Source organism: Amblyraja radiata, chromosome 24 (assembly GCF_010909765.2).
Source record: "Amblyraja radiata isolate CabotCenter1 chromosome 24, sAmbRad1.1.pri, whole genome shotgun sequence".
Classification (NCBI taxonomy): Eukaryota; Metazoa; Chordata; class Chondrichthyes; order Rajiformes; family Rajidae; genus Amblyraja; species Amblyraja radiata.
In genome coordinates, this window is record NC_045979.1 from 30,123,377 (window position 1) to 30,184,324 (window position 60,948).

General features: G+C 46.9%; 1 protein-coding gene across 2 annotated transcripts; it reads left to right on the forward strand.

The window, feature by feature from the left end:
- Positions 1-15,880: 15,880 nt before the first annotated feature.
- On the forward strand, positions 15,881-59,692 carry elk4 (ETS transcription factor ELK4). 2 transcript variants are annotated; one of them, XM_033042809.1, is made up of 5 exons: positions 15,881-16,416; positions 46,120-46,344; positions 49,974-50,822; positions 54,885-55,001; positions 58,852-59,692. In XM_033042809.1, the coding sequence occupies exons 2-5, from the start codon at positions 46,138-46,140 to the stop codon at positions 58,948-58,950; spliced, it is 1,272 nt and encodes a 423-aa protein (XP_032898700.1). In that variant the 5' UTR covers positions 15,881-16,416; positions 46,120-46,137; the 3' UTR covers positions 58,951-59,692. The 2 variants fall into 2 exon arrangements, with proteins under 2 accessions (XP_032898700.1, XP_032898701.1); XM_033042810.1 differs by having other exon boundaries at positions 46,123-46,344.
- The last annotated feature ends 1,256 nt before the right edge of the window (positions 59,693-60,948 follow it).

The window sequence follows — 60,948 nt, forward strand, 5'->3', positions numbered from 1 at the left end:
GCCTGATAATGGCAACAAAACGTATACTCAGATTTTGGAAAAATGCATCCACCCCAACGCTTAAAATGTGGATCACAAGCATGTCTGAGACGCTACGTCTAGAAGATATGAGACTCGTCTTAACAGGAAAATCAGAGCAATTTTTAAAGATATGGTCTCCATTTATTGATCTATTACAAGTATAGTATGGTGCAACACAACTCTGGAAATAAACCGATTCACGAACTGGGGGGTGGGTGTGGTGAGATATGAAGCAGGTATATCCCTACACAAGGGTCACATTTTTTCTCTCTTAGAAACATAAAAAATAGGTGCAGGAGTAGGCCATTCGGCCCTTCGAGCCTGCACCGCCATTCAATATGATCATGGCTGATCATCCAACTCAGTATCCTGTACCTGCCTTCTCTCCATACCCCCTGATCCCTTTAGCCACAAGGGCCACATCTAACTCCCTCTTAAATATAGCCAATGAACTGGCCTCAACTACCTTCTGTGGCAGAGAATTCCACAGATTCAAGAGATTCCTCTTGTTTTCTTTTTCTTCTCTTTTTTTTCTTTTCTTTCTTTTTTTTGTACAGTTTTATGGGTTTTTGTCTTTATCTGGCCTGCCCATCTGGTACTCTAGGGGTTTACACATCATTGGCAGGCTTTATCTGGCCTGCCCATCTGGTACTCTAGGGGTTTACACATCATTGCTTCCTTCATCCTTTTCTTCTCTCACTCTCTCTTTCTTGATCTACCTTTTTCTTGTTAAACTTAAAATAGAAGTTGTACACAAAATGTTTGTCATATGCCGCGGTTTATACTACTGTGCACTGCTTCTAATAAAAACACAAATTAAAACAAATATACTATTGCTGTTGCAGCCTTGTAAGGTTGCAAAGAGCGGGGAGGCACGGTAGAGTTGCTGCCTTCCAGCGCCAGAGACCCAGGTTCGATCCTGACCATGGGAGCTATACAGAGTTCGTATGTTCTCCCTCGGACCACGTGGGTTTCCTCTGGGTGCTCCGGTTTATTCCCTTTCTCCAAAGACTTACGGGTTTGTTAATTAATTGGCTTCAGTAAAATTGTAAATTATCCATAGTGTGTAGGATAGTGCTAGTCCGCCGGGTGATCACTGGTGGGCTGAAGGCCTGATTCTGTGGTGTATCAGGCTGGAGAAGGGTCTCGACCTGAAACGTCACCTATTCCTTCGCCCCATAGATGCTGCCTCTCCCGCTGAGTTTCTCCAGCATTTTTGTCTACCTGTGGTGTATCTAAAGTGTTTTGTGTCAAAGTCTTTACACTGGGATTGTTAGAATGCAATATTCATGTGTAAATGCTGAGGCTTTTTTTCATCTCATCTGTCGTGTACTTAGTCATTCTGATTACTTCATACTGAGCTGTTTCCAAGTGTGTAACATATTCTGCCCTTCCCAGAGTAACCACTAGAGTGCGACCATTACTGAAAGCGTCTTAATATATTACAACTAGCAGACAGAAACTCATCCACTTCTCTTGATTTTTAGCCTGCAACCTACGTACTAAATATGTACAAACATATATAGACACAAAATGCTGGAGTAACTCAGCGGGACAGGCAGCATCTCTGGAGAGAAGGAATGTGTAACGTTTCGGGTCGAGACCCTTCTTCAGTCTGAGTTACTCCAGCATTTTGTGCCTATTTTCGATTTAAACCAGCATCTGCAATTCCTTCCAACACAAGTACACACATATGTTTATGGTGGCACAGTGGCGCAGCTTTGCTACCTTACAGCACCAGAGACCCGGGTACCATCCTGACCACCAGTGCTGTCTGTGTGGAGTCTGTACGTTGTACTACGCTGGTCCAGTTCTCCCTGTGACCAGCGATCACCCCGCACACTAGCTCTATCCTCCTACACACTAGGGACAATTTGCAATTTTCACCAAGCCAATTAACCTACAAACCTGTACGTCTTTGGAGTGTGGGAAGAAACCGGAGCATCCGGAGAAAACCCACGCAGGTCACAGGGAGAAACTGCAAACTCCGTACAGACAGCACCCCTGGTCAGGATGGAACCCGGGTCTCTGGCGCTGTAAGGCAGCAACTGTGCCACTGTGCCACCGTGACATCATTAGGTGGAGGAAATCTAAAACACCGGAGAGCCAGGCCGATTACAGCCCAATGCTGCCATCAGGACAACAGGTCAATGGCCAAGTTAAATACCCCATTTCTAACAACCCTGAACTTGAAGGTTAATAGGTGGAACAAGCAACATAGCGACTCTTGTGTACTGGCTCAATGTAATCTACTATCCTTACACAGGTGGACATTAGTATGGTTGTGCCAATGTGCAGTAAAACTTTTCCTGAATGATGGCGCAGCGGTAGAGTTGCTGCCTCACAGCGACAGAGACCCAGGTTCGATCCTGACTACTGGTGCTGTCTCTGGAGAGAAAGAATGGGTGACATTTCGGGTCGGGACCCTTCTTCAGGCTGAGGAGAAAGAGAAACGAGAGATATGGACAGTGATGTGGAGAGATATCGAACAAATGATTGAAAGAAATGCATTAAAGTAACGATGTTAAATGATGATCATCGTACCTTTTGACAAACAATGACCACCGTTACTTCTTTGCATATCTTTCATTCATGTGTTCTATATCTCTCTACATCACGGTGGCGCAGCGGTAGAATTACTGCCTGACAGCGCTAGCAGCGCCGGAGACCCGGGTTCGATCCCCACTACGGGTGGGTGCTGTCTGTACGGAGTTTGTACGTTCTCCCTGTGACCGCGTGGGTTTTTTTCTGAGATCTTCGGTTTCCTCCCACACTCCAAAGACGTACGGATTTGTAAGTTAATTGGCTTGGTGTATGTGTAGATTATCCCTAGTGTGCGTAGGATTGTGTTGGTGCGCGGAGAACGGTGCGGACTCGGCGGGCCGAAGGGCCTGTTTCTGCGCTGTATCTCCAAATAAAACTATTCTGTATCTCTGATTGTTTGGGAGGGGGGGGGGGGGGGGGGGGGGGGGGGATACTATTCTGTATCTGTCTATATCTCTCGTTTCCATCTCCCCTGACTCTCAGTCTGAAGAAGGGTAAGGGTCTCGACCAGAAACGTCATCCATTCATTCTCTCCAGAGATGCTGCCTGTCTCAGTTACTCCAGCATCTTCGGTTTAAACCAGTATCTACACTTCCTTCCTACACATTGGTCGGCAACACATACTGTGCAGCTCTGGGAAATCATCTGCGACTGATTATTATCCTTGCATCGCAGTAGGTAATTATTGTGCATTCACAGCACCCCTCATCATAGTTTAATGCTTCCAGCCATTACAGGCGAACTTGCCAAAACCATCTCTCGAATAAATATGTAACAGATTTTTTTAAACCCACACAGTGCAATTGGCCAGAACGCAAACTAGGAAGGAGAGTTGGGAGAGATCACAAGACCGTAATCAGGGCCCAGGTTGAGATGGTGGATGCAGAAGTACATGAATACTCCAGCACGGAATAAGGTCACAGAGTGCTGGAGTAACTCAGCGGGTCAGGCGGCATCACTGGAGAACATGGATAGTTTTAGTTTAGAGGTACAACGTGGGAAACAGGCCAATCGGCCCACCGAGTCCATGCCGACCAGCGGTCACCCGTACTCTAGTTCAATCCTACACAAACACTCTAGGGCCAGTTTGGAGAAAGCAATTAACCGGCAAATTTGCACTTTGTCAGGATGTGGGTGGAAACCGGAGCACCCGGAGAAAACCCACGCAGTTGCAGGGAGAACATACAAACTCCTTACTGACAGCACCCGTAGTCAGGATTGGACTGTTTCTCTGGTGCTGAAAGGCAACAACTCTACCGCTGCGCCACCGTGCCGCCTCTTTGTTCCAACCATCTTCCTATACCCTGCATCGACCTATTGCCTGCCTTGCTTTGTCCTGCCTCTCCTACCTTTCTTCTTCACCCCCCATTCCCCCCCCCCCCCCCCCACCCCCCATCAATCAGTTTGAAGAAGGGTCTCGACCCAAAACGTCACCTATCCATGTTCGCCAGAGATGCCATCTGACCTGTTGAGTTATTCCGCCACTTTGTGTCCTCGCTGTGTGGAAATATCTGTTGTCACCCAGAACGTTTTGCATGCTTTCCAAATGCATTTGCCTTGGAAGGCAGATGTGTTTTTGATAATCCCCTCATGGTATTTCAATGCAATAAACAAGCATCGGCTTCAGCTTGAAGTCTTCTGAAACGTTACCGGCGAGTATGAGCGTTAAACTAGTCTCCGACCTACGAGCAAGTAGGTCTTTTCCAGCCTTGAACTCATAAGCACTTTTTTCTTCCCGGGAAATTCTTGGGCGGCATGGTGGCGCAGCGGTAGAGTTGCTGCCTTACAGCTCCAGAGACCCGTGTTCAATCCTGACTACGGGTGCAGAATGTACGTGCTTTTTCTCCGGGACCTCCGGTTTCCTCCCATACTCCAAAGACATACAGGTTAGTAGGTTAATTGGCTTCTGTCAATTGTCCTTTGTGTGTACAAAGTAAGGGTGCAGGTGCAGCAGGCAGTGAAGAAAACGAATTGCATGTTGGCCTTCATAACAAGAGGAGTTGAGTATAGGAGCAAAGAGGTCCTTCTGCAGTTGTACAGGGCCCTAGTGAGACCACACCTGGAGTATTGTGTGCAGTTTTGGGCTCCAAATCTGGTGAAGGACATTCTTGCTATTGTGGGAGTGCAGCTTAGGTTCACCAGGTTAATTCCCGGGATGGCAGGACTGTCATATGCTGAGAGAATGGAGCGGCTGGGCTTCTATACTCTGAAATTTAGAAGGATGAGAGGGTATCTTATTGAAACATATAAGATTATTAAGGGATTGGACACGCTAGAGGCAGAAAACGTGTTCCTGATGTTGGGGGAGTCCAGAACCAGGAGCCACAGTTTAACAATAAGGTGTAGGCCATTTAGAACGGAGATGAGGAAAAACCTTTTCACACAGAGGGTTGTGAATCTGTGGAATTCCCTGCCTCGGATGGCAATGGAGGCCAATTCTCTGGATGCTTTCAAGAGAGAGTTGGATAGAGCTGTTAAAGATAGCGGAGTCAGGGGATATGGAGAGAAGGCAGGAACGGGGTACTGATTGTAGATGATCAGCCATGATGACAGTTAATGGCAGTGCTGGCTCGAAGGGCCAAATGGCCTACTCCTGCGCCTATTGTCTATTGTCTACACTGGAATTCGTTGCCACGGAAGGTTGTGGAGGCCATGTCAGAAGATATTTTTAAAGTGGAAATTGATAGATTCTTGATTTGTACGGGTGTCAGGGGTTACAGGGAGAAGGCAGGAGAATGGGGTTGAGAGGGAAAGATAGATCAGCCATCATTGAATGGCGGAGTAGATTTTCATGGGCCGAATGGCCTAATTCTGCTCTTACAACTTATGAACTTATGAACTAGTGCAGAATGATTGCTGGTCAGCATAGACTCGGTGGGCCAAAGGGCCTGTTTCAACACGGTATCTGTAAACAAAGCTAAATGAAACCAAATAAAACTGCGAGATGGCAAATCATGCCAGAAAAGACCTGATTCATCAACTTTGAAGACAAGCTAGGGAGGGAAACTGTCACGCTCTGCGATTGCTTTGAAGCAAAATTCCTTGGCTGTCTACATGTTTGTACTTGCAGTTCCACCACGGGCGGAGAGCAGAAAGAAAGGATGGCAGATGCTGGATAATCCACATGTGATCACACGATGCTGAATAACTCAGTAACTTGGGAAGGCACGGTGGCGCTGCGGGAGAGTCGCTGCCTTACAGCGCCAGAGACCCGGGTTCCACCCTGACCGCAGCAGCTCTCTGCACGGAGCCTGTACCTTCTCCCTGAAAAAAAACCCGTGTGGGTTTTCTCCAGGTGCTCTGGTTTCCTCCCACAATCCAAAGACCTACAGGTTTGCAGGTTAATTGGCTTCTGTAAAATTGTAAATTGTCCCTAGTCTGTGCAGGATAGTATTGGTGTGCGGGAAACGCAGGTCGATGCAGGCTTGGTGGGCCGAAAGGCCTGTTTCCTCGCTGGATTGCTCGGCTAAATGAATCCATGCAGCTGTGGCATCTAAAGAAATAACAACAGCACCAACAATGCTGAACTGGTCACAAACACCATCATTCCATCAGGATCATAGTCAATAGAACATAGTCAATAGACAATAGACAATAGACATTAGGCGCAGGAGTAGGCCATTCGGCCCTTCAAGCCAGCACCGCCATTCAATGTGATCATGGCTGATCACATAGTCACTCACGTTACCATCCTCACATAATCATTAATAATGATATCATCTTTAGCACCAGCATAACAATTCATTACACCATCACTTAATATGTGTACAAATACCTCCAGATTCATGGGCAGTTTCTTCCCAGCTGTTATCAGGCAACTGACCAGTCCTCTCATCAGCTAAAGTACGGCCCTGACCTCCCATCGACCACATTGGAGACCTTTGAATCTAGAGTTTAGTTTAGAGATACAGCGTGTAAACAGGCCCTCCAGCCCACCGAGTCCACACCGACTAGCGACCACCCGTACACTAGTTCTATCTCACACACTAGGAACAATTTACAGAAGCCAATTAACCTACAATCCTGCACATCTTTGGAATGTGGGAGGAAACTGGAGCACCCGGAGAAAACCCACGTGGTCACAGGGATAAACGTATAAACTCTGTACAGGCTGCATCCGTTGTCAGGATCGAACCTGGGTCTCTGGCGCTGGTGAGGCAGCAACTATAGTGCTGCACCGCTAGTGCCCCCTGTTATACGGACTTAATTGGACTTCAATAATATATCTCTGCAATAAATGTCGTACTCTTTATCCTTTATCCTTTATCCTTGCATTGTGTAACGGCACAATTGCATTCATGTACAGTCTTTTTCTTTAACTGGATTATTGTCAGTCACATAGCGTAGAAACAGGCCCTTCAGCCCTACCATTCCATGCCGATCAAGATGCCCATCTAAGCTGGTTCCATTTACCCATTTTTGATCCATATCTCTCTAAGCCTGGTATTTTAAATATTTATCTCTCCCGAGATGCATTCAAGAGGGAGCTAGATAGGGCTCTTAAAGATAGCGGAGTCAGGGGATATGGGGAGAAGGCAGGAACGGGGTACTGATTGGGGATGATCAGCCATGATTACATTGAATGGCGGTGCAGGCTCGAAGGGCCAAATGGCCTACTCCTGCACCTATTGTCTATTGTCTATTGACTTGACCTGAAGAATATTTCCATTTTATTTCTGTTTTAATTTCAGATTTCCAGTATATGCATTACTTTGCTCTCGGATATGTCGTTCATAAGTTCATAAGTGATAGGCGCAGAATTAGGCCATTTGGCCCATCAAGATCAGGTAGATGCACAGTCTCTTGCCCAGAATAGGCAAATCGAGGACCAGAGAACATAGGTTTAAGGTGAAGGGGGAAAGATTTAATAGGAATCTGAGGGGTAATTTTTTCACACACAGAGTGGTGGGTGCATGGAACAAGGTGCCAGAGGAGGGAGTTTGAGGCAAGGACCACCCCACCTTTTAAGAAGCAATTAGACAGGTACATGGATAGGACAGGTTTGAAGGGACAAATGCGGGCAGGTGGGACTAGTGTAGCTGGGACATGTTGGTCAGTGAGGGCAAGATGGGCTGAAGGGCCTGTTTCCACGCTGTATTACTCTATGACTCTAAGTCTACTCCGCCATTCAATCATGGCTTGAATGTACTTGAAGTTGAGTTGCCCAATACTTGTGTGGACAATTGAGTGAAGGTCAAGGCTTAAGAAGGGTCTCGACCCGAAACGTCACCATTTCCTTCTCTCCAGAGATGTTGCCTGTCCCGTTGAGTTACTCCAGCTTTGTGTGTCTAGCTTGTGTGCAAAGATTGTGTAAATGAAATTTGTAGTGGTTTAATTTTGAAACTGTTAAAGAGTTTGGTGGTGTGTTAATGGTCGAAAAGAACCACAATAAATAAAAATTAATGGCTTTCAAAAGAGAATTTTATTTCATATCCTTCAGAAACATTACCAACAGACGGCAGATAAATGGAGCCCAAGTCAGTGGATATTTTTAAGGCAGAGATAGCTAGATTCTTGATTAAGGGCCTGTCCCACTTTCACGACTTAATTCAAAACCTCTGCCGAGTTTAAAGGACCTAAAATATAAATCAAGATCATGGTAATCTACGAACTCCTACGACCTTCCACGACTATGTTCACAAACTCCTATGAGCTCCTACGAGTATGTCTACGAATTCCCACGACTATTTCGATGCCCTCCTTACGAGTAAAAAGTTCATCCTGACCAATATTTTACTCGTGGACATTTTTTATCGGGCTGGAAAATAATGTCCCGACTTACCTGATGCCACGAGTACCTACGGCTAGCATAACGATATATATCCACTACGATATATCTACGAACTCCTGTGACCTCCTACGGACTCGTTACGAACATTCTGCGAGTTTGAATCAAGGGGAAAACTCGGGTGAATTCGTGAATTATTGAATCCTTTATTTGTCATTCAGACCTTTCGGTCTGAACGAAATGCTGTTGCCTGCAGCCATACATGTAATAATAACAAAACACAATAAACACAAATTAACATCCACCACAGTGAGTTCACCAAACACCTCCTCACTGTGATGGAGGCAAAAGTCTTAGAGTTACTGTCTCTATTACCTCGTGAAAGTGGGACAGGCCCTTAGCACGGTGTGGGAGGTTATGGGGAGAAGGCAGGAGAATGGAGTTGAGATGGAGAGATAGAGAGTAAAATGTTTCGTGATTTATTACACCCAGGTTCCAATAGCCAGAGATAAAATATATTTTTTATATAATTCAGGCATTGGATAATATCATCATTGTGATTTCCAGTTTATATCCAATCTATAATCATGACTGCATTGGAACAGGTATCCATGTAAGGTAATTAATCCTTCCTCAAATGGCAAGCACTGTGATTATGTAGTAAAGAATAAAGATTAAAATACGTGGGTAAGGACAATTGCAGGTCCACCAACAATTTTCCGGCACCCTTGGTTACAGAACCATGCCATTTTATCCGTTTTGCCAGACCAACAGAGGTCGCGTAGGAGTCCGTGGATATATCGTAGCGGCTCGTTATGTCAACCGTAGGTACTCGGGGCTATTTTCTTACTCGTGGACATTTTTCATCATGCTGAAAAAAAGTCCCGACTTACCTGATGCCCCGAGTACCTACGGCTGGCATAACGAGCCACTACGATACATCCACAGACTACTACGACTCCTACGGACTCGTTATGAACATTCTGCGAGTTTGAAAACTCGGGAGAATTTGTGAATAACTCGGGAAAGTGGGACAGGCCTTTAAGGTAGCAACTCTGTCGCTGCGTCACCATGCCACTCCAGCATTGCTCAGACCTAACATGGACTTGGCCATCACAATAGCCTTCTATGTTGCAAGGAGGTATGATACTTGGGTAAATCAATCCTCTTCTGAAAATGGCAAGTGGTGCCACATAACCTGTTAACCTTGCAACTGATGCTGATAGAATCCTGTTATAATAAAGGCATAAGGGATAGGAGGCAAATCTAAATATATTGAGTACATCTGCATATCGGCGCGGGAGGCACGGAGGCTCATTGGTAGAGTCGCTGCCTTACAACGCCAGAGACCCGGGTCCAATCCTGACTATGGATGCTGCCTGTGTGGAGTTTGTACGTTCTCCCCGTGACCTGCGTGGGGTTTCTCTGGGTGCTCCAGTTTCCTCCCACGCTCCAAAAATGTACAGGTTTGTAGGCTATTTGGCTTGGCTTAATTGTCATTTGTCCCTAGTGTGTAGGATAGTATTAGTGTGCGGGGATCGCTGGTTGGCGCGGATTCGGTGGGCCTTTTCCTTACCACAAGAAATCCCCAGCAAGATGTATAGGTCTTAACTACTTTCTCCAATGGCCAAAATGCCAGATAATCAGTGCTGACTTTCCCTGCAATGTTCAAGTTCCATGAATGAATAACAAAATTAAATGTGACTTGACCCTCACAGTCTAATCAAATTTCCAACAGGGCAGCACGATGGCGCAGCGGTAGAGTTGCTGTCTCGCAGTGCCAGAGACCCAGGTTCGATCCCGGCTATGGGTCCTGTCTGTGCGGAGTTTGTACGTTCCCCTTGTGACCAGCGTGGGTTTTCTCCGGGATCTCTGGTTTCCTCCCACACTTCAAAGCCGTACAGGTTTATAGGTTAATTGGCTTGGTATAATTGTAAATTCTCCCAAGTGTGTGTGGGTTAGTGTTTGTGTGCGGGGAACAATGGTCAGCGCCGTCTCGGTGGGCCGAAGGGCCTGTTTCCGCGCTGTATCTCTAAACTAAACGTATTTATATAGCTCTTGTTTATTGATTGCAACACTGTTGCTGCTACGAATGTTACAACTCGCTGAGTGTATGGTTCCTTGGTTTGCCCTACTTCCCTTTCTAACTGTTCAAGAAGGAACTGCAGATGCTGGAAAATCGAAGGTACACAAAAAAGCTGGAGAAACTCAGCGAGTGCAGCAGCATCTATGGAGCAAAGGAAATGGGCAACGTTTCGAAACGGGTCTGAAGAAGGGTTTCGGCCCGAAACGTTGCCCATTTCCTTCGCTCCCTTTCTAACTAACAGGATGAGTGTAGATGGGACATGTTGGTCGGCGTGGGCAAGTGTGGGCTGGCTTAACCTTGCACTAAACCTTATTCCCTTATCATGTATCTATACACTGTAAATGCATTGATTGTAATCATGTATTGTCTTTCTGCTGACTGGTTAGCACGCAACAAAAGTTTTTCACTGTACCTCGGTACACGTGACAATAAACTAAACTAAACTAAAAGTTGGGCAATCGGGTTTGTTTCCACACCACTGTATAACCAGGATTGTCAAGGGTATAATACAAACTTTGCTTGAGTTAGGATCGGAGGTACATTATCAAACAGAAAATGAGAAGCTTTACTTCCACATAACCCTGTAAAAGTTGACCTTTCAGGGCAAAACTGGATCAATAAGAAATTGCTATGAAAATTCTTCCATTTTCCTGGCTTTGCTTTGAGTGCCAATAAACAGATACTGTAGGCAATGTACAGAGGATGACACAGTCTTTCATAGACTCATAGAGTGATACAGTGTGGAAACAGGCCCTTAGGCCCAACTTACTTATGCCAACCAACATGCCCCAGCTACACTAGTCCCACCTGCCTGCGTTTGGCCCATACCCCATCCAAACCTGTCCTATCCATGTACCTGTCTAAATGTTTCTTAAACATTGGGGTAGTCCCTGCCTTGACTACCTCCTCCGGCAGCTCGTTCCATACACCCACCACCCTTTGTGTGGAAAAGTTACCACTCATGTTCCTATTAAATCTTTCCCCCCTCACCTTACACCTGTGTTCTCTTGTGGTCTGTGAAAATATAAAGGTAATTTTAAGCTGACCTGTGGTATTAGAAACAGGTAAAATGGGATTCGATGCCAAACTAGCAAAACTGGATTAGTTAAAACCTGTGAGATTAGATCGGTTGCCAACTCACGTGGTAAAACTAGTAGGCAAATCTGTTCCCATCAATATCCTGCTAGTTCCTGCCAAATTCTTTTCAGTACACCTTTCTTTAGAGAAATAATGCAAACCAACTTTGAAATCAGATAGAGCATTGTTAATGCATTTAAAATATTCTGCCTAATACCACCCTCTGAACTTTATTTACGTAGATGTTAACCTTAAGTGACTGAGTGGTGAGTGCCTGTAGTGTGCTGCCAGGGGTGGTGGTGGAGGAAGACACGGAAATGACATTTAATTTAGTTTATGTGTAGGAAAGAAGTGCAGATGCTGGTTTAAATCGAAGGTAGACACAAAATGCTGGAGTAACTCAGTGGGACAGGCAGTGTCTCTGGAGAGAAGGAATGGGTGACGTTTCGGGTCGAGACCCTTCTTCAGTTTATGTTAGTTTTGTTTATTGTCACTGAGGTACAGTGAAAAACGTTGTCGTGTGCTAACCAGTCGGGGAAAGACACTACATAATCAAGCCGTCCACGGTGTGTAGATAGTCGTGGTTTTAAAGAGTGGAGCGATTGGAATAAACGATTGCAGATCCACAGAAATTTACCTGGCTCCTGTGCCATCTCAGTCCTTAAAAGACTTGTGGCTAAATGGCATAGTTGTACACCTAGAACTTATGAACTTATCAGAGATTGACAGTTTCTTGGATAGTAAGGGTGTTGAGGGGCGAAGGGGTTGAGAGGGAAAAGATAGATCAGCCATGATCGAATGGCAGAGCACACTCGATGGGCCAAACGGCCTAAATTTGCTCCTATATGAACTTAGGATACATTGCTACAGACAATGTTGGAGGTCAAGTCAATGGGCATTTTTAAAGTGGAGATTGATAGGTTCTTGATTAGCAAGGGCATCGGCGATTACGAGGAGAAGGCAGGAGAATGGGGTTAAGAGGGAGAAATGGATCAGCCACGATCGAATGGCGGAGCAGTCTCGATGGGCCAAATAGCCTAAATCTGCACCTACATCTTCTGGTCTAAGATGAACCAACTGCAATCCCCTACACATGATCCATAGCCCTCCATGCATTGTGCATGTGAATAAAAGAGCCAGCTTCTGTGCTGTCTGACTCTATACTGTTGAAGATGTGTCAGGCATGGACTATTCTTCTGTGATGAAACTTGGTGCTTTTCTAACTTTCCATCCATGGCACAACAAGTTGGTTTGATAATCTTAGACTTTGGAGATACAGCGTGCAAACAGGCCCTTCGGCCCATCAAGTCCGCACTGGCCAGCGATCACTCTCCTACATGCTAGGGACACTTTACGGCTTTTACCGGGGCCAATTAACCTACAAACCTGCACGTCTTTGGAGTGTGGGAGGAAACCAGAGCAGCCGGAGAAAACCCACGCAGGTCCTATGGGGAGAAAGTACAAACTCCGCACAGACAAGCATCTGTAATCAGGATCAAACCTGCGTCTCTGGTGCTATAAGGCAGCATCTCTACCTCTGTGCCATCATGCTGCCCTTTCTTCATGCGGGTTTACTTAGTATTACATTAAACTTATATAACAACAACTTAGCAATGTAAGTCCAAGCTGGGTTTAATGTTCCTCTTTCTCATCTAATCAGCACAATTTAATTAACCTGTCAAATATCCATTGTTACAATTCCGCGTAATCCTACAGCACTTCTGACATAGAGGTATTAAAATAACAAGGGCATCACAGAGATTTATAGAAATGTTTCACAATTCCTGTTCTTTACTTTTCACTCAAACTCCCGGCTATTTTAGGATTAACATCTCCAAGGAAAAATGAGATCCGAGGGAGGTATTTCAGAAGATTATTTTAAGCGCCAAGGCCTGAACATTATTGAGGCAAGGATGCTGCCTGGTTGACAAAAAAACCCCCCACGAAATGTTGGAATGAACCATCGTACATGTCCTTGATCATCGTCTGCTTTGATCCTTCTTCAGACTGAGAGCCAGGGGAGAGGGAGTCCAGAGATATAGAGGGCTAAGGTGTAAAAATGACAGATCAAAACGGATTTTTATAAGGATTATAAATTGTTGGCTGAGGGGAAGGACAGTAAAACTAGTCGGAGAACTATGTTGGAGGCGGGACGGAGAGAGAGGGAAAGCAAGGGTTACTTGAGGTTAAATGGATCAATACTCATACCACTGTGGTGTAAACTGCCCAAGCAAAATATAAAGGCAGACAAAAATGCTGGAGAAACTCAACGGGTGAGGCAGCATCTATGGAGCGAAGGAAATAGGTGATGTTTCGGGTTGAGACCCTTCTTCAGACTGATGTGGGGGTGGGGGGAGGGAAGAAGAAAGGAAGAGGCGGAGACAGTGGGAGAGCTGGGAAGGGGAGGGGAAAGAAGGAGAAAGCAAGGACTACCTGAAATTGGAGGTCAATGTTCAAGCCACTGGGGTGCAAACTACCCAAGCGGAATATGAGGTGCTGCTCCTCCAATTTTTGGTGGGCCTCACTCTGGCCATGGAGGAGGCCCAGGACAGAAAGGTCGGATTCGGAATGGGAGGGGGAGTTGAAGTGCTGAGCCACCGGGAGATCAGGTTGGTTATTGCGAACCGAGCGGGGGTGTTGGGCGAAGCGATCGCCAAGCCTGTGCTTGGTCTCACCGATGTAGAGCAGCTGACACCTAGAGCAGCGGATGCAATAGATGAGATTGGAGGAGGTGCAGGTGAACCTCTGCCTCATCTGGAAAGACTGCTTGGGTCCTTGGATGGAGTCAAGAGGGGAGGTAAAGCGACAAGTGTAGCATTTTCTGCAGTTGCAAGGGAAAGTGCCAGGAGAAGGGGTGGTTTGAGTGGGAAGGGACAAATTGACCAGGGAGTTACGGAGGGATGTCACCTTCCCCCCAGCTACCAATGAACCCATTCTACATTTCCTTGAACATTGTCTGCTTTGATCTGTCATTTTCACACCCTACCCTTCTATATCTATAGACTCCCTCTCCCCTGACTCTCAGTCTGAAGAAGGGTCTTGACCTGAAACGTCACCCATTCCTTCTCTACAGAGATGCTGCCTGTCCCGCTGAGTGACTCCGGCATTTTGTGTCTATATTCGGATTAACAGCAGGTCGCACGGTGGCGCAGCGGTAGAGTTGCTGCCTCGCAGAGACCCGGGTTCGACCCCGACTACGGGTGCTGTCTGTACGGAGTTTGTCCGTTCTCCTCGTGACCACGTGGGTTTCTTCCGAGATCTTTGGTTTCCTTCCACACTCCAAAGACGTACAGGGTTGTAGGTTAATTGGCTTGGTATAAATGTAAACCAATTGTCCCTAGTGTGTGTAGGGCGGTGTTAGTGTGCGGGGATCACTGATCGATGTGGATTCGATGGGCTGAAGGGCCTGTTTCTGTGCTGTATCCCTAAACTAAACTAAACTTATAGCCAGCACCGCCACTCAATATTATCATGTCTGATCATCCAAAATCAGTACCCCATTCCTGCTTTCTCCCCATATCCCTTGATTCTGTTAGCCCTAATAGCCATATCTAACTCTCTTTCATACAGCCAGTGAATTGGCCTCCACTGTCTTCTGTGGCAGAGAATTTCACAGGTTCACAACTCTCTGGGTGGAAACGTTTTTCCTCATCTCAGTCCTAAATGGCCGAACCCTTATTCTTAAACTATGACCCCTAGTTGTGGACTACCCGAACATCAGGAACATTATCCCTGTATCTAGCTTGTCAAATCCCTTAAGAATGTTAAAGAAGGAACTGCAGATGCTGGAAAATCGAAGGTACACAAAAATGCTGGAGAAACTCAGCGGGTGCAGCAGCATCTATGGAGCGAAGGAGATCTCCTTCGCTCCATAGATGCTGCTGCACCCGCTGAGTTTCTCCAGCATGTTTGTGTACCTTAAGAATGTTAAATGTTTCTATAAGATATCCTCTCATCCTTCTATAGGTGACGTTTCGGGTTGAGACCCTTCTTCTGCCTGTCCCGCTGAGTTACGCCAGCATTTTCGTGCTTTGCTTCGGTGTGAAACAGCATCTGCAGTTCCTTCCTGCACATTTTATTACTCCAGCAGTGTGCTTAATGCTCCAGAAACCAGCATCTGCAGCCTCTCGTGTACTCACTCTTGCATAATGTTCTTGTAACACGTTCAAATCTACCGACCGACAGCGGGGTCGCAAGCGACAGTGGTCTTAATAGTACCACTATAGCGCAGTGTAGTACAATAGCCGAGGTATCTGTTGGTTACGAATCTCCATCGTAACGCTACGAGTGAAACAGGGGGCGTGTTCAGGGCACCGCGGAATCCCGCAGTCGTCTGACAGCTCCTAAAAACCGCGGCGGGGGTCGATTAGTGGAGAGAAAGGGGCGGGGAAGAGAGGGGCGGGGAGAAACCTGGCAGAAAACAACTCAGCGGAGAGTTGTTGAGCGATGGAGAGATTGTGGAGACTCCGTGCCCCTCCTGTGTGGGCGAGGGATAGAGGGAGAGCGTGAAGCAAAACAAAAATAAAAAGGTGGGAGGAGAATCCTTAAAGTCCTGACTAGATTGTCGTAGTCAGGGAATAGGAGCGAGGAAGCCTCCAAGCCCTTCTCTCCCGCGCTGGTGAGAACCCCCGGAGACAGCGGGCGCCGTGAAATCTACGAGGGGAAATTAACGTGAAATTAACCTGCAGCTGGAGACGGCGAGAAACCGACCAGGCTGACATTGAGCGGTGGGAGCAGAGAGGGCGACCGGAGTCTCAAACACAGAGAGGAAATGCAACCTTTACCCACAATCGCTCCTTCTTCTTCCTCTCCACTCCCCCCACAGCCTCCTACAAAACGACCGCAGAGGCTTTTCTGTGGCCGCGAAATCTAATTCGAATTTGACTTAACTATTTTCAAAATAGCATGATCACCTCGGAACTGGCGATCGCAGAAATTGCAGGAACTCGCTGGAGTTGGGGTGAGTGTCTTGTGCCTTGTGTCCGTTTTTCGCTGTTGCAACTCGACGCCTTGCAACAATGTTTCCATCTACCGTTTGTTGCCGGCTCTTGTGACAAAAATGTATCTTTTTGTCGAAGAGCGGGGTGACAGTTGTATTAAAAATGTATCGAGCTGGCGAATGTAGCGAAATCGACCTCAGCTGTCGACTCCTTGTTTGTTTGTGGTGAAGCTGTCGGCTCCCTTGCTTGTGGTGAAGTGGTTAATTCGAGGCTTGGCAAATGACTGATTAAAGAGCATAAAATAAAGTGAGAGGGTGCGGGCGATTGTTTTTAAAAATAGGATGATACAATCATGTTTGAATAGGCGAGCTAGATTTATTAACTCGGACCCCTCACTCTGATATCTGGGCCTTCTGCAGGCCCGAATACAAATCTGCAGGTTTGTATTTCATCTTGTTGTCTCCTGGTTACTTCCCTCTCGTTATTAAAAAGGTGGATTTGTAGTTTCTCCCTGGGTTTTAGGATTACACATTGGCACTGGAGGTGTGGTGGATCTGATTTTAGGGTTGGCAACAGCTACTGGTAGTGAATGGGCGTGGTATGAGACAGGAGCTGGACTCTGGCAGCGAAGCTTGCACACACACACACGCGCGCAGCGAAAGACAGAGAGACAGGGAGACAGAGAGACAGAGAGACAGAGAGACAGAGAGAGAGACAGAGAGAGAGAGACAGAGAGAGAGACAGAGAGAGAGACAGAGAGACAGAGAGAGACAGAGAGAGAGACAGAGAGAGAGACAGAGAGAGAGACAGAGAGAGAGAGACAGAGAGAGAGAGACAGAGAGAGAGAGAGAGAGAGAGAGAGAGAGAGAGAGAGACAGAGAGAGAGAGACAGAGAGAGAGAGAGAGAGAGAGAGAGAGAGAGAGAGACAGACAGACAGACAGAGAGAGACATAGAGACAGAGAGAGACACACACACGCACAAACAGCTGGCTGTCTGCGAGTTTCTAAAATGGCTGTAAACACCACTGAGATTCAGATGCACCCGTGGTCATGCCAACGCGGGATATTTGGGCGTTGTGTGGGTCGTTTTAGGGAATGGGGGGGGAAAGGGAATAACATTTGAAACTCCCTTATGTCAAAGTTGGCCTGATTTTCGACCTGGTGCCTGTGACAATCGCCTCACCTGACACTCGGCGCCCAAGCGCTGGGGCTCGCAGCCGGTGCCAGGCATTGGCATGATGAAGTGGGTGGGAAAACGATGAAAAGTAATGGCAGAAATCAGCGCCAGCGAGGCTGGCAGCTCGATTATCTTACACACCCACACAAACATTATTTTTAACAGTACATATCACCACGTTTTTTTTTAATACAGTGAAGATAATAAAATGGGAGCTGGCGCTAATATAAAGTGAATGGGCGGGAAGTCAATAGGAACTGCAGACGTTGGTTTACACCGAAGATAGATAGACGCAATATGCTGGAGTTGTACAGCGGGCCAGGCAGCATCTCTGGAGAAAAGGAATAGGTCGAGACCCTTCTTCAGACTCCAGAAACGTCACCCATTTCTCTCCAGTTAATAGTTGCAGCCAAGTGTCCATATATTAAAGGCCGTGTCAGGTGTAATGTCGTAATACAACTGTAAGGTGTAAAAGGCCGTAATACAACTGTCACAGACGTTTGATGATCAGTTTCCCGCAGTTTAACGCGGTTGCTGCCATAAAATCGTACAACGTGGAAACAGGCCCTTCGGCACAACTTGTCCACACCGACCAACACGTCCCATGTGCACTAGTGCCACGTCCCAGCGTTTGGCCAGCATCCCTCTAAACCTGTCCTATCCATGATATTTTTTGAGTCTGAAGAAGGGTCTCGACCCGAAACGTCACCCATTCCACCTCTCCAGAGATGCTGCCTGTCCCGCTGAGTTACTCCATAATTTGGGTCTATCTTCGGTGTAAACCAGCATCCGCATCTGCAGGTATACAAAAATGCTGGAGAAACTCAGCGGGTGCAGCAGCATCTATGGAGCGAAGGAAATAGGCAACGTTTCGGGCCGAAACCCTTCTTCAGGCCCGAAACGTTGCCCATTTCCTTCGCTCCATAGATGCTGCTGTACCCGCTGAGTTCCTCCAGCATTTTTGTCTACCTTCGATTTTCCAGCATCTGCAGTTCCTTCTTAAACACATCCGCATATGCAGTTCCTCCCTACACTATCCATGTACCTGTCTAAATGTTTATTGCTATAGTCCGTGTCAATAGCTGTTCGCTGCCTTAAAATAATAGATAAAAATGAACAAAATAAAACATGGTTAAAGAATAGGCAGAAAGTTATCAATATTTATTGGCGAACAGTTGTTTCCGTTTCTGCGTGTGAAAGTGTGGAGCTAAATGTGTAACTCTAGTTAAAGGAAAGGGAAAGGGTTTGGCTGATGTTGATCATTCAGCCTTTGGTTCTCATAAGGTCACAAGTGATAGGAGCAGAAGTAGGCCATTCTGCCCATCAAGTCTACTCCGCAATCCAATCATGGCTGATCTATCTCTCCCTCCTAACCCCATTAGAAACATAGAAACATAGAAAATAGGTGCAGGAGGAGGCCATTCGACCCTTCGAGCCAGCACCGCCATTCATTGTGATCGCGGCTGATCGTCCCCTTTCAATAACCCGTGCCTGCCTTCTCCCCATATCCCTTGACCCAACTAGCCCCTAGAGCTCTATCAAACTCTCTCTTAAATCCATCCAGTGACTTGGCCTCCACTGCCCTCTGTGGCAGGGAATTCCATAAATTCACAACTCTCTGGGTGAAAAAGTTTTTTCTCACCTCAGTCTTAAATGACCTCACCTTTATTCTAAGACTGTGGCCCTTGGTTCTGGACTCACCCAACATTGGGAACATTTTTCCTGCATCTAGCTTGTCTAGTCCTTTTATAATTTTATATGTTTCTATAAGATTCCCCTCATCCTTCTAAACTCCAGTGAATACAAGCATAGTCTTTTCAATCTTTCCTCATATGACAGTCCCGCCATCCCAGGGATCAATCTCGTGAACCTACGCTGCACTGCCTCAATCACAAGGATGTCCTTCCTCAAATTAGGAGACCAAAACTGTACACAATACTCCAGATGTGGTCTCACCAGAGCCCTATAAAACAGCAGAAGAACCTCTTTACTCCTATACTGAAATTCTCCTGCCTTCTTCCCATAACTCCCGACACCCATACTAATCAAGAATCTATCTATCTCTGCCTTAAAAATACCCATGTGTGGCATAGAATTCCACAGATTCACCACCCTCTGACTAAAGAAATTCTTCCTCATCTCCTTCCTAAAGGAATGTCTTTTAATTCTGAGGCTTCGACCTCTAGTCCTAGACTCTCCCACTAGTGGAAGCATCCTCTCTGCATCCACTCTATTCAAGTCTTTCACTATTCGGTAAGTTTCAATGAGGTTCCCCCTCATCCTTCTAACCTCTAGCGAGAACAGGGCCAGTGCTGTCAAACGCTCTGCTTGGCTATTGAGTGAGATCATGATTGCTCTGTATCTTAGCGTGTTCGCTTCTATCTGGCCCTCTAAACATCAGAGTCATACAGCGTTGAAATAGGCCCTTTGGCCCAACTTGCCCACGCCGACCTGCGCGAGTCCCACCTGCCTGGGTTTGGCCCATATAGTCTCTAAACCTGTCTTATGCATGTATCTGTCCAAATGTCTCTCAAACGATGCACAAGTACCTTTGCTGATAATCTCAATTTGGAAGGATGAGGGGGTGGACTCTCAATGAAACTCACCAATCAGTGAAAGACCTAGATAGAGTAGAAGTAGAGAGGTATATTTCCATTAGTGGGAGAGTCTAGGACCGGCAGGCACAGTCTCAGAATAAAAGGACGTACCTTCAGATGGTGGTGAATCTGCTGAATACATGACCATAGAATGGCTGTAGAGGCCAAGTCATTTGATATTTTCGAAGATAGATAGTAGTTTCAAAGCACAGATAGATAGATTATTGACTAGTACGGGTGTCAGGGATTATGGGGAGAAGGCAGGAGAATGGGATAATGAGGGAAAGATAGACTCGATGGGCCTAATGGCCTAATTTGTTTCCTATAACTTATGAACCTAAGAAGCTAAGAGTTGCCTCTGTAGAGGCAACTGTGGAGGCCTCAATAGGCCTGACTATGGGTGGACATTGGGGATGGGACTGGACTTTGTGCCTTCCCCCATAATGGGAACCATTGTGGGGGGATGTTTTTATGTTAAAGCTATTTATTATTGTTATGTTTGTATTCTTTCTTATGTGCTGCATTGGCAAAAGGAATTTCACTACATCTAGGTGTATGTGACAATAAATCAACCTTTGAACCTTTGAAGAGATTGTGGTTCATTGCATTGTAAGAGAGATCAGCATTTTTCACTCCAGTGCGTGTGTGAGTCAAGGAATCCTTCGAGAAGGTGCCAAGGGGCAGATTCTAGAGTCACAGAGCACAGAAAGTGACCCTTTCTGCCAACCATCAAGCACCCATTTACAATGGTTCAATGGTTCCTTATTTGTTGCATGTACTGAGTGAGGTATAGTGAAATTCATGTTTGTATACAGTTCAGTACAAGTGTCACTATACATAAACATGTGGATACATCTTAGAAAAGCACCTCAGATACAGTGCTAGTGTACAGCGGTGGGTGGTACACTGAGACAGTATACAGAGTTGACAGTTTGGCACCAGATTCAACTCCCAGACATGTCGCGGGGTAACGCCTGTATGGTCGTGAGTAATCGACCAAAGAGTCGTACCTTTTTCTGGTCGCTGCTGGATTTTCAACATGTTGAAAATTTTCGGCGACCTGCTGTGACTAAGACGGGCGAAAAAAAATCGCGTAAGTGGGACAGGCCCTGAAAGCATCCACAATTATTATTATTTTTTCAATGTGCGCACACCTCTATTTGCCCAGTGGGGAGCTGCCAAGACCAAAGAGGGAACGGAGGGGGAGGGGAAGCGGGAACGGTGGGGGGTGCCAACGACCCTGAGAGACCCATTGGGAGGGGCGACAAAAACATAGAGCACGGCCAGGGAGGCCTGGTTTGCCGCTGCACAAGATAAGAACTAAGAACTTTGTCAAAACTTTGTCAGCTGTGTGATTTTACCGGATTGAATGCAATTATACAAAGAATTTCACTGGACCTCGGCATATGTGACAATAAAATGTCATTGGATTGAATCATTGAATTGAGTGGCCCTGTTGTGTAGCACATGAGAAGCCAACAGATTTACACTCACTAATACTGGGTCAGCAGTCATTGTACAACAAAGGCATCATTCTTTACACTCCTGCCACGACTTTGTGCAATTGATTGAATGGTACAGCTTTGAAACAGGCTCTTCGGCCCACCGAGTCCACGCCGACCATCGATCAGCCGCTCACACTGGTTCGATGTTATTCCACTTTCGCATCCACTCCCTGCGCATCAGGGGCAATTTTACAGAGGCCAATTTACCTACCCGTTTTTGGAATGCGGGAGGAAACCAGAGCAAACCCATGCAGTCGGAGGGAGAACGTGCAAACTCCACACAGACAGCATCCCTAGTCAGGATCGAACTCGGGTCTCTGGCGCTGTGAGGCAGCAACTCTACCGCTGTGCCACCGTGCCGGTACAGAGCTTGAGAGTCTGCAGGCCTGCCTGGACGTTTTCAGGCTGAGTACAGTTAGCAAAACAAAAGTTTAATTGGATGCAGAGCCGTATTCAAACAGTATGGAGTTTAGAATCCTGTCAGTGTTACATCAATTCTCCTCAATGGATGAAGCCATCTTGGGCAAACCACAACCGCACTGTAGATCCTGAGAGTTCAGTGATTTCCCAGCTGACTAGCTTGTGAGGCACTGAAAGGAAAGCCTTGGTGCACCATGCAATCTGCAAATGTAATTGCATCTGGCTTTCATTGCCTCGTGGTGTGCTTCTGAGCCAGCAAAGAAGTCACTCAAATCCAAACACCGTTTGTGTATGAATGATAGAGACAGAGCACTGGAGTAACTCAGCGGGTCAGGCAGCATCTCTGGAGAACACGGATGGGTGACGTTTCGGGTCAGGACCCTTCTTCAGAGCCTTTTCCCGACCAGAAATGTCACCTATCCAAGTTTAAGCTCAAGTGAGTTTATTGTCATGTGACCCTGATAGGACAATGAAATTCTTGCTTTGCTTCAGCACACAGAACATAGTAGGCATTTACTACAAAACAGATCAGTGTTTTCCTTCTACTCCAGAGATGCTGCCTGACCCGCTGAGATACTCCAGCATTTTGTGTCTGTCTTTGGTGTAATCCAGCATCTGCAGTTCTTTGTTTCTACATTTTTGTGTGTGTGTATGAATCGGTGTGTGCTTTTCCCAAGGTCATAACGTCATAAGTGATAGGAGTAGAATTAGGCCATTTGGCCCATCAAGTCTACCCCACCATTCAATCATCTCTCCCTCCTAACTTCCATTCTCCCCCCTTCTCCCCATAACCTCTGATACCTGTACTAATCAAGAACCTATCTATCTTTGCCTTAAAAATATCCACTGACCAAATGGCAAAGTATATATCTCAATAATTAGCTTGAATTTTGTTATTCCATATGATAATTCCAATGGTTTACTTGTCACTTTCACATTTTCTCACTCTGAATGTTGTTGGTTGTCCAAAACTCTCCTCTCGATGTCCCATAGCACATAGAACTAGGACAGGACATCAAGGCAGTGTGACATGCCCTTCAGTGTTAGTGCCATGTTGAACTGATCTCATCTGCCCTCTGTTCCTGCACTTCCCTCTTGAACGCCACTATTGTATCTGCCTTCACCACCGCCCCTGGCAAGAGTTCCAGGCATCCAGGTGTTTTTAAACAAAACACAAACAAAATGCCCATTTCAAGGCGGCACGGTGGCGCAGCGGTAGAGTTGCTGCCTCACAGCGCCAGAGACACGTTCACAAGTTATAGGAGGAGAGCTAGGCCATTCGGCCCATCGAGTCTACTCCGCCATTCATTCATGGCTGATCTCTGCCTCCTAATCCCAATTTCCTTCCTTCTCCCCGTGACCCTTGACACCCATTCCGATCAAATATCTGTCTATCTCTGCCTTAAAAATATCCTCTGACTTGGCCTCCACAGCCCTCTGTGGCAATGAGTTCCACAGATTAATTACCCTCTGACTAAAGACCAGAGTTCGATCCTGACCACGGGTGCTGTCTGTGCGGAGTTTGTCAGTTCTCCCTACAAACGCATGGATTTCCTCCGGGTGCTCCGATTTCCTTCTACATCCCAAAGGCGAACAGGTTCGTTCTCGGCACCACAGGAACGATTTGAAACCCGCAATGACACAACCTTAAAAAAGAACATAGTACTGGAGTAACTCAGCGGGTCAGGCAGCATTTCTGGAGAACGTGGATAGGTGACGCTTCTGGTCGTGACCCTTCTTCAGACTGGTTGTGGGGGGAGGGAGAAAGCTAGAGGAGGTGGGGAGGGATAAAGCAAGGTAGGGACTCTCCTGTTCCTTGTTCCTTGTTTCTACAAAGAGATAACTTTGTTTTCTTAGACTCTTGGACTCTGACCAGCGTCCAACTGGATTGTTGGATTACTTTAATGCGATGTTAATTGTTTAATGCCGGTATTAACTTATTACATCAGATTCTTCTCTCATTGAGCAAGACAGGATTTATATTGTACTGTTCCTGGATATTCCAAAGTGCGTTCTAGTCCATGAGATGCTTTTGAAGACGTTGCGTTGCAATAGGATTGTGGGTTTCATGTTAACGGTGTTTTTATTTAGTTTTAGTTTAGTTTAGAGATACAGCGCAGAAACAGGCCCTTCGGCCCACCGAGTCCGTGCTGACCAGCAATCCCCGCACATTCACAATATCCTACATGAGGGACAATTTCTACATTTACACCAAACCAATTATCCAACAAACCTGTATGTCTTTGGAGTGTGGGAGGAAACCGAGGATCTCGGAGAAAACCCACAAAAGTCAAGGGGAGAACGTACAAACTCCGTACAGACGGCACTCGTAGCCACGATCGAACCCGGGTCTCTGGCGCTGTAAAAGCTGTAAGGCGGCATCTCTACAGCAAACAACACGCAATGAAATTATTTTCTTACATATAGTCCAGTAAAGTGTTGTCATATCTAAGCACATCTCCAATTAGCAAAGTGTACAGAAATAGTTTAGTTTTGTTTATAGTTTTTCTTAGAATTACAGGCTCTTCTGCCCACCGAGTCCACGCCCGTTCCAGGCGAGCTCCAGGCTGCTCTGGGGCCTCCAGCCATTGCCTTCCTTGGTCATGATGTCCCTCTCCTCTCCCGTCCACCTTAGTGCCCCAGTTGTGCCTCCTGCAGCTAACCTTCAGCAAAGCAGCTAGACTGATGTTCGAGTGCTGCATGGCTGGATGTGGCCTGTTTTGGCTGCACAATTTTCCCCAATTTGATCTCCCCCTTTCCCTGGTCTGATAAACAGCCTTCGTCACCAAACGTTAATTCGGTTTCTTAGTTTACTTTAGAGATACAGCGCAGAAACAAGCTCTTCGGCCCACCGAGTACGTGCCGACCAGTGATCCCCGCACATTAACACTATCCTACACACACTAGGACAATTTAAACTTATCCCAAGCCTACAAACCTGTGGAATATGGGAGGAAACCGGAGTTCAGGGAAGGTAGTGCATCCGTGGATAACGGATAACATCCGTGGATAACAAGGGAAATCAGGGATAGTATCAAAGCGAAGGATGATGCGTACAAATTAGCCAGAAAAAGCAGCATACCGGAGGACTGGGAGAAATTCAGAGACCAGCAGAGGAGGACAAAGGGCTTAATTAGGAAAGGAAAAATAGATTATGAAAGAAAACTGGCAGGGAACATAAAAACTGACTGCAAAAGTTTTTATAGATATGTGAAAAGAAAGAGATTAGTTAAAACAAATGTAAGTCCCTTGCAGTCAGAAACAGGTGAGTTGATCATGGGGAACAAGGATATGGCGGACCAATTGAATAACTACTTTGGTTCCGTCTTCACTAAGGAAGACATAAATAATCTGCCGGAAATAGCAGGGGACCGCAGGTCAAATGAGTTGGAGGAATTGAGTGAAATCCAGGTTAGCCGGGAAGTGGTGTTGGGTAAATTGAATGGATTAAAGGCCGATAAATCCCCAGGGCCAGATAGGCTGCATCCCAGAGTACTTAAGGAAGTAGCTCCAGAAATAGTGGATGCATTAGTAATAATCTTTCAAAACTCTTTAGATTCTGGAGTAGTTCCTGAGGATTGGCGGGTAGCAAACGTAACCCCACTTTTTAAGAAGGGAGGGAGAGAGAAAACGGGGAATTACAGACCAGTTAGTCTAACATCGGTAGTGGGGAAACTGCTAGAGTCAGTTATTAAAGATGGGATAGCAGCACATTTGGAAAGTGGTGAAATCATTGGACAAAGACAGCATGGATTTACAAAAGGTAAATCATGTCTGACGAATCTTATAGAATTTTTCAAGGATGTAACTAGTAGCGTGGATAGGGGAGAACCAGTGGATGTGGTGTATCTGGACTTCCAGAAGGCTTTCGACAAGGTCCCACATAAGAGATTAGTATACAAACTTAAAGCACACGGCATTGGGGGTTCAGTATTGATGTGGATAGAGAACTGGCTGGCAAACAGGAAGCAAAGAGTAGGAGTAAACGGGTCCTTTTCACAATGGCAGGCAGTGACTAGTGGGGTACCGCAAGGCTCAGTGCTGGGACCCCAGCTATTTACAATATATATTAATGATCTGGATGAGGGAATTGAAGGCAATATCTCCAAGTTTGCGGATGACACTAAGCTGGGGGGCAGTGTTAGCTGTGAGGAGGATGCTAGGAGACTGCAAGGTGACTTGGATAGGCTGGGTGAGTGGGCAAATGTTTGGCAGATGCAGTATAATGTGGATAAATGTGAGGTTATCCATTTTGGTGGCAAAAACAGGAAAGCAGACTATTATCTAAATGGTGGCCGACTAGGAAAAGGGGAGATGCAGCGAGACCTGGGTGTCATGGTACACCAGTCATTGAAAGTGGGCATGCAGGTGCAGCAGGCAGTGAAGAAAGCGAATGGTATGTTAGCTTTCATAGCAAAAGGATTTGAGTATAGGAGCAGGGAGGTTCTACTGCAGTTGTACAGGGTCTTGGTGAGACCACACCTGGAGTATTGCGTACAGTTTTGGTCTCCAAATCTGAGGAAGGACATTATTGCCATAGAGGGAGTGCAGAGAAGGTTCACCAGACTGATTCCTGGGATGTCAGGACTGTCTTATGAAGAAAGACTGGATAGACTTGGTTTATACTCTCTAGAATTTAGGAGATTGAGAGGGGATCTTATAGAAACTTACAAAATTCTTAAGGGGTTGGACAGGCTAGATGCAGGAAGATTGCTCCCGATGTTGGGGAAGTCCAGGACAAGGGGTCACAGCTTAAGGATAAGGGGGAAATCCTTTAAAACCGAGATGAGAAGAACTTTTTTCACACAGAGAGTGGTGAATCTCTGGAACTCTCTGCCACAGAGGGTAGTCGAGGCCAGTTCATTGGCTATATTTAAGAGGGAGTTAGATGTGTCCCTTGTGGCTAAGGGGATCAGAGGGTATGGAGAGAAGGCAGGTACGGGATACTGAGTTGGATGATCAGCCATGATCATATTGAATGGCGGTGCAGGCTCGAAGGGCCGAATGGCCTACTCCTGCACCTAATTTCTATGTTTCTATGTTCTATCCCAGAGAAACGGGAAGAACGTAGGAACTCTGTACATAGAAACATAGAAAATAGGTGCAGGAGTAGGCCATTCGGCCCTTCGAGCCTGCACCGCAATTCAATATGATCATGGCTGATCATTCAACTCAGTATCCTGTACCTGCCTTCTCTCCATACCCCCTGATCCCTTTCGCAACAAGGGCCACATCTAACTCCCTCTTCAATATAGCCAATGAACTGGCCTCAACTACCTTCTGTGGCAGAGAATTCCAGAGATTCACCACTCTCTGTGTGAAAAATGTTTTCCTCATCTCGGTCATAAAGGAATTCCCCCTTATCCTTAAACTGTGACCCCTTGTTCTGGACTTCCCCAACATCGGGAACAATCTTCCTGCATCTAGCCTGTCCAACCCCTTAAGAATTTTGTAAGTTTCTATAAGATCCCCGCTCAATCTCCTAAATTCTAGCGAATACAAGCCGAGTCTATCCAGTCTTTCCTCATATGAAAGTCCTGCCATCCCAGTAATCAGTCTGGTGAACCTTCTCTGTACCCCCTCTATGGCAAGAATGTCTTTCCTCAGATTAGGAGACCAAAACTGTACGCAATACTCCAGGTGTGGTCTCACCAATACCCTGTACAGCCAAACCTGCACAGACAGCACCCGTAGTCAGGCATCGAACCTGGGTCTCTGGTGTGCAAGGCAGCAAAACTTCCTCAGGGCCACCGTGCTGACCCGTTTCCCTTTCCACAGATGCTGCCAGAGCAGCTGTGTGCTTCCTGCATTTTCTGTTTTTACTTCCAAGCTTGTTTTCATTTGTGTTTCTGGGAAACGCCCTGATCTCAATGAGTTACAGCTGGTCCCACAGCCGGGGATTGGAGTTGAACAATAATATACACATTACTGCTCCTTGGCTTGTCTTTATTATCTACTGCAACGTTCCACACAAATGCAAATTCCGGGGGGGAAAAAATGCATGGGGTTATTTTCCTAGTTACAGTTTATGGGGATTTATTGCAGATTATATAAATGGAATATCCATCTACAACAAACCAGAGTCTATAGGTCAAACTCCCTCTCAATTTTTCTCACTGTTTGTGCATCTTTTTCTTTATTCTTCAATGAGGCAGATTGCACCTCAAGGCCGCTCTCTAGTTGTTGGTAGGATGGTTCAGTTGCCTGATAACAGCTGGGAAGAAAGTGCCCCTGAATCTGGAGGTGTGCGTTTTCCACACTTCTATAACTCCTGTCTGATGGGAGAGGGGAGAAGAGGGAGTGTCCGGGGTGCGACTCGTACTTGATTATGCTGCTGGCCTTGCCGAGGCAACGTGAGGTGTGGATGGAGTCAATGGAAGGGAGGTTGGATTGTGTGATGGTCTGGGCTTTGTTCACAATTATAGATGGGTGGCAGTGTGTCGTGGCGGTAGAGTTGCTGCCTTACAGCTTCAGAGATCCTGGGTTCGATCCTGACCACGGGTGCTGTCTCTGGGTTCCACCAAGATGCAGGACAGAACGCCGCGGGAGATCCTTCTTCCCTGTGGCTATCAAACTGTACAAGTCAAGTCAAGTCAAGTCAAGTTTATTTGTCACATACACATACGAGATGTGCAGTAAAATGAAAGTGGCAATCCTCCCTCTTCTGTCGTGGGGTAGACCGACTCCCCTCCCTTCACCCCCCGCCCCCCAATCTTTGCACATCCCAAATCATTTCCACTCGTCACTGTAATTTCATGTTTCATGCATCTTGAGTTTTATGACTGTTGGCAGATCAACTTCCCTCCTGGGATAAATAAAGTTCTATCATATCGTATACTATGGAGTTTGTACATACTCCTTGTGACATGCGTGGGCTTTCCCTGTGTGGTCCGGTTTCCTCCCACACTCCAAAGACGTACAGGTTTGTGGGATAATAGTAAGATTAAACGAGAACTTACCAGTTTGAAGTTTGATCTTGATTTTATGAGGAGTTACGATGAGCGATTACGTGAAGAAGGGCCGTCCGTCTGCGTGCGCGTCAATCCTCAAAGCAGCGATGTTAAATCACAGATAAAAAAGAAGACCTGAGAATAGTAAGATTGTGAAAAACTAGAACTTCCATATGACCTTGATAATATGAGGGTGGGAGCGGTGGGCACGTAATCGCTCATCGTAACTCCTCATAAAATCAAGATCAAACTTCAAACTGGTAAGTTCTCGTTTAATCTTACTATTTTACTTCGGAGTCACGTGAGTGACTACGTGAAGATTTCAAAGCTCTGTGATTTCACGCCGGTTACGAATCCAGGCGTCACACACTGAATGGATTGACCATGGATGAGAGTATTATTAAAGCATTCAGACATAACGTAGTTAGTAAAGACACTGATGCTTTAAAATAAAGAAAAATAAATGTTTTATTAGCTTCCCCTCCGAACCTGTGGGAAAACTAGGTACCAGAACTTAAGATGGCATGAGCAAATACCCCTGGTCCGATAATGGGTTTGTTATAAAACCGCTGGAACGTTCTTTCGTTCACCCATCCTGCAGCCGCCAGGATGTCATCAAGGGGCATGTCCGTCGTTCTTGCTGCCGACGTAGATGCAGACCTGGTGGAGTGAGATTTAAAGATATGAGTATTTATTCCCGCTACCACCATTACCTCCTTTAACCATCTAGAGATAGTTTGTGTTGACACCTTTCGGTGTGGTTTCTTGTGGCTGATGAGGACCGATTATTCTGAGCCTCTGAGGTTCTCTGTGACTCTCAGGTAGTGGTGTAAATGTGTTAGCACACACAATCGTTGGTCCTCTGGATATGCCAGGAACTGGATCTTCATCCCTGGCATTCCTGCCCTGCTCTGTTTGATCAGGTCCTTAACAACGAATGTTATGTTATTCGTATTGCTGGTCATGTAGTCCAGTCGTAGTTTTTGTAGTGTCTGGACTCTTTGGGCTGTTATTAGCGCCATCAGCATAACCACTTTCAATGTTAGTTTTGACAAAGATAAGGCCATTGGCTGTCCCCACTGATGAAGTAAGGTCAGTACCATGCTCACATCCCATGTGTCCGTGTACCTAGGCCTTGGGGGTATCGAATTGTAAATTCCCTTCATGAATTTTATTACGAAGGGGTGCGTTCCTATCGGCCCGTGCCCTGCCTCCAGTGTCAGATAGGAGGATAGTGCACATCTGGCACTGTTGATTGCGCTATAACTTAATTTATAGTCATAGTACAGGGCTGATAGGAACTCCAAGACATCCGTTATCCGAACTGTGTTGTATGTTATATCGTTTGCATGGCAGAAAGCTTCCCACTTCTTAATATTAGTGGCATACTGTTTTTTGGTACTGTCCCTCCATGCCTTTGTGATGACATCCACAGTTCGTTTGGATAGTCCAATGTCTTGAAATGGCCTCCTCAGAATCTGCAAAACCAACAATTAATCCGGTCAGAAAGTGGATGGTTGCTCCCTGAAACTGGGTTTACTAGGAGATCTCTCCTCTTAGGTACAACCATTAATGGCTGGACTATGATATTTTAGGGAACCAGGCTTGTGTAGGCCAATCTGGTACTACTAAAATGCCTGTGGCTTTGTCTTGCTTGATTTTAGTCAAGCATCGGTTTATGAGGCAGAATGGTGGGAAAGCATAAATATACATTCCTCCCCAGTTTAGAGAAAAGCATCCACTGACTCTGCTCCTGGGTCCGGCTCCCAGGACACATATCTGGGTAATTGATGGTTTAATCTAGATGCAAACAGATCCAAATCTGGAGTGCCAAATCGTATAGTTATTTCATTGAATACCGTACGATTCAACATCCATTCTGTATTATCATTAAACATTCGTGACCTTGCATCTGCCACCATGTTATATCTTCCTGGTAGATATACTGCCGTGACTCAAATATCCCTCTCGATGCACCAGTGCCAAATGAGGTTAGATAATCTGTCACAGGATACAGATTTTACACCACCCATGTGATTGATATATGCTACTGCAGTAGTGTTATCAATCTGAATTTGAACATGCACATGTTGCATGTTGTTACAGAGAGACTTGAGCCCATATTGTGCCCCCAACAATTCTAGGTAATTGATTCCATATAGTTGGAGTATAGTAGACTCTTGCTCATTCCATCTGCCTCCACAGCTCCTGACTGTGTTTGTGGCTCCCCATCCTAAACCGCTTGCGTCGGTTTGGAGAAACACTGATGGGCTCTCAAGTAAGATTTTTCTTGAGCTGAGTCTTATGTTTGCCATCCACCATTGTGGTTCAATAATGGCTTCAGCTGGTAACCGCATTGATTTGCCAAACTGACCTGCATGCAATTTCAATGCTCGTTCCTTTGCTCGCTGTAAATGCTGGTAATGCAAAGGTCCGTAGCGTACTGCAGGAAAGGCTGCTACCAATTTGCCAATAGCACTTGCTGTTTGTCTGATAGTTGGTTTGTGTTTTTCTATCAGATCATTGCAGGCTTTCCTCAAGTCTTGTTGTTTGCCTTTAGGCAAAGTCACCAACATGGTTACTGTATTGATAGTAAATCCTAGGTAATCAATTACCTTGGTAGAAGTTAATTTTGATTTAACTGGATGGATTAGGAACCCAAGTTTTTCAAACAGGGTTTTGGTTGCCTTGACTGGTGCTTTTGCCAATTCTTTGGTGACTCCAAAGATGAAAATGTCATCCAAATATGCCATGACTATGTGATTTTGAGATCTTAGCAGCCCCAGAATTTGTTTCAGTAATTTGGTAAACAGTCTAGGGGCTGATGTCAACCCATTTGGCAGAGCCTTATATTGCCATAATTGACCCATCCAGATAAACTCCTATACTCCTATACTCTTTGTGAATAGACACCGAATAGTATGTATCTTTGAGGTCGATGCATGCCATATAGCCATTTTTGGAAACCAACTGAGTTGCTGTTCCAAAATTGTCCATTTTAAAGTGTTTATATTGCACATATGTATTGAGTTCCGTAAGATCCAAAATAATACGGATCCCTCCATCTTTTTTCTCTTTTGGAAATAAATTGGATATAAATTGGTGAGGTTCTGTGTATGACCTCTCAATAACCTATTGTCAGATAACGTTTCAATTTCTTTTTGTATATTCATTGTCTCTTTTTGGGAAAAGACATATGTGCGAATATTAGAATGTGTTGGTGGTGGTGATGAATTCAAATTGAACTCAATTTTGAATCCTTCTATACTGTGCAGTATGAATGGGTCCTTAATAACCCAACACCATTCTTTTAAGAAGTATTTTAACCTTCCCCCCACCTGTAAGTGAGGTTCGTCTGGTATGTTCCCTGAGGAATTGGTTTGACTTACCTCTGTTGTTACTGGCGGCGTGGCGATGGTTTTTCGTCCGCGAGGTTTGGGGAGCAGAGCTGGTGGTTGCTCTCTCCTCATCCTCGCTGTCGGCCTGCTGGGGCCTGCCCCTAAAAAATACCTTAATAATAATAATGGATGGGATTTATATAGCGCCTTTCTAATACTCAAGGCGCTTTACATCGCATTATTCATTCACTCCTCAGTCACACTCGGTGGTGGTAAGCTACTTCTGTAGCCACAGCTGCCCTGGGGCAGACTGACGGAAGCGTGGCTGCCATTCTGCGCCTAGGGCTCCTCCGACCACCACCAATCACTCACAGACATTCACACACATTCACACACAGGCAAAGGTGGGTGAAGTGTCTTGCCCAAGGACACAACGACAGTATGCACTCCAAGCGGGATTCGAACTGGCTACCTTCCGGTTGCCAGCCGAACACTTAGCCCATTGTGCCATCTGTCGTCCAACAGGTGTGAACCTTGACTCAGGTGTGAACCTTCCTCCGGTGCCTGGCTCTCTAGGTGTAAAACGCCGAGAGCTGTAGGGGTGGAATCTCGTGGATGGACCCCTGGGTGTGGCCTGACCTCTCGTTATGAGGCACACGGTTTTTGCCTGGTCATCCAGGTCCCGTACCTGTCTTGACAGGTCTTCCCCAAACAGGTAGTTTGCGGGCTGGATGTCGCTAGCTTTGCAAAGAGCTGCAAACTTCGAATTTATTGCTGGTTGTATTGCCTCTTTCAGATTGTAGTTTATTTCGAAGCGGGCATTACATAGCAGTGCCATGGTATCCTGTTCCCGGTCAGTGAGGAGGCCTCCTTCCACACCTCCTGCAGACGAAGTAATTCCAGACCCCAGCAGGTTTAATACGTTTTGGAACTTCAGTTCCTGGTTCCTGATGATGGGACCTATTTGCCCCCAAATTATACGGTTCACCGCTTGAACCTTGAGGGAAGCACAGTTAGATGGTGGGGGGTACCTGTTCAGGGTTTCTTCCTCCAATCTCCCCTGGGAGTGTTCCCCCCCCCCCCCCTATGCTTCCAAACTCTGAATCCGGGTAATCCCCGTATGTACTTCCCCCTTCCATGGGAAAGACATATTGCTGCCCAGAGTATGAGGCTGCTGGCACGGTCTGTAGAAGGGACTCGTGCTGATATTGCTCCTTTCTCCGGAGTTTATCATTGTGGAGCAGCTTCTCCACCAGCTGCTCCATGTGGGAGAGTCGTCCTTGGACGCTTCCCGATGAGGGAGGGTATCCCTCTTCCCCGGACTCATCCGAGTCTACGGGTCTGGCAGACTTATGGGTGGTCCGCTACCGGGAATGCTGCGGTCTTCGGCAGCCGGTTTCCCCGCGGACCGTCTCTTCGACGTTTTTTGGGGCTCTGAAAAACAAATAATTCCTTAGCCCGAACAGAAAGCGCAGGGTAAGTGGTTCAACTTTTCTTACCTGCCGCCTTTTTTGAAATCCCAACGGCTGGGAGGACGCAGTGCCTCTCCAGTCCGTTGCGCGCGTTGCTTTCAGACGTAATGACGCGCACGCAGACGGACGGCCCTTCTTCACGTAGTCACTGACGTGACTCCGAAGTAAAATTGACTTGGTAATGTTGTAAATTGTCCCTAGTGTGTAAGACAGTGCCAGTGCATAGGTGGTCGATGGTAGGTGCGAACTTGATGAGCCTGTTTCCGTGCTGTATCTCCAAACTAAACTAAACAAGTATATTCTGCACACAGAAGCTTTCACTCTACCTGTGGTACTTGAGTTTGGTACAGTATTATCTGTCTTGAACAAAAAACAAAGTGCTGGATTAACTCAGTAGTTCAGGCAGTGAGGGAAGATACAGTCAATGTTTCGGGTCCAGCTTCCTTCATCTGAGTGGAACAGTGAGCAGCAAAGCATAATTTGTGTTGCAGGGAAGAAGGGTGGAGAATCGATATGTTATTAGATATATGGCATGGACAAGATGGGCCAAAGGGCCTGTTTCCGTATTGTACTGATGCGACTCAACACACATGACAGAGTGCAGAACAGACTTATGTAATGTCCATGTGTAGGAAGGAACTGCAGATGCTGGTTTAAACCTAAGGTAGACACAAAATGCTGGAGTAACCGCAGTCTGAAGAAGGGTCTCGACCCGAAACGTTGTAGTGGCGCCTGCTAGCGCGCGCAGATATCGAAACCGGCGTTCGGAAGCCGCGGTCACGCGACTCGGGAGGGGCTGTTGTTTTCGCGCAGATTTTCCTCTGCGCGAGTCAGTTCAGTGCTAACCACTGATGTGGCCAGACGTGTCTGTTAAACCTGTATGCTGCAACTTGAACTTTCGAATAAAGTACTGTTGAAAACTCCAGGAGTCGTTTATCAGACGGCTAAAACGTCACCCATTCCTTCTCTCCAGAGATGCTGCCTGTCCCGCTGAGTTATTCCACCATTTTGACCCAGTGACCATGAAGAAAGGTGTGGGTTACTGTACACCACTGTGTGGAAGTATAGCATTGACCTTGCATGGGGTTATTTTCCTAATTACAGTCGGCAGATGATATCAATGGAATATCCAGCCGCATAAAAAAATCTACAACAAACCAGGGTCGATCGGTCAAAGGTTCACTCACACATTATCAAAGGATCAAGGTTGATCCACACTTTGATATTGTGTGAGAAACGCAAAGAAGAGCTGGAGTAACTCAGTGGGTCAGGCAGCATCTTGGCAGAAAAAGGAAGGGTGATGATTTGGGTCAGAACCCTTCTTCATACTGAAAGTAAGATGGGGAGGGGGGGGAGGGGGGGTGGGGTGGGAGTACTGGAGGTAGGAAATGGCCAGAACGCATCAGGGCCGGCAATAGATGACCAAGGAAGGGTGGAGCCCACAATGGCCCATTGTTGGCTGGGGAAAGTGTGATAACAAAGGGATGCAAGGATGTGAACTTTGGAATTAGTATGATGATTAGGGTGGAGGAGGGGAGAGGGAGGAAATAAGTTACTTGAAATTAGAGAAATCAAAGTTCATACCGCTGGGTTGTAAACTGCCCAAGCGAAATATGAGGAGCTGTACCTCCAATTTGCGCGTGACCTCACTCTGACAGTGGACGAGGCCCAGGGCAGAAACTGGGAGATCGTGTAGGCCAAAGCAGACTGGGGGGAAAGTGTTCAGTGAAACGATCGCCCAGTCTGCGCTTGGTCTCGCCGATGTACAGGAGCCCACACCGTGAACAGCGGATACAGTAGATGAGGTCCATGGTAGATAACATGTGGCCTTGTTTGCACCTCGTCCTTTGAGATAACACTTGTCAAAGCAGAACTCTACGAAGATGTTCCACCTCTAACCTCTGACCTCCCAAGTCCGGAATCATCGACGCTGCGATCTGCTCAGAGTGGCTTGGAGATCTCGCTAAATTTGTAACTCTGCCTGTATAAATCCAGCAATTCAAGTCTGACCTCACTCGTCGGACCAAGTTGCTGCTCAGCCTTTGTACCTTTAAGGGCCTGTCCCACTGCGGTGACCTAATTGGCGAGTTTAGAACACTTTGCCTTTGACTCATACTCGCAGCATGGTCGACACGAGGTCCTAGGAGGTCTTTGTAACTCTTCTTCATGCTCGAGGGTAGTCCCCGCGTACTCGAGGCCTCAGCTAGGTCGCTGCATTTTGTTGAAAAATGCCCTTGAGTAAAAAAAGGTCGCCATGGAAAAAATCGATATTTTTTTACTCGTAGGTTTAGTCGAGGTAGGTCGTAGTAGGTTGTAATGCTATCGTAGGTAGTCGATGGTAATCGAAGGTAGTCAAAGGTAAAGCTCGTTGAGAAAAAAAAGGTAAGTAAACCGACTGGTAATGTTAAATGCCCGCTAAACTTTATTAAACGTTGTCTGGCTTCTCCCCCCCTTCTCCCCCACTTCTCCCCCCTTCTCCCCCCCTTCTCCCCCCCTTCTCCCCCCCTTCTCCCCCCCTTCTCCCCCCCTTCTCCCCCCTTCTCTGCCCCTTCTCCCCCCCTTCTCCCCCACTTTCCCCCCTTCTCCCCCCCTTCTCCCCCCCTTCTCCCCCCCTTCTCCCCCCCTTCTCCCCCCCTTCCATTGACTTGGCCTCCACATCGTTCTATGGCAATGAATTCCACAGATGGCAGGGACTGATGAATTACAACTCTTGTTCCTGTACCCCATCCACAAGGTGCCCTGAAGTCAATAGTTTAGTTTAGTTTAGAGATACAGCACGGGAACAGGCCCTTCGGCCCGCCGAGTCCGCGCCGACCAGCGATTCCCGCACACTGACACTATCCTACACACACTAGGGACAGTTTTACATTCATGCCAAGCCAATTAGTCTGCCAACCTGTACTAGTTTGGAGTGTGGGAGGAAACTGAAGATCTTGCAGGAAGCCCACGCAGGTCACGTGGAGAACGTGCAAACTCTGTACAGACAGCACCCGTAGTCAGGATCGAACCCGGGTCTCTGGCGCTGTAAGGCAGCAACTCTATCACTGCTCCACCATGCCACCATATTTAGTCATCCATACACAGAGACTGAGTCTTGTTCCTGCATGATTCCTTTTGAAACGCTGCCAGTTTAATACTGGGACTTGTCTCTGCAAGACCCATCTGCTTTGCACCTACTCTCCCTTGCGTTTGCCTGTTCTGCTGGTCTGGCTCCAGTCCACGCAGTGTGCCCTACCTACCTTGGCAGGGCGGGGTGGAGGCAATTAAGGAGAGGAGCAAGCAGGGCAAAGGAGGAAGTCATTAGCTTAGTTGACAGCCAGTACACACCGACTTCAGTTCAGTTTAGTTTATTGTCACGTGCACTGACACGTGTACGTACAGTGAAAAGCATTTCCGTGTGCTAGCCAGTCAGCGGAACGACAATAATGAAGGATCTCAACCTGAAACGTCACCCATTCCTTCTCTCCAGAGACGCTATCTGTTCCGCTCAGTTACTCCGGCATTTTGTGTCTATACATGATTACAATTGAGCCATTCACAGTGTATAGATACATGATGAAGGGAATAACGTTTAGTACAAGATTAAGCCAGTAAAGACCGATCAAAGATAGTCCGAGGGTCACCAATAAGGTAGATAGTAGCTCAGGACTGCTCTCTAGTTGTGGTAGGATGGTTCAGTTGCCTGATAACAGCTGGGACTTCTTGCAGGAGGCTGGAGGAACTACAGATGATGCAATCTTGAACTGAAGACACAGTGCTGGAGGAACTCAGCGGGTCAGGCAGCATCTCTGGAGAAAAAGGATGGGTGGTGTTCAGGGTCAGGGCCCTTCTTCACATCTGAAACGTCACACATTCTTGTTCTCCTGATCTGCTGAGTTACTCCAGCAGTTTGTGTCTATGCTATCTTTGGTCGATCAGATATTTGTTTCTACAAGGCAGTTTGTAGTTCGGAGTTTAGTTGTAGTGTTTAACAGCCCGATGGTTGTTGGGAACTGTTTTCGGGCTCCTGTACCTTCTTCCTGATGGCAGGAGTGAAATGAGAGAATGGCCAAGGTGATAATAATAATAATAAATTTTATTTATGGGCGCCTTTCAAGAGTCTCAAGGACACCTTACAAAAATTTAGCAGGTAGAGGAAAAACATGTAAGGGGAATGAAATAAATAGTAGAGACATGACTAGTACACAAAGTAAAGACAGAATACAATTCAAAACACAATATGAGGCAATTAATGCACAGATGAAAAGGGAGGGGGACGTGGGGCTAAGGATAGGCAGAGGTGAAGAGATGGGTCTTGAGGCGGGACTGGAAGATGGTGAGGGACACGGAATTGCGGATCAGTTGGGGGAGGGAGTTCCAGAGCCTGGGAGCTGCCCTGGAGAAGGCTCTGTCCCCAAAACTGCGGAGGTTGGACTTGTGGATGGAGAGGAGACCGGCTGATGTGGATCTGAGGGACCGTGAGGGTTGGTAGGGGGAGTGGGTCCCTAATGATGCTAGCTGACTTTTTGAGGCAGAGATTCCTGTTGATCTCTTCGATGGTGGGGAGGTCAGTACCCCCGTGATGGACCGGGCAGTGTTCACCACTTTTTGCAAACTTGTTCCTGGGCGTTCGAGTTGCCGAACCAGGCCGTGATTCAACCAGTCAATATGCTCTCTGCTGCACACCTCAATTTTCTGAAGAGGTAAAGGCGTTGATGGGCTTTCTTTATAATTGCAATGATGTGCTGGGTTATCCCAACATTAGTAATGCCTCAGGGATAACGTTCACTGCCCCCTTATGGAATGAGGAGATGATCGATGAATATTGGCTCTTTCAGTATTGGAGAACAAATGGAAACAAGGATCAGTTCCCAGAATTATTTACCCAGGCAACTTGCGACTATCATGAGCAAAAGTGAGGTGACATGGTTTAAAGAATTCCACACCTCCGCTCTGTCCGCCTGGGACTACCTGATCTCCCTTGTTGCTAAATACTTTAACTCTCCCTCCCATTCCCAGATTGACCTTTCTAGGCCTCTTCTCTGTCAGACTGAGGCCCAACGGAAATTGGAGGAACAGCACCTTATATTTTGCTTGGACAGCTTACAAGCCAATAATGTGAAAATTGACATCTCCAACTTTCAAGTAACCCATGCTTTCTCCATCCCTCCCTGATCTTAGTTCTCCGACTAGTTTCACTGTCCTCTTGATTAAATTTTACTGATTGTGTGCCTCGCTGTCACCTTACCCTCAGCTAACAATGATCCATTTGACATTTTCCTCAAACTCATCCTCTTTGATCTCTCGTTTTCACACCTTCCCCTTCCATATCTCTATGTTTCCCTCTTCCCTGAATCTCAGTCTCGACCTGAAAGGGTCTCGAACCGACCCGTCACCCATTCCTTCTCTCCAAAGATGCTGCCTGACCTGCTGAGTTACTCCAGCATTTTGTGTCTACCTTCTCCAGAGATGCTGCCTGACCCGCTGAGTTACTCCAGCATTTTGTGTCCACCTCCTCCAGAGATGCAGCCTGACCCGCTGAGTTACACCAGCATTTTGTATCTACCTTCTCCAGAGATGCCGACTGATCCGCTGAGTTACTCCAGCATTTTGTGCCACACCATCTGAGATTAATTCAGGCTTGAGAGAGGGAGAGAGAGTTGAGAAGGATTACATTGCTAATTCTGGATAGAGACCCTAGATTTTCCATTGTGCGACCACCTGCTCCAAATGCTCTTTATTTTCAGTTTTCAATTTTGTTTTTATCATCAATACCAATTGGAATAGATTGGGCCACTGCACCGTTTATCACTCGGAGTAGGGAAATCAAGAACCAGAGGACATAGCTTTAATATGAGGGGGAAAGATTTAATAAGGACCACAGGGGCAAACCTTTTTTACACAAAGGGAATGGAACGCGCTGCCGGCGGAAGTTGTTGAGGCTGGTACTATCACAACGTTTAAAAAAAACTTGGACATGTACATGGATAGGACAGGTCGAGAGGGATATTGGGACTCGTGTAGACGGGACAAGTTGGTCAGAAAAGCCTGTTTCACACTGTTTGACTCTATGACTCTTAATACATTAAATGACCCAGGAAATGATAAGGACATCATTGCCACCCAGGATAGACACAAAAAGCTGGAGTAACTCAGAGGGTCAGACAGCATCTCTGGAGAAAGGAATGGGTGACATTTCGGGTCGAAACCCTTCTTCCGATTGCCTCCCAGGAACTTTCTTGGGTACTATTTACCTCGGTTCTTGGAGACTCTGGGGGCAAATTTGAAGGGTTTTGGCTGCTCCAGGGGGAGTTGCCCTGAACTAGGCAGAGTCCCAGAGCAACAGTGGCTCATATTCCACTGGGCCAGCTTCCAACCCACTGGTGTGAACAATGAATACTCCAATTTTAGGTAACTTCTACAAACTCTTCCCCTGACACTAACCTATCGCCCCGCCCCCGCCGCAATGATTTCTCCCTCCCTATCCTTTCCACTAAAAGTATGTGAATCAAGCTGAAGGATTAGTGGCGCAGCGGTAGAGTTGCTGACTTACAGTGCCAGAGACCCAGGTTCGATCCTGATCACAGGCGCTGCCTGTACGGAGTTTGTCCGATCTGCCTGTGACCGCGTGGACAGGATTGTAGGTTAATTGACTTCCGTAAAAAATTGTAATTTGTCCCAAGTGGGTGGATTATAGTGCTAGTATGCGCATGTCAATGGTCGTTGCGGACTCGGTTCGGCCGAAGTTCCTGCCTCCGCGCTGTATCTCTAAACTAGAAACTAAAAACATTAAAAGCAAGTTTCCTTTTCGGGCTCCTGTACCTTCTTCCTGATGGCAGGAGTGAAATGAGAGAATGGCCAAGGTGATAATAATAATAATACATTTTATTTATGGGCGCCTTTCAAGAGTCTCAAGGACACCTTACAAAAATTTAGCAGGTAGAGGAAAAACATGTAAGGGGAATGAAATAAATAGTAGAGACATGACTAGTACACAAAGTAAAGACAGAATACAATTCAAAACACAATACGAGGCAATTAATGCACAGATGAAAAGGGAGGGGGACGTGGGGCTAAGGATAGGCAGAGGTGAAGAGATGGGTCTTGAGGCGGGACTGGAAGATGGTGAGGGACACGGAATTGCAGATCAGTTGGGGGAGGGAGTTCCAGAGCCTGGGAGCTGCCCTGGAGAAGGTTCTGTCCCCAAAACTGCGGAGGTTGGACTTGTGGATGGAGAGGAGACCGGCTGATGTGGATCTGAGGGACCGTGAGGGTTGGTAGGGGGAGTGGGTCCCTAATGATGCTAGCTGACTTTTTGAGGCAGAGATTCCTGTTGATCTCTTCGATGGTGGGGGGGTCAGTACCCCCGTGATGGACCGGGCAGTGTTCACCACTTTTTGCAAACTTGTTCCTGGGTGTTCGAGTTGCCGAACCAGGCCGTGATTCAACCAGTCAATATGCTCTCTGCTGCACACCTCAATTTTCTGAAGAGGTAAAGGCGTTGATGGGCTTTCTTTATAATTGCAATGATGTGCTGGGTTATCCCAACATTAGTAATGCCTCAGGGATAACGTTCACTGCCCCCTTATGGAATGAGGAGATGATCGATGAATATTGGCTCTTTCAGTATTGGAGAACAAATGGAAACAAGGATCAGTTCCCAGAATTATTTACCCAGGCAACTTGCGACTATCATGAGCAAAAGTGAGGTGACATGGTTTAAAGAATTCCACACCTCCGCTCTGTCCGCCTGGGACTACCTGATCTCCCTTGTTGCTAAATACTTTAACTCTCCCTCCCATTCCCAGATTGACCTTTCTAGGCCTCTTCTCTGTCAGACCGAGGGCCAACGCTAATTGGAGGAACAGCACCTTATATTTTGCTTGGACAGCTTACAAGCCAATAATGTGAAAATTGACATCTCCAACTTTCATGTAACCCATGCTTTCTCCATCCCTCCCCGATCTTAGTTCTCCGACTAGTTTCACTGTCCTCTTGATTAAATGTTACTGATTGTGTGCCTCGCTGTCCCCTTACCCTCAGCTAACAATGATCCATTTGACATTTTCCTCAAACTCATCCTCTTTGATCTCTCGTTTTCACACCTTCCCCTTCCATATCTCTATGTTTCCCTCTTCCCTGAATCTCAGTCTCGCCCTGAAAGGGTCTCGAACCGACCCGTCACCCATTCCTTCTCTCCAAAGATGCTGCCTGACCTGCTGAGTTACTCCAGCATTTTGTGTCTACCTTCTCCAGAGATGCTGCCTGACCTGCTGAGTTACTCCAGCATTTTGTGTCTACCTTCTCCAGAGATGCTGCCTGACCCGCTGAGTTACTCCAGCATTTTGTGTCCACCTCCTCCAGAGATGCAGCCTGACCCGCTGAGTTACTCCAGCATTTTGTATCTACCTTCTCCAGAGATGCCGACTGATCCGCTGAGTTACTCCAGCATTTTGTGCCACACCATCTGAGATTAATTCAGGCTTGAGAGAGGGAGAGAGAGTTGAGAAGGATTACATTGCTAATTCTGGATAGAGACCCTAGATTTTCCATCGTGTGACCACCTGCTCCAAATGCTCTTTATTTTCAGTTTTCAATTTTGTTTTTATCACCAATACCTATTGGAATAGATTGGGCCACTGCACCGTTTATCACCCGGAGTAGGGAAATCAAGAACCAGAGGACATAGCTTTAATATGAGGGGGAAAGATTTAATAAGGACCACAGGGCAAACCTTTTTTACATAAAGGGAGGTGGGTGTATGGAACGAGTTGCCGGAGGAAGTTGTTGAGGCTGGTTCTATCACAACATTTAAAAAAACTTGGACATGTACATGGATAGGACAGGTCGAGAGGGATATTGGGACACGTGTAGATGGGACAAGTTGGTTGGTGTGGGCAAGCTGGGCGGAAAGGCCTGTTTCACACTGTTTGACTCTATGACTTAATACATTAACTGACCTAGGAAATGATAAGAACATCATTGCCACCCAGGATAGACACAAAAAGCTGGAGTAACTCAGAGGGTCAGACAGCATCTCTGGAGAAAAGGAATGGGTGACATTTCGGGTCGAGACCCTTCTTCAGATTGCCTCCCAGGAACTTTCTTGGGTACTATTTACATAGATACATAGAAAATAGGTGCAGGAGTAGGCAATTCGGCCCTTCGAGCCTGCACCGCCATTCGATATGATCATGGCTGATCATCCAACTCAGTATCCTGTACCTGCCTTCTCTCCATACCCCCTGATCCCTTTAGCCACAAGGGCCACATCTAACTCCCTCTTAAATATAGCCAATGAACTGGCCTCAACTACCTTCTGTGGCAGAGAGTTCGAGAGATTCACCACTCTCTGTGTGAAAAATGTTTTTCTCATCTCGGTCTTAAAGGATTTCCCCTCTATCCTCACCTCAGTTCTTGGAGACGCTGGGGGCAAATTTGAAGGGTTTTGGCTGCTCCAGGGGGAGGGGGAGTTGCCCTGAACTAGGCAGAGTCCCAGAGCAACAGTGGCTCATATTCCGCTGGGCCAGCTTCCAACCCACTGGTGTGAACAATGAATTCTCCAATTTTAGGTAACTTCTACAAACTCTTTCCCTTTCTCCCCCCTGACACTAACCTATCGCCCCGCCCCCGCCGCAATGATTTCTCCCTCCCTATCCTTTCCACCAGAAGTATGTTAATCAAGCTGAAGGATTAGTGGCGCAGCGGTAGAGTTGCTGACTTACAGTGCCAGAGACCCAGGTTCGATCCTGGCCACAGGCGCTGTCTGTACGGAGTTTGTCCGATCTGCCTGTGACCGCGTGGACAGGATTGTAGGTTAATTGACTACCGTAAAAAATTGTAATTTGTCCCAAGTGGGTGGATTATAGTGCTAGTATGCGGATGTCAATGGTCGTTGCGGACTCGGTTCGGCCGAAGTTCCTGCCTCCGCGCTGTATCTCTAAACTAGAAACTAAAAACATTAAAAGTAAGTTTCCTTGGAAACCAGAGCTCCCGGAGAAACCCCACGCAGGTCACGGGGAGAACGTACAAAGTCCGTACAGACAGCGCCCGTGGTCAGGATTGAACCTGGGGCTCTGGCGCAGTGAGGCAGCAACTCTACCGCTGCGCCACCGTGCCGCCCCAAACACTTTCTGAGTTCTGCGCTGTTTGACACAGTGGAAAGTAGAGGGGCCAGAGGCGTCAGTGAGAGTCCTCAACGAATCGTGCCACAACATAACCTTTTTGTTTAACCCGGTCTATATTTAGTTTGGCCAAGTTTACTCCAACGTCACCCGCACAACAATAATAGCCGCTGGACGCCAGATATTTGTCCTTGAACTGTGCAATATTTGAGGATTTGCCAAGTGCTTAAATGTAGACTGTTCCTCGGATGCCATATCCAGGACTCTACACTCTTGTATCGAGGGTAATTAGTAAGATGGGACATGGATATGCATGCGTCAAATAGCTGCAATCACATCGAGCTTTAACCTTGCTGTGAAAATGGAAAATAGACACGAAGTGCTGGAGTAACACAGCGGGGACAGGGAGCGTCTCTGGAGAGAAGGAACGGGTGACGTTTTAGGGTCGAGACCCTTCTTCAGACTGATAACGGAAAGTTATCTCAGATACATGGACGGCATGCTTGTAATTATGTGTAGTCTTTCCACTGACTGGACAGTGCACAACTTGACAGTAAACTAAATGAAACTGAACTACAGACAGACACAAAATGCTGGAGTAACTCAGCGGGTCAGGCAGCATCTCTGGAGAAAAGGAATAGGTGACGTTTCAGGGCGAGACCAAGTCAAGTCAAGTCAAGTCAAGTCAAGTCAAGTCAAGTCAAGTCAAGTTTATTCCTCACATACACATACGAGATGTGCAGTGAAATGAAAAGTGGCAATGCTCGCGGACTTTGTGCAAAAAGACAAACAAACAAACAACCAAACAAACTACCAACAGAATGGAACAGAATCACATATTCTTTTTCATATTAAATATTGTGGGCGGAAGGAAAAAGGGAAAAAAACAGCAATTAAAGAAAAAAAGCAGTAGAGTGGTTCAGTAAAGTTAGTCCCTGGTGAGATAGGAGTTTACAGTCCTCATGGCCTCTGGGAAAGAAGCTTCTTCTCAACCTCTCCGTTCTCACAGCATGGCAATGGAGGCGTTTGCCTGACCGTAGCAGCTGGAACAGTCCGTTGCAAGGGTGGAAGGGGTCTCCCATGATTTTATTGCTCTGGAGTTGCACCTCCTGATGTATTTTCTTCAGACTGAGAGTCAGGGGAGAGGGAAACTAGATGTATGAATAGGTACAGTACAAGTCAGAGCCGGCACTGAAGAAGGGTCTCGGCCCGTAACTTGGTGTTCATGTTAGAAAGGGTGCTGAGAAGATTTACGAGGATGTTGCCAGGACTAGAGGGCCTGAGCTATAGGGAGAGGTTGAGCAGGCTAGGACTCTATTCCTTGGAGCGCAGGAGGATGAGTGGTGATCTTACAGAGGTGTACAAAATCAAGAGAGGAATAGATCGCGTAGACGTACAGAGTCTGTTGCCCAGAGTAGGGGAATCAAGACCCAGGTGAGGGGGGGAAAGATTTAATAGGAACCTGAGGGGCAACTTTTTCACACAAAGTGTGGTGGATGTATGTAACGAGCTGCCGGGGAAGATATTTGAGACAAGTACTATCGCAGTACTTTGGAAGGACAGGTTGAGAGGGATGTGGGACTAGTGTAGATGGGACATGTTGGTTGGTGTGGGTAAGTTGGGCCTGTTTCCACATTGTATGATTCTATGACCTCTGAGATTTTGACCCAGTGATCACGAAGAAAGGTCTTCATGAAGAAAGCCCATAGAGAAAGGTTGCACCCCAGCGGTATGAACATTGACTTCTCCAATGTCAGGTAGTCCTTGCTTTCTCCCTCTTTCCCCTCCCCTTTCCAGCTCTCCCACAGCCCACTGTCTCCGCATCTTCCTTTCTTCTTCCCGCCCCCACCACCCTCACATCAGTCTGAAGAAGGGTCTCGACCCGAAACGTCGCCTATTTCCTTCGCTCCATAGACGCTGCCTCACCCGCTGAGTTTTTCCACCATTTTTAATCTACCTATGAAGAAAGGTATGGTTACTATGAATCAATCTCACTGGAAAAAGTGTCCTCATACACTTGATTATTATGCCCCAGTCCCCTCAGGCATATCTCCCTGCAGAGACGGACGCAGGTGGCGTTTGTTGGTTCGTTCGAGTGCTGAGGTGTGTGTGTGTGTGTGTGTGAGTATAGGTTGCTAACCAGGACCTTGTGCGTGTTCAGCAGGTGGCAGTACCAGCCATGGACAACACCATCACCCTGTGGCAGTTCTTGCTGCAGCTGCTCCTGGAGCCCAAGAACAACCACCTGATCCGCTGGACGTCGAACGATGGAGAGTTCAAGCTGCTGAAGGCCGAGGACGTGGCCAAACTCTGGGGCTTTCGCAAGAACAAACCCAACATGAACTACGATAAGCTGAGCCGAGCTTTGCGCTATTATTATGACAAGGTACTGCCGTTATTTCTACTTATAATAGTCATAAGGTCATAAATGATAGGAGTAAAATTAGGCCCTTCGGCCCATCAAGAATTGATTTACATAGAAACTAGGTGCAAGAGGAGGGCATTGGGCCCTTCGAGCCAGCACTGCCATTCATTGTGATCATGGCTGATCGTCCCCAATCAATAACCCATGCCTGCCTTCTCCCCATATCCCTTGACTCCACTAGCCCCTAGAGCTCTATCTAACTCTCTCTTAAATCTATCCAGTGACTTGGCCTCCACTGCCCTCTGTGGCAGAAAATTCCACAAATCCACAACTCTCTGGGTGAAAAAGTTTTTTCTCACCTCAGTCTTAAATGACCTCCACTTTATTCTAAGACAGTGGCCCCTGGTTCTGGACTTGCCCAACATTTTTCCTGCATCTAGCTTGTCCAGTCCTTTTATAATTTTATATGTTTCTAAGTTTATTTTATAATTTTATTTGATTCAAAGAATGGATTTAACCCACACAATGTGTGGAAAAGTTACAATATTAACGCAACAGCCTTGTTATAAGACCATTTGATTGCAGTACAAATCAATTAAATATCAGTATAAAGGTGGATCTTTTCCCCCCCCCGAAATGCTAGCTACCACTATATACTCCAGGAAAGCCGGCTACTTTTTTAGGTTGAAAATCAGAGATCACAAAATTTTAAACACTCATTCAGAATTACCTTCCTTTTAAAATATTATACATCAAACATGCACCTTTTGTTCTCTGCTTGTTTGTTTAAATATATGTATCTACTTACATACGTAACATACACAAAATATATATACGGATGCAAGAAAATGCTGTATTTTATCTGCACTGTTGTTTAATTTAATCGGAGCATAAGATCATATGTGGTAGGAGCAGAATTAGACCATTCGGCCCATCAAGTCTACTCCGCCATTCAATCATGGCTAATCTATCTCTCCCTCCTAACCCCATTCTCCTGCCTTCTCCCCAGAATCTTTGACACCAGTGCTAATCAAGAATCTATCTATCTCTGCCTTAAAAAATATCCACTGACTTGGCCTCCGCAGCTTTCTGTGGCAAAGAATTCCACAGATTCACCACCCTCTGACTAAAGAAATTTAACCTAATCTCCTTCCTACAAGAATGTCCTTTCATAATGAGGCTATGACTTCTAGTCCTACACTCTCCCATTAGTGGAAACATCCTCTCCACATCCACTCTTTCACTAGCCTTTACAAGCCTTTCACTATTCTGTACATTTTAATGAGGTCCTCTCTCATTCTTCTAAACTCCAGCGAGTACAGGCCCAGTATTGACAAACGCTCATCATAGGTTAACCTACTCTTTCATAGGATCATTCTTGTAAACAGCGTTGCACGGGGTGGAAACAGGCCCTTCAGCCCAACTTGCCCATGCTGACCAACTTGTCCCATCTGCACTCGTGCCACCTTGGTTTTAGAGTGCCCACCGAGTCCGCACCGACCAGTGATCCCCACACATTAACACTACCCTACACACACTAGGGACAATTTACATTTGTACCAAGCCTACAAACCTGTACGCCTTTGGAGTGTGGGAGGAAACCGAACATCTCGGAGAAAACCCACACAGGTCACGGGGAGAACGTACAAACTCCGTACAATGCTAACATTTATTTTGGGAGGGCTAGAATACAAAAGCAGGGATGTAATGCTGAGTCTTTATAAGGCATTGGTCAGACGACATTTGGAGTATTGTGAGCAGTTTTGGCACCCATTTCTGTGGAAGGATGCGCTGTCGTTGGAGAGGGTCCAGAGGAGGCTTATGAGAATGATCCCAGGAATGATTGGATTAACATATGTTAAGCATTTGAGGGCACTGGGCCTCTACTCACTAGATTTTAGAAGGATGAGAGGAGGACCTCATTGAAACTTACCGAATAGTGAAAGGCTTAGATAGCGTGGATGTGGAGAGGACATTTCCACTTGTGGGAGAGTCTAGGACCAGAGCCAATTAACCTCAGAATAAAAGGATGTACCTTTACAAAGGAGATGAGCAGGAATTTGTTTAGTCAGTGGGCGGTGAATCTGTGGAATTCATTGCCACACACGGCTTTGGAGACTGTCAATTGATAGTGTTAAGGAACGAGATTGTCAGATTCTTGATTAGTAGGGGTGTCAGGGGTTATGTGGAGAAGGCAGGAGAAAGATAGATCAACCATGATTGAATGGCGGAGGGGACTCGATGCCAAGTGACCTAATTCTGCCCCTTGAAGTTATGAGCTTATGATCTGGTACAGTGTGAAAACAGGTACTTCAGCCCAACTTGCCCATGGTGACCAACACGCCTCATCTGCACTAGTTCCACCTTAGGTTAGTTTAGAGATACAGCATGGAAACAGGCCATTCGGCCCACCGAGTCCACGCCAACCAGCGGTCACCAACACACTAGTTCTACCCTACATACTAGGGACAATTTACAGAAGCTAATTTACCTACGAACTTGCACGTTTTTGGAGTGTAGGGGGTAACCAGAGCACCTGGAGAAAACCCACATGGTCACAGGGAAAACGTACAAACTCCGTACACACTGCGCCCGTAGTCAGGATCGAACCCAGGGCTCTGCTGCAGTAAGGCAACAACTCTACCGCTGCTCCCCATCATATTCTGTCTATCCCTTTTTATTACATGTCATACTACTTTCCATGTAAATTATTCAGTTTCAGTTTAGTACATTGTCACGTGTACCGAGGTACAGTGAAAAACATTCGTTGGTTTTCGCTAACCAGACAGCGGAAAGGCTGCACATGATTACAATCGAGCCATTCAGAGTAGTGATACATGACAAGGGAATAACGTTTAGTGCAAGATAAAGCCAGTAATGTCTGATCATAGAAAGCCTGATAGTAGTTCAGGACCTTTCCCTGGTTGAGGTAGGATGGTTCAGTTTAGTTTAGAGATACAGCGCGGAAACAGGCCCTTCGGCCCACCGGGTCTGCGCCGTCGATCTGCGCAGTCCATCTGTGTCTCCCACATACACAGTAAAACATGTCTCCAAATGAGCCAATTCAACCAAGGGAGGATATTTATAGTGTGTGAAAAAAAAAGTTACATCATTTGTGTCACGTGTAGTTCACGATGTTCATTCAAGATTTAACGCGAAAGCTCGGGAGACGGACAAGTCATTCGCACAAATAACAGAAATGCCGAATACCGTGGGAACTCTTTATCTACCCCCCGTTATATCGTGCGAAACTCGTGCTGGACCACGACCACTTCACTCTGGTGACATCTTGCGTCAACTCGCCCCGTGAAAAAGCCCCATTACCAAACCAATTTACCTACATACCTGTACGTCTTTGGAGTGTGGGAGGAAACCGAAGATCTTGGAGAAAACCCAAGCGGTCACTGGGAGAACGTACAAACTCAGTGCAGACAGCACCCGTAGTCGGGATCGATCCCAGGTCTCCGGCGCTGCAAGCACTGTAAGGCAGCAACTCTACTGCTGCGCCACTGTGCCTGATAACAGTCGGGGTCTGGTTAACTCTGAATTTACAACCATATGTTTTTACTAATAGGCTAAATAGGATTTGACAAACAGCCAGATGTATATTTTATTCACTCTAATGTTTTTTTTTAATGCTCAATCCACAGAACATTATTAAAAAGGTGAACGGGCAGAAGTTTGTGTACAAGTTCGTGTGCTACCCGGAGATACTGAAGATGGATGGCAATGTGGTGGGCAGGACTGAGAGCGGGGTTGAATCCAACTTGCCGGAGATGAGTAGACCACAGAAGGACAAGGAGAACCTCATCCTGGAGAAAGGAGTTCCGTCCTCCTCCAAGATCTCCAGCCGTAACGATTACATCCGCTCAGGTCTCTATTCTTCCTTCACCTTGAACTCCTTGCAAGCCAACCCGAACATCTTCAAGTCCATCAAGGTGGAGAACCCTGCGGAGAAGATGCTGGAGGAGAAGAAGCAGCCCCTGGGTCAGGAGCCCGTGACGGTCATTAAGTTTGTCACCAACCCGCCAAAAAGGTTGTCTCCGCCGCCCGGGGTGGAGGCATCGGTGATCCCCGCCCTCACCGTGGCCCCGCCCACGCCAGAGGCGGCTGAAGAGAGACCGTCCGTGGCGGCCGTGGTGACCTCCTTCACCACCACCCCGCCCGTCTCCTCCGTCACGCCATCGGCGCCACTCCCCCTGAGCCCCGGCTCCCCGCTCTTGGCCTCCTCCTTCGACGCTCCCTCCCAGTTGCCCGTCGAGGCGGAGCTGGCCGCGGAGCCACCGGACGACCCGGCCCCGGGGCCCGTGACCTCGTCGGACGGCGAGGACCTGTCGCTGGACGGCGCGGAGGCCAGGCACCAGAAGGGCCGGTCGAAGAAGCCCAGGGAGCTGGAACTCACGCCCACACTGGTCATCACCAGCAGTGACCCCAGCCCCCTCGCCTTACCTAGCCCCCCCTTGCCAGCCTCATCGCTCACGCCAGCCTACCTAACTCAGGTCAGCAAACCTGCCCGACCATTCTCACAGCAGAGTTTTACATGCATCGGTTCTGATGATAGTCTCATCAAGGACATAAGGGGATGGGAGTAGTGGCCGGGTACAACAGTCCCTCGAACGCAACATAGAAACATAGAAAATAGGTGCAGGAGTAGGCCATTCGGACCTTCGAGCCTGCACCGCCATTCAATATGATCATGGCTGATCATCCAACTCAGTATCCCGTCCCTGCCTTCTCTCCATACCCCCTGATCCCTTTAGCCACAAGGGCCACATCTAACTCCCTCTTAAATATAGCCAATGAACTGGCCTCAACTACCTTCTGTGGCAGAGAATTCCACAAATTCACCACTCTCTGTGTAAAAAATGATTTTCTCATCTCGGTCCTAAAAGACTTCCCTCTTATCCTTAAACTGTGACCCCTTGTTCTGGACTTCCCCAACATCGGGAATAATCTTCCTGCATCTAGCCTGTCCAACCCCTTAAGAATTTTGTAAGTTTCTATAGGAATAGCAAAAGATAGGATACTGGCTGCCCATAATAAGCTAGGGTGCTGTCCGTTCATGAACTAGAGTACCGTCACACCCTAGTCTTGGATTGTCAATCCATAAGCAAGGGTAGAGTCTATCCATAATTTAGGGTATTGTCCCTCCATGTGCTAGGGTACTGTCCATCCATTAGCTAGGGTAGTCCATCCAAAAGCTATGGTAGTGTCATTCCATTAGCTAAACTATTGTCTATCCATAAGCCAAGATAGTGTGTCCATAAACTAGAACTACTTTAGTTTAAGGATACAGCTCGGAAACAGGCCCTTCGGCCCATCGAGTCCGCACCGGTCAGCGATCCCCGCACATTAACACCACCCTACACACACTAGAGACCATTTTTTAACGTATACCAAACAAAATAACTTACAGACCTGGAAGTCTTTGGAACCAAAGATCGCGGAGAAAACCCATGCGGTCACGGGGAGAACGTGCAAACTCCACTTAGACAGCACCCGTAGTCAGGATCGAACCCGAGTCTCTGGCGGTGTGAGGAAGAAAGGCACAAAAAGCTGGAGTAACTCAGCGGGACAGGCAGCATCTCTGGAGGGAAGGCACACGTGACATTATGTGTCGAGACCCCTCTTGAAGCTCTTTGCTGCTCCACTGTGCTGAACTAATTAAAACCAATGCATTAATTACCTCACTGCTCACTTCTTTTATGGCCCTGGGATGAAATCCATCAGGATCCAGGAAACCCACGCAGGTCACGGGGAGAATGTAAAAAAAACTCGGAGCAGACAGCACCCGCAGTCAGGATCGAACTTGGGTCTCTGGCGCTGTGAGCGCTGTAAGGCAGCAACTCTATCGCTGCGCCACCATGCCACCGTGGTTCTATTCATGCTTCAATGATTTGATCTCACCTTGTTCAAGCTTGTTAAGCTTGATGTCTGAGTTACCTGGTTCATTCTCTGCACTCCCCCCCCCCCACCCCCAGAGCAGAGATCAGGAGCACACTGCACCCAGACACTGAAAATATACTTTTCGAACAACAATGTCAATTAAAAGAAAACTGCAGATACTGCATAGCTGAAATAAAAAAACAGAAAAATGCTTTAAAAGTTCAATAGGTCAGGCAGCCTCCGTGAAAAGAGAAAAAGAGTAAACATAGAAACATCGAAAATAGGTGCAGGAGGAGGCCATTCGGCCCTTCGAGCCAGCACCGCCATTCATTGTGATCATGGCTGATCGTCCCCAATCAATAACCCGTGCCTGCCTTCTCCCCAAATCCCTGGATTCCATTAGCCCCTGGAGCTCTCTCTAACTCTCTCCTAAATCCATTCAGTGATTTAACCTCCACTGCCCCCTGGAGCAGGGAATTCCACAAATTCACAACTCTCTGGGTGAAAAAATGTTTCTCACCTCAGTCTTAAATGCCCTCCCCTTTATTCTAAGACTGTGGCCCCTGGTTCTGGACTTGCCCAATATTGGAAACATTTTTCCTGCATCTAGCTTCCCAGTCTTTTTATAATTGTATATGTTTCTATAAGATCCACCCTCATCCTTCTGAACTCCAGTGAATACAAGCCTAGTCTTTTCAATCTTTCCTCATATGACAGCCCCGCCTTCCCATGGATCAATATCATGAACCTACGCTGCACTGCCTCAGTCACAAGGATGTTCTTCCTCAAATTAGTTAAGATTTAAGAGTAAACGTTTAAGATTTGAGATCCTTTGCCAGGATTGAGAAAGAGTTCTGATGAAAGACATAACAACTTGTTCCTGCACAGTACCTTTGACAACATAAATCACCTAAAGAGCCCTTCAAAACCTGGTCTAGTGAAACAAAATCCACGCGCACGCAATAGCGAGATTACTCCCAAGCTGCAAGTGTTTGTAAAAAAAACCCAACCCTATACATGGGAGAAATTTCAAGAGCAATCTTGGAAAAATGTATTAATTTGTTGTAAACTAATGGTGGGCGGTGCAATGGCCCAGGAGTGGCACGATGGCGCAGGGGTAGGGTTGCTTCCTTACAGCGCCAAAGGCCCGGGTTCAATCCCGACTACGGGTGCTGTCCGTACGGAGTTCGTACGTTCTCCCAGTGATCTGCATGGGTTTTCCCCGGGTCCTATGTTTCTATGTTTCTATGTCCTCCGGTTTCCTCCCACATTCCAAAGACATGCGGGTTTGTAGGTTAATTGGCCTCTGTAAATTGCCCTGTGAGGAAGATGGGAAAGTGGGAGAGTGTCGAACTAGTGTGAACGGGTGATCGATGGTCGGCGTGGACTCGGTGGGCCGAAGGGCCTGTTTCCACGCTGCATCTCTAAACTTAACGGATAAGCTATGAAACCTATTAAGTCTCTAGTCCATAGAATCAGTGGGTAATCTGTCCTTGCCTCTTCCTGCCCGACTCTCACTCCCGTGTTGAAGTCAACACTGGGCTTGCTGCCACGATTGCTGACTTGAATCTCTATATAACCAAAAGTCATCATTGTGTGTGTGTGTGTGTGTGTGTGTGTGTGTGTGTGTGTGTGTGTGTGTGTGTGTGTGTGTGTGTGTGTGTGTGTGTGTGTGTGTGTGTGTGTGTGTGTGCGCGCGCGCGTGTGCGTGTGTGTGTGTGTGTGTGTGCGTGCGCCAATCTGGTTAATTCCTATCTTCTTCCAAACGCTAGGCCACAGCCTTCCCATTTTCACACATCCTACTCACATTTTTCCTGTTGTGGGGATAAACATCTCCCCGTCGCATACCCAACTATATTTCCAAAGTTATTAATCGTTGAAATGAAAAAAAAAAGGCAGAAACCGCAGCTTCAAATGATGATGTCACAATGCCACTCAAAGACGTCCAATCACAATGGATAGCCAAAAGCACCACCTTTTAAAACACCACCTTCCAGTGACGTCACAACCCCCCCCACCCCCACCCCCCAAATGTTAGAGTGAAACAGAATATTCCACCACCTTCCAGTGACATCAGGGGAGGGCCTCATTAAAAAAAATGTAGTTCCCTAACTGTCACTTTTGCACTTCTTGAGGTCGACTCAACATCAACTTCTGCAATGCTTGATACTGACTGCTTCATTTTCGCCATCTTTAAAGATAAAATTTATTTTAAAACAACTCACGGTTCAAAAAATAAGATTAACCTAGCTTGCATTCACTTTCTCGGCCCCGCTCGCTGTGCTATCTGAATGGAGTTTGTAACGTTCTCCGCGTGACCTGTGTGGGTTTTCTCCGGGTGCTCTGGTTTCTCCCACACTCCAAAGGCTGATTGGCTTGGTAAAATTGTTAAAAACAATTGTCCCTAATGTGTGTCGGATAGTGTTCAGGGATCACTGGTCGGCACGGACTCGGTGGGCCGAAGGGCCAGTTTCCGCGCTGTATCTATAAACTAAACGATACTTAAACTAAACTAAAACTTTACTTAAACTAAACTTAGGCTAAATTGAAATTAAACTTAAACAAAACTAAACTTTAGATTTTAACACAGCGGAAGCTTTGATCATCACAGGATGAAGCCTGTGATCCATGATGTGCTGATTGTGATGATTCTAAACTTGTGCCTCTTGTTTCAGACTCCGTTCCTGTTGACTCCTAGCCCGCTGCTCTCCAGCATACACTTCTGGAGCACTCTTAGCCCTGTGGCAGCCCTCAGCCCAGCTCGGATGACAGGAGCCAGCACTTTATTTCAAGTAAGTACCGGCGGTGGGTCTACTGATCGATTGAAGCAAAATGGTCAAAGCCGTAGCACTGAGATATACAGTGCACTGATACCTCAGGCCAGAATACTCAGTATGGAGGAATCTGGTGTATGTATGTGTACAGTATGTGTACAGTACATACGTGTGTCTATGTGTGTGCGCGTATGTGTATGTGCGTGTGTGTGTATACGCGTGTGTGAGTACATGTGTGTGTACGCGTGTGCGCGCGTGTGTATGTGTGCGTGTATGTACGTGTGTGTGTATACGCGTGTGTGAGTACATGTGTGTGTACATACCAATTGTCCTCCTAGTTTAGTTCAGGGATACAGTGTGGAAACAGGCCCTTCGGCCCGCCGAGTCCACACCGACCAGCGATCCCCACACACTAGGGGCAATTACAATTTTACCGAAGCCAATTAACCTACTAAACTGTAGTTCTTTGGAGTGTGGGAGGAAACCGGAGCACCCGGAGAAAACCCACGCAGGTCACGGGGTGAACGTACAAAGTACGTACAGACAGCAGCCATGGTCAGGATCGAACACGGGTCTCTGGCTCTGCGCCACCGTGCCACACCTGGCTTAGCACAAGGACCACAAGTCGCTACATGTACATGGTGGCAAGTTGAGATGTTTTGGCTCCTCAAGACTGCACTTGTATTAAAATCTTACCAGCAACCAAACCCATTGACTTGGTTGGGTTGCCTCTTCTTCACACAGTAGTTTGAGCTGATAGAGAGATGTTGGAATGGAGGGGCAAAGGGATGACTAGGTTTCCAAAATCATCATCAAATAATACCTAGCTGAGTGTCCGACAACCCTTGTGGTCCTTGTGTTTGTACAGGTAATGGCAGGAATATGTGTTAACATGGTGAGATAGAATTGTAGACTCATCCAGTGAGAAAATAGACCCATCGGCCCAACTTGCCCACACCGGCCAACATGTCCCATCTACACTAGTCCCACCTGCCTACCTTTCACCCATATCCCTCTAAACCCATCCTATCCATGTGCCGGTTTCTAAAATGTTGAGATGGTACCTGCCTCAACTGCCTCTTCTGGCAGCTCGTTCCATTACACTTACCGCCCTTTGTGTAAAACAAAATGTTACCAGTAGGTAGGGTAGAACTAGAGTATGGCGATTGATGGGCTGAAGGGCCTGTTTCCACGCTGTATCTCTAACCTAAACTAAACTTATTGAAAAAGAAGACATTAGTGCAAAAATCAATTAGAAAAGGGCCAGAGGAAAGCATAGAAGAGTAGAATACAGGAACAGGGCTTTCACGGGCGGTGGCGCAGCGGTAGAGTTGCCGCCTTACAGCGAATGCAGCGCCGGAGACCCGGGTTCGATCCCGACTACGGGCGCTGTCTGTATGGAGTTTGCACGTTCTCCCCCTGATCTGCGTGGGTTTCCTCTGAGATCTTCGGTTCCTCCCACAGTCCAAAGACGTACAAGTTGTAGGTTAATTGGCTTGGTTATTTTCAAAATTGTCCCTAGTGGGTGTAGGATAGTGTTAATGTGCGGGGATCGCTGGCCGGCGCGGACCCGTTGGGCCGAAGGGCCTGTTTCCGCGCTGTATCTCTAAACTAAACGAAACAAACATGATGCCAAGTTACACTGATCTCATCTGCCTGCACATGATCCATATCCCTCGATTCCTTGCACTTCCATGTGCCTGTCTAAAAGCCTTTTATACGCCACTATTGTATCTACCACCACCTCCAGGCCTCCACCTCTCTCTGTGTAAATAAAAACTTGGCCCATTAAACTTCCCCTCTCTCACCTTACAACTACGCCCTCTAGTGTTGAACATTTCCAGGTGGTTCGTAGTGATCTGTTGCTGAGGTGAGTCTTTCACCCAGAGAAGGGAAATCGAGAACCAGAGGGCATTGGTTTACGATGAGGGGGGGGGGGGGGGGGGGGGGGGGGGGGGAGGATTTAACGGGAACTAATTTAGCTTAGTTTGGAGATACACCATGGAAACACGCCCTCGGCCCAACGAGTCCATGCCATAACCAACGATCTGGTTCTATCCTACACACTTTACTGAAGCCAATTAACCTACAAACCTGCACGTCTTTGGAGTGTGGGAGGAAACCGGAGCACCCGGAGAAATCCCACTCGATCACAGGGAGAATGCACAAATTCCGTACAGACAGTACCCGTGGTCTGGATCAAACAAGGCAGAAACTCTACCGCTGCACCACTGTGCCACCATTGTTAAGAAACAAAAAAAGTAGAAATCAGTTTTATTAATCTATGATCCCCTGACATAGAAACATACGACACAGAGAAAATACTATTTGGACTCTTGCGTCCATGGTAGCTGTTAGAAGGAGTTTTCCAATTGGTCCCATTCCCCGATTTATTCAGTATAACTTTTAGAGTATCCTGGAGAATATATTCAAACCCCCCTTCGGAATAAACTGGCAGTCAGTGGGTCCAGCTCACTATCTGATTTTATTTTTCTATCAACTTCTCTGTGACTTGGATAGTTGCAATAAGAGAGAAATTGTCACTAAGAGATAGGTAGGTTCAGACCTGAATCTGTGAGTTGAATGTCCATGTCTTGGTATGAGCCTAGCCTAAGGAGCAAGCCAGAATACTTTCGCTGTTGCCTTTGAGTCATAAGGTCATAAGTGATAGGAGTCGAGTTAGGCCATTCAGCCCATCAAGTCTACTCTGGCATTAAATAATGGCTGATCTATCTCTCCCACCTAACCCCATTCTCCTGCCTTCTCCCCATAACATCTGACACCCGTACTAATCAAGAATCTATCCATCTCTGCCTTAATCCTTATCCCTGCTGTGGCAAAAAAAAATCCACAGATTCACCACCCTATGACGAAAGAAATGTTTCCTCATCTCCTTCCTAAAAGAACATCCTTTAATTCTGAGTCTGAGAGTCATACAACGTGGAAACTGGCCCTTGGGGCCCAACTTGCCCACACCGAGCACCATGTTCCAGCTACACTAGTTCCACTTGCCTGCGTTTGGCCTATATCCCTCCAAACCTGTCGTATCCATGTACCTGTTGAACTGCTTCTTAAACATTGGGATAGTCCCAGCCTCAACTACCTCCTCTGGCAGCTTGTTCCATGCACCCACCACCCTTTGTGTGAAAAAGTTACCCCTCAGATTCCTATTAAATCTTCCCTATGTCTATGTCCTAAACCTATGTCCTCTGGTCCTCAATTTGTCTATTCTAGGCAAGAGACTCTGTGAATCTACCTGTTCTATTCCTCCCATGACTTTATACACCTCTATAAGATCACCCCTCATCCTTCTGCGCTCCAGGGAATAGAGACCCAGTCTCCCTATAGCTCAGACCCACTAGTCCTGGCAACAACCTCTTAAATCTTCTCTGTACCCTTTCCAGCTTGACAACATCTTTCCTGTAACACAGTGCCCAGAACTGAACACAATGCTCTGCAACAATAGTTTGCAACATTAGTCCAAATGAAAGCCTTGGTTTTCCCATATCATATTGTTTGAAGTTGATCCTGACATGCATTAAATGTTCCTGATGTCTTGACTATATTAACGCACGTCATATAAATGCATGTTTCTGTTGAAGATGTAAATGTTAAGGGCCTGTCCCACTTGGGCGTTCTTTGCGCGTCATGCAGATGGCGTGCAAAGATTTTGTACATCCCAAAATCCCGGGGCGCCGCGTGCGACCTCGCGTCACTGCCTACGTCACCACATACCATGCGCGCATCACGGGCGCTTCACGACGCGCGTGTCGTGCGTCGTGACGCGTAAACGATGTCGCGTAAATGACGCCCGTGGGACTATGCCTCCCAAAAATGCAAGCATTATATATTTATATTTTTCTTCCAGTTTCCTAATATAGGCAACAGCCACATGCAGATCCCATTCTCGAGTGTGGACGGCTCTTCGACGCCAACCTCCTTGTCTCCAGATCTTCAAAAGGCCTGATCGGGGGAAGGGTCAAAACTGGACAATCTGCTCCGCCAAGGCTACCGGAGGGTCCACTCACTCACTACGTGAAAGACAGCGAGATCCAGCGGTGACAACTGCCAACGTAACCCGCTATCTCCAGCATCCCGGTCTTTGAGAGTTCCTCGTTTGGCAACGGTGACCAGGGAGGGGAATGGCCTTAATCCTGGCCAGATGCCGATGTGACAATATCCACTTTGTTTCTTTCAGGATCCGATTTGGGATCCGCTTGCTTTAGTGATTTCACTTTTTCGAACAACAGTGGTTTATCGATACAAGCGATAAGAGGGAGACAACTTTTGCATATCTCGTGATTTCAGCGACACTGTGTACTTGTGCCAAGTCCCTTCATTTTGTTTCGAAGTTCCCGCAGCGCAGACGGTTCGTGTGCGGTGGAGGAATGTATCTCCAAGTAGCCGGTGACGGGGTATCTAGATCTTTGTTGCTGCTCTCGGCTTTCATTCACTCACTCGTTCGTGGGGTTTTGGAGAGGAAGATCGTGGATAACTGGAAGACAAAGAGGAGTTGACGCCAAGACTGACGCCTCTCTCGTTGAGCAACGGTGCTTGACGCCCAGTCATTCTCAAACATGCCACTGACTTCAGGAGTCTGGATGACATTTGCCCGACGACATAACATGGCTGCAGATGGACACAAAAAGCTGGAGTAACTCAGCGGGTCAGACGGCATCTCTGGAGAAAAGGAATAGGCGGCGTTTCGGATCGAGACCCTTCTTCAGACTGACCCGAAACGTCACCTGTTCCTTCTCCCCAGAGATGCTGTCCGGCCCTCTGAGTTACTCCAGCTTTTTTTGTGTCTGTCTTCGGCTTAAGCCAGCATGTATCTGAAGAAGTCTGAAGATCAGTCGGAAGAAGGGTTTCGGCCCGAAACGTTGCCTATTTTCTTCGCTCCATTGATGCTGCTGCACCCGCTGAGTTTCTCCAGCACTTTCGTTTACCAATCTATCTGCAGTTCCTTCCTGCACATATCATTGCTGCAGCTCTCCTCTGCATGTCTGTCTGAGGACCCCCATGCGTTTAAGAAACCAGAGCTGACAAACAGGTGCCTGTCTGCAGTCTGCGAGCGACAGACGACGTGACCACACGCTGGGATCCTTCTGCTCAAAGCCTTGCGGACGTTGTGAGCTCCCTTGCCTGGTAACCCGTCAACGCCACTTTCGGAGCAGACAGACAGACAGACAGACAGCTAACCTTGCTGTGCAAGGCTGGAGAACTCCATTTGCCAAATAGCCAGTGGAAGGTCACACTGTAGACAGGGCAGATTTGCAAAAGCGGAATATCACGCCACGTTTCCAGGAACAGCATTAACCTCGGACAATTGAAGCAGAACCACCTGGAGACATGTCGCACGTCAGGAGCATTAATAGGGAGAGAGAGAGAGAGAGAGTCCTATCCTACACACTAGGGATAATTTACAGAAGCTAATTAAACTACAAATCCGCACGCATTTGGAATGTGGGAAACTGGAGAAGACTGCAAACTCCACACAGACAGCACCCGTAGTCAGGTTCGAGCCCGGGTCTCTGGCGCTGTACGGCAGCAACTCTACCGCTGCGCCACCGTGCAGCCAGCCCTCAAGCTTCTGTTCAATGAAATATTAGCGCCATCTATCTCCATTGATGCTGCTGACTTGTTGAGTATTTTCACCAGTTTTTATTTCTTCTAAATTTCTGAATATCGACTGTGTTTTGCTCCAGAACCAATGTTATTCTCTGTTCCCTTATCCCCCTTGATATAGTATGTGCCGCACTCACAATGGGCTCCTCCCCCCATCTTCTAGCTTCCAATGCATGCACCCCTCCATCCCCAAATGCTTTTCCATTTCCAATCCCACCACCACGTTTCCCCGCTCTGACCAAAGTTACTAGCAGTATCTTTGGCTCTGACCCAGTGCGTCTCACCCTCAATCTGGGACCTTTCGATGCATTAATTCCCTCCACCACGAGTCGTAGTCCAG

Excerpts from the sequence above, each read along its gene's own strand:
- elk4 (XM_033042809.1), top strand. The coding sequence starts at position 46,138 with ATGGACAACACCATCACCCTGTGGCAGTTCTTGCTGCAGCTGCTCCTG. Across the intron at positions 46,345-49,973 it reads TGCGCTATTATTATGACAAG|AACATTATTAAAAAGGTGAA; the intron begins GTACTGCCGTTA and ends CTCAATCCACAG. Across the intron at positions 50,823-54,884 it reads CGCCAGCCTACCTAACTCAG|ACTCCGTTCCTGTTGACTCC; the intron begins GTCAGCAAACCT and ends CTCTTGTTTCAG.